This window comes from Homo sapiens, chromosome 3 (genome assembly GCF_000001405.40).
Source record: "Homo sapiens chromosome 3, GRCh38.p14 Primary Assembly".
NCBI lineage: Eukaryota > Metazoa > Chordata > Mammalia > Primates > Hominidae > Homo > Homo sapiens.
This window is the reverse complement of record NC_000003.12, coordinates 27,698,038-27,768,787: the sequence shown is the minus strand read 5'-3', so window position 1 is coordinate 27,768,787 and position 70,750 is coordinate 27,698,038. Positions and strand designations below refer to the sequence as shown.

The 70,750-nt window shown below is 41.4% G+C and overlaps 1 protein-coding gene, 1 long non-coding RNA gene and 1 pseudogene across 5 annotated transcripts, besides 7 other annotated features; 2 read left to right on the top strand and 1 right to left on the bottom strand.

Moving 5' to 3' along the window:
- Positions 37,771-38,702: an enhancer, noted in NCBI's record as "H3K4me1 hESC enhancer chr3:27771577-27772508 (GRCh37/hg19 assembly coordinates)". NCBI's record gives its function as "activates a minimal SCP1, AML or CMV promoter by ChIP-STARR-seq in naive H9 embryonic stem cells {active_cell/tissue: H9 hESC(naive)}" and the evidence as "EXISTENCE:reporter gene assay evidence [ECO:0000049][PMID:30033119]".
- Positions 38,703-39,632: an enhancer, noted in NCBI's record as "NANOG-H3K27ac-H3K4me1 hESC enhancer chr3:27770647-27771576 (GRCh37/hg19 assembly coordinates)". NCBI's record gives its function as "activates a minimal SCP1, AML or CMV promoter by ChIP-STARR-seq in naive and primed H9 embryonic stem cells {active_cell/tissue: H9 hESC(naive and primed)}" and the evidence as "EXISTENCE:reporter gene assay evidence [ECO:0000049][PMID:30033119]".
- Positions 39,633-40,564: an enhancer, noted in NCBI's record as "OCT4-NANOG-H3K27ac-H3K4me1 hESC enhancer chr3:27769715-27770646 (GRCh37/hg19 assembly coordinates)". NCBI's record gives its function as "activates a minimal SCP1, AML or CMV promoter by ChIP-STARR-seq in naive and primed H9 embryonic stem cells {active_cell/tissue: H9 hESC(naive and primed)}" and the evidence as "EXISTENCE:reporter gene assay evidence [ECO:0000049][PMID:30033119]".
- Positions 43,410-44,284: an enhancer, noted in NCBI's record as "H3K4me1 hESC enhancer chr3:27765995-27766869 (GRCh37/hg19 assembly coordinates)". NCBI's record gives its function as "activates a minimal SCP1, AML or CMV promoter by ChIP-STARR-seq in primed H9 embryonic stem cells {active_cell/tissue: H9 hESC(primed)}" and the evidence as "EXISTENCE:reporter gene assay evidence [ECO:0000049][PMID:30033119]".
- Positions 46,075-52,835, top strand: EOMES (eomesodermin). Of its 4 annotated transcripts, XM_005265510.5 has the most exons (7): positions 46,465-47,374; positions 48,463-48,617; positions 49,307-49,428; positions 49,895-50,053; positions 50,140-50,201; positions 50,980-51,059; positions 51,179-52,835. In XM_005265510.5, exons 1-7 carry the CDS (start codon positions 46,494-46,496, stop codon positions 51,265-51,267), a joined length of 1,548 nt encoding a protein of 515 aa, XP_005265567.1. In that variant the 5' UTR covers positions 46,465-46,493; the 3' UTR covers positions 51,268-52,835. The 4 variants fall into 4 exon arrangements, with proteins under 4 accessions (NP_001265112.1, XP_005265567.1, NP_005433.2 ...); NM_001278183.2 differs by lacking the exon at positions 46,465-47,374 and adding an exon at positions 46,075-46,358 and having other exon boundaries at positions 50,980-52,835; NM_005442.4 differs by having other exon boundaries at positions 51,037-52,835.
- Positions 46,830-47,039: a silencer, noted in NCBI's record as "silent region_14153". NCBI's record gives its function as "represses an Ori minimal core promoter by ATAC-STARR-seq in GM12878 lymphoblastoid cells {active_cell/tissue: GM12878}" and the evidence as "EXISTENCE:reporter gene assay evidence [ECO:0000049][PMID:35858748]".
- Positions 53,803-54,699: an enhancer, noted in NCBI's record as "NANOG-H3K4me1 hESC enhancer chr3:27755580-27756476 (GRCh37/hg19 assembly coordinates)". NCBI's record gives its function as "activates a minimal SCP1, AML or CMV promoter by ChIP-STARR-seq in naive H9 embryonic stem cells {active_cell/tissue: H9 hESC(naive)}" and the evidence as "EXISTENCE:reporter gene assay evidence [ECO:0000049][PMID:30033119]".
- On the bottom strand, positions 54,388-55,869 carry LINC02084 (long intergenic non-protein coding RNA 2084). The gene is made up of 2 exons (XR_007095851.1): positions 55,746-55,869; positions 54,388-55,631 (listed from the first exon to the last, which is right to left on the bottom strand). It is a non-coding gene; the product is annotated as a long intergenic non-protein coding RNA 2084 (long non-coding RNA).
- Positions 55,371-56,056: an enhancer, noted in NCBI's record as "H3K27ac-H3K4me1 hESC enhancer chr3:27754223-27754908 (GRCh37/hg19 assembly coordinates)". NCBI's record gives its function as "activates a minimal SCP1, AML or CMV promoter by ChIP-STARR-seq in naive H9 embryonic stem cells {active_cell/tissue: H9 hESC(naive)}" and the evidence as "EXISTENCE:reporter gene assay evidence [ECO:0000049][PMID:30033119]".
- KIAA1143P2 (KIAA1143 pseudogene 2) lies at positions 56,261-65,663 on the top strand (annotated as a pseudogene).
- Positions 65,664-70,750: the final 5,087 nt, after the last annotated feature.

Sequence of the window (70,750 nt, the reverse complement as noted above, 5' to 3'; positions counted from 1 at the left end):
CTTGCCTGTCTCCCTGGCTAGTCCCTTTTTCAGTTTATTTCTGTATTTTTTAGTAAATCCTGAAAACTGCTCTTATAGAGAATTTAAAGAGAAAGAAAATACAGTAATTATTGTAGTTCTAAGCAGTTGGAGGAGGGATCGGGGGCCAGGCACAGACACGCCATGTGGAAGAGAAGCTGGAACAGTTCCCCCACCATGTGGAGCAGAGAAACTGGCAAAGCCACTTAAGGGGGGCAGGGAGGGTGGCAAGACTGCCATCAGGAGGAAGATGCTAATCCACATAGCCCCATAAATCATGGCTCCAGAGGCAGCAAGCCTGCAGTTATCAAAATAAAAACAAAAGCAAAAGCAAAGTAAACCAAACTCATGTCAGGCTACTAGGCTGCAGCCGTTGCCATCGAGAGAGAACTGTGCTGTTGTTTAATGCAAAACTTGAAATACAAGTCCTAGGTGGACTGGAGCAGAAACAGGCAGGGTTACTGTGAAAAGCAGGCTGTGTAGTTATTTCTAGAGCTTCACACACCAGACAAGAAAAGTCTGCTCACTTGCCTTCATTAAAGAACTGACTTCTTGGCCGAGCACCAGTGGCTCATGCCTGTAATCCCAGCACTTTGGGAGGCTGAGACAGGTGGATCACTTGAGGTCAGGAGTTCGAGACTAGCCTGGCCAACCTGGTGAAACCCCATCTCTACTAAACTTACAAAAAATTAGCCAGGCATGGTGGCTCATGCCTGTAGTCTCAGCTACTCCTAAGGCTGAGGTGAGAGGATCCCTTGAGCCTGAGAGGCAGAGATTGCAGTGAGCCAAGATTGTGCCACTGCACTCCAGCCTGGGCAACAGAGCGAGACTCCATCTCAAAAAAAAAAAAAAAAAAAAATGACTTCTCCACCAGCTTCCACATTCTGCATGCACTTCCCAAAGTGCTGAAGTTTTGCTAAGAGTTTGTGCTTCTTTGTTCAAAACAAGGCCAGGAGAAGGGTTTCTGCAAGAACTGGCAGTGGGGGCTGATCAAGCTCTCCCAAGTGGGAGAAAAATGCCTAGAGAGGTAGCAAATTTAAAACAAAACAAAACAAAACAAAACAAAACAAAAAACAGGAAAATATTCCAAGTGACAGTAAAATTAACTGAGATTCCTTGGGTAACTTTATAATGCAGGAACATAGAACAAGTAAGAGCTGCAGGAAACATTTGCTGAGTGGATTTTGTAGGAAGTTGAAGACTCCACATTGAAGAATTCCAAGCATTACCAGCCCTGAGGGGAATGTGCCAGGGTGCAAGAAGAGAAGAGAGGGATACAGGTAAGGGCATAAAAGCAATTCTGCAACCTTGGAAATGTGGAGAAAAAGCATCCAGAAGGCATCATTACCATCCTGAAGGGTGTAAACATTCAGATCCTTCCTAACTATGGCCGAGAAGGTGATACATTTGTATGCTTCCCATTCCAAAGTCTTTTCTCCTTGAAAACACACATGCACTAGCTTCTTGCCCTCCCCCTGTCTCCACCACTGTTCCTTCTCTGGCCCACGGCCTCTATCCAGGTTTGTGCAATAACAGAAGGAAGAAGAGGCTTGAGGAGAAAGCCCAAGGCTTTGATCTTCCAGAGACAGCACTGAGCTCCACTCCCCTGGGTGCCCATCACCTCTTCCTGCCCATTCAGAAAGTCCCATTGATCTTTAACTACTACTTTCCTCTGACAAAAATAGGGTAAATGTCACTATCATCACTTCCTAGAAGTCAAGGTCGAGGCCCTGAGAAATTAAGCAATTTGCTACAAACATACCCAATCCAGCAGTGAACCTCCAAGAAATGCTAAGCAGCCAATATTTTAAATTCCAATTTATTGGGCCACTTTTCTGTAAAGGCGGGCTCGATAGCTCAGAAAAGTGTCTAGTAATTTATACAGGATGACTGAAGGCAGTGAGGAATGCAGGCTTAAAGAAAACTTGAAAGAAGGAGATTTTAGGCACAATATCTCAAAGGGGATGAGGTAATGACAGGAATTATGTGTTTAAGAAAAGAATAGAAAAGAAAAACTGGGCCCTGGAATTTTAAAAAATGAAATAAACTATTCAGAGTCTCAATTAGATAAGATTTTGAAGGCATCTAAGTATTAATAATAGCACTCTGGGGCAGAGGAAAAATAAATAAGAGAATAGTTGTAAATTTTTATCTGAGTCTAATCAGTGCATAATTAAATAAATACCTGGAAATATCTGCATTTATGTATTTATACTCTCCCTTTTCCAAATATAATTTAAAGCAACTTATGAGAAAATAGAAACTACATTAAGATAAAATAAATATAAAGCAAACAAGGAAAATTAGACTAAGTGAGAATAAAGGTAGAGTAGCAAGACAGAGAAAGGGGAGAGTTTAGAACCCAAAATGTAAGTTGTGGGAGAAAGTGTTACAGAGTAGTTAAGATCATTTGATGTCAGACAAAACAAGGTTTTAGTTCTTGCTCTGTTATCCTTCTGTAATAAGTTTACTTAACCTGTTTAAGCCTGAGTTTTCTCCTCTATAAAATGGAGATTTTAAAGAGCACTTATGTCATAGCCCTGCCATCAAGAACAAGCAAGAAAATTCTTATATTTACCAGGATGTCTATCAAACCGTGCTTTTAATAAATGAGACCTTCTATTGTAACTTACTCACACAGTAAAGGGAGACCCCACATTGAATCTAAGCATTCCAGCAGCCAACAGATAATAAGGTTTACAGTAGATGCTGTAAATTAAATCCATTGTTCAGGAAAAGCATAATAATTTTTCCTGAATCTGAGACTAGGCAAATAAGTTTCTCCCATGGACTTTAACAACAAAACATGAGTTTACTATAAAACTCATGTTTTTACTATAAACTCATGTGTTTCCTTATAGTAAACACAGTAATGAGCTACCAAAGGATTTAAAAAAATATTTTTTAATATCACTTCTCAGACCAGGTGTGTTGGCTCATACCTGTAATCCCAGCACTTTGGGAGTCCAAGGCGGGCAGATTGCTTGAGCTCAGAAGTTCAAGATCAGCCTGGGCAATATGGTGAAACCCAGCCTCTACCAGAAACACAAAAAATTAGCTGGGAGTGGTGGCGCACACCTGTAGTCCCAGCTACTGGGAAGCTGAGATGGGAGGATCACTTGAGCCCAGGAGGTAGAGGTTGTAGTAACCCAAGATCGCACCACTGCACTCCAGCCTGGGCAACAGAGAAAGACCCCATCTCTAAAAAATAAATAAATAAATAAATACATAAATAAATACATAAATACATAAATGAATAAATCTCACTTCTCATTATAAGCTTCCAGCTTTATGCTAAAACACAGGTAAAATAAGGCAGTCATTCAAAGGCCTCATGACATGTGATTCAGCTACAAAGTTCTCCACTGGTCCCTTTTATAATAGAGATAGATTTTAGAGTCTCAGAAAAGTTTTCTCGTTGGTTTGGTTTGGATTTTAACATAAGGTCCTTGGACCCTGATCTGTTTGGACTTCTAATTATTTCTGAACTTGTTGATGTCAGATGCAAAATCTGGGGTGGGGAGGAGAGGATGGGGGTGAGAATGTGTATATTTTTCAAGGAGATTATCCGTATTTTTCATCAGATTTCAATGGAGTCTGTGACCCAATATGTCAAGACCCAGTTTCCTAGATTAATGGATAGAATATATATGCTGCAAGTATATGATTCAATTATTTTGGCCAACCTCAAATAGGTAGAAACACCTTTGAAATGAAAACACTGCACACAGGCCGGGTACCAGTGGCTCACACCTATTAATCCCAACACTTTGGGAGGCTGAGGTGAGCGGATCAGTTGAGGTCAGGAATTTTGAGACTAGCCTGGCCAACATGGTGAAACCCTGTCTCTACTAAAAATACAAAAATTAGCCAAACATGGTGCTGGTGCATCTGTAATCCCAGCTACTCAGGAGGCTGAGGCAGGAGAATCGCTTGAACCTAGGAGGTAGAGGTTGCAGTGAGCTGAGATCATGCCGCTGCACTCTAGCCTGGGCAACAGAGCAAGACTCTGTCTGAGAAAAAAAAGAACAAACAAACTAACAAACAAAAAACACTAGACACAGATCTCAATTGGGAATCCAAAAGCTCATTATTCTTAGCAAAATTGGAAAGGCATATCTAGCAAACAAAATAAATAAATAAATAAATAAGGTGAGCTGACAAATGGTGGCTAACCAAGGCAAAAAACTGAAAAAGTAATAATCATAAAAAACAAAATTTGGCAAAGATTAAGACCATGTTTATTATAATAGAGTAGTACTTTAAAAATACTTAAACTGGCCCTTATTTATAGCTTACAAATAATTCCAGTGAAGCTGATGAGATTTCAGAGATGGTAAGGATTCCCAGCCAAATAGGAAAGACACAGAGCCTTGCTACATGTCATTCCCTCACTTTCTTCAAATCTTATCAGCAATCATTTCTCAAGCAAACTTTTCCTTACCTAAAATGTAACTACACACCCTGCACACAAAATCTGACATTTCACATCTATTATTTTCTGAAAACTTGCAATTTTCTAATATCCTTTTTTAAAAAAACTTTTCATTTTTTTTATTGTCTCTTTCCCAATTGGAATGTAAATTCTTTAAGCGCAGAAGTTTGTTCATTTTAACATTGTTTGTAATAGCTAAATACTAGAAACAACTTCGATTTCTAACAGTGGAAGAATGGAATACATGATGTCACACTCATATTTCACAATTTAAAAGATTAAAACAGATCTAGACTGCTAACATGAAACATTCTCCAAGACATGATGTTAAATGGGAAAAGAGTAACTTGAAGAGAAAAAACAAGTGGGATGTAACTTATGTTTGAAAAAAACACATTGTAACTCTATTTTTCTGTAAGTTTACTTGTATGTTTACAAATGCATAGAAAAACCTAGAGAGATAAATGACTCATAACAATGTTTATATTATAATGGAATTTCAATGTGGGGTGGCTAAAGAACTTTAGTTTGTCTGTACTGTTTATAGTTTTAGAAAATGAATCCATTTGTATTATATAGTAATTTAAAATAAATTGGGCCAGGCATGGTGGTTCACATCTGCAATTCCGGCACTTTGGAAGGCCAAGGCGGGAGGATCACTTGAGCCTAGGAGTTTGAGACTAGCCTGAACAACATAGTGAAATGCCATCTCTACAAAAAATGCAAAAATTAGCCAGACATGATGGTGCGTGTCTGTAGTCCCAGCTCCTCGTGAAGCTGAGGTAGGAGGATGACCTGAGCCTGGGGAGGTTGACGCTGCAGTGAGCCGTAATCACACCACTGCACTCCAGCCTAGGTGACAGAGTGATACTCTGTCTCAAAAAATAAAATAAATAGAAAAATGCGTTAGTTTCTTTAAATTCTTACACAATCCCTCTACATATGTTGATTGTGGATTATACATACACTTCGATGCCATAGATGGACTTTAGCCATTTTAAAAATTCCCACGTGATTTTTCTATTCCTGCGTTTCACTCAACAATCCAGTCTTGAAATATTTTTATCTTTATGCACATCTTAGCAGTATGTAGTGGTGAATACTACTTAGCTTTTCTGTTAAATAAATTGTTCCTCAGTAAAATATAAATTGCTGGCTAACTCAGAAAGCAATTAAAATCCTGAGTGTGTCACTGACCATGGCCCAGCTTACCCTTCCTTTTCCCCATTCCTGCCCCATCCCAACAGCCTAGTGTCCTTTCAGTGCACGTATCAGGAAAATTCCAGGTGGCTTTTCCTTCTCCTACAGCTGTGGCCACCTACTTACCTCCTCCTCTTCCCAGTCCCTCTAGGATTCTCCTCTACCCATACAGATCAGCTTTGGGTGCTCCTGTGGACTTCCACGATACCTTGGAAGCTTCATGCTCATAACGTTTATGACACTGTCTCAGAGCAAATGTTATTGACTATCTACTATGTGCCATGTGCCACACACTGAACAAGAGGCTGCCTGTAACACAGTGAATTAGATATCTGTTTCCTGCCCACATGAAGTTTACAGAATAGAGGTTTTTTTACTTGTTTATGTTTTTTCTAGATCTGCTGTCTCCAAATTATTTTTATCTCACACTCAAACCAATAAATACATTTGAATTCATTTTTCCAATAGTGTGCTAATAGATTTCAGTTTGTTTAAAAGTTGGGGAAAAAAGAAAGAAAAGAAAAAATTGCTTTACACGCTTGAGAGTAAAAAGGTTTTACGTTGAGGGCAAAGTAATTGAATGTACTTTAAAAACTATTGCTGTAACTCTTTGTAGTTTAGTAATTTTCTAGATTTAGAAACGGTTTTAAAAGGTTTTAAGTTACCTTCATTTCAATACAAAACTTGTATGTTTTCATTTCTATTACATCTGAAAATTTACCTTACATGGTCCTTATACGCAAAAGAAGTATCTTACTGCTTGACTTGCTTTTTCAATCTTATAAGTCAACTACACAAAAGTTTCTGTTATTAAAATTTGCCTAATCATATCGATTTCCCCTATCAACCGAATATTTCTGGTCCTTCTAAGTAGTAGGACTGCACTTCCCCTCAATCATGGTATCTGAAATGTCCATATGACTTCTTTTGCCCAAAGAAATCTGAACAGAAGTGACACGTGTCACTTCTGAGCAGAAGCTTTAAGAACCAGCGCACAACACAGTACTGCTCACTTTACCTCTGCCATCAAAACCACCAATGATTCAGGCGGTGGCTGCTGCATTGGCCTGTGCCCATGAGTTATGAATGAGAAGTGTCACTGCAAAGTAAGCCTTTGTTGTCTGAGGCCATCGAGGTCCAGGAGTTGTTTATTGCAGCATAATATGTCTATCCTGTTGGATTAGATGCTAGGATTGAAGTGGCCAGTTATTAAGCAATTGTCCTTTAGTTAAAACCTACTACTCTAAACTATGTTTTGTGACGCTGGGCCTAGAGATCCTGAGATTTCCTTTCTTCTTTCCAGGTTGGCTGCCTGTTAGGTTCTGCCAATATGATAGACACCGAAAGACTGGAAGGTGGGAGTGTAAGGGGTAGGGGTGAGAGTGCTTCCTTCCTGTTTGCCCTCTTTTCTGTCAGCATATCCACTGTCTCACAAAGATCCAGGTTTCAATATCACAGGGCCTCTCTTTCAAGTTTCCATGTTCCAATAAATAACCCTAACCACATCTCTTTGTTTCCTCAGTCTGACGGGTCACGGCTGCTTTTTGGAGTTACAATCATTGCATTACCTCAACTATTACTTTCCGCTTTTTTTCAGTTGCACAAATCTGTAAAACTAATTCCACATATTAAATTCTCTCCATTAGCATAACTGTTATAGTTTCTGTTTTCCTGCTTGGACTCTGACTGCTACACAGCGAAATCTCATTATATGTAAATAAATTTACTTTGATCTGTTCTTTACCCATTTTGCTCCATGCTTCTTGAAAATAGGAAAATTTGAGCCAGTGAGTTCATCTGTTCCTACCATTTTGGTGAAGAAAATTGCTAAGTCCATATGGAGCAAGCACTACATGCAAGGCAATGGGTCGAGGAGTTAGGTGTTCGGGGGACATTTCACACCAAGTCAAGACCTGCAGCTTTGATTTCTAAATAGTTCAGAAGTTAGCTAACATGGCTTTGGTTTTGTTTTGTTGTTGTTGTTGTTGTTGTTGTTGTTGTTGTTGTTTGAGATGGAGCTCCACTCTTGTCGCCCAGGCTGGAGTGCAATGGCGCGATCTCAGCTCACCACAACCTCTGCCTCCCGTCAAGCAAGTCTCCTGCCTCAGCCTCCTGAGTAGCTGGGATTATAGGCATGTGCCACCACACCCTGCTAATTTTGTATTTTTAATAGAGATGGGGTTTCTCCATGTCGGTCAGGCTGGTCTGGAACTCCTGACCTCAAGTGATCCACCCGTCTCGGCCTCCCAAAGTGCTGGAATTACAAGCATGAGCCACCGCGCCCGGCCTGGTTTTGTTTTTAAAACTAGGCTCTTTAAGGAGAAAAATTTAAAAATGTCATCTACTTGGAATAAAACCTATTCCCAGGTTGTCCCTTAAAGAAAATCCTCTGCCTCCTCAATTTACTGTTTGACTCAATCGAAAGCACCAGCAAAGTAATGAAAATGTAAAGTATTTGCTTCTCAGTGTACAAGGACAGAAAATCGTTTGATTTAAATAACAGGGAATTCTAATTCCTAGCAAAAAACTCAGTCAAGCTGTTGGGTGGTGTTTCCACTGCCTTTATTACACAGGTGTAGCTTAACAAGATGATCCCCCTTTTCCCATCACGTTTGCTGCTGACTGTTCTTTGCCTACTCCCAAAATACAAAATGCCACCTATATGATATAGAAAGTAAGTGTGATTTTTTTTTAACCAGCAACTGATAGCATAGCTATTAAAAAGCCACTCGTCAGGAAATTGAAGCTCAGAATTCTAACAAGTGGCTTGTTAGTGAAGAATGTCCTGCCTGAAGTATGGAGCAGGCTTGTCACTTTTTACCCCATCCTCTGAGGATAATAAGTAAGGAGGACAAAGTGAGTGCAGCCCTCCTGGGTCTCCCCTTAAGAGTTTAAAAGCAAAATATTGATTTTGAGTTACCCTGCTTCAACTCAGCTTTGCTCTCATGATATTTTTATTCCCTTGTAGATTCCTGGGTCCATTTGTTGGAGATTTAAAAAAGTAAATCACTGGTGAATCTGTGGTGTGTCCATGTAACATTTCTGCACCTAAAAATATGGTCAATTGACACCTTAAAGTTTCCAAGCAGCTCTAACTCTTAGTGACATCTCTAGTTGCATCCCTAGTATGTTCAAAACAGATAAAGTGGATGAATTGATTTTAGTTGTATAAAACCCTTTACAAAATCTCTTTGTGGCCATCTATGCAGTCTCTTGATGATTTATAAAGGATTTGCTTATGACACAAATGTGATCCTCTACTCTTCTCCATTTTGTTTTTCAACGAGATCCATAGTGAATTTCCTGAGGCCAACAGACCAAAAGCAGAAAATTCTTAGGTACCCAGTGAAAGCCAGAGTCTTTACTAATTTGTATTAAGAGACATTAGAATTCTGATTCATATTATTATCAATATTAGTATTATCATCAAAAAAGCCTTAAATTGGACCAATTAGATTCTTAAATTCTAGTTGCAACTTTAAAATGACCATTTGAGCTTTCTACTGTCTTATAAAGTTGTTAACTAAATTCTGACCAGTGAAAGCTGAGAAAAATAGCATGTTAACAGTCATTCTAAATGATGTTTAGCCACACTTCTTTGGGTTTCTAAGGAACAAATAATAAAGAATTTACATTAGGGGATAAGTCTACATTCTGAGTCTTCATTTAAATTTCTCAGAATTTCCTAACATTATTAATAGTTTCATATGCATCCTCAGGAATGAACTCCTTTTTATCCTGGACTCTTCTATGCAGATAAGGAGCCATTTATATCTAACAGAATGGATCTCAGCTTTCACATCTGCAAAGAGAGGTTTTAGAAGTCTCCAAAATCTCCTGATTTTTAAACTCCAGATGTAGATGATTGCTCTTGGCTGTGCCATAGAGATGTCAAATGACCTTGATTAATTTACTTTCACTCCAGCTTTTTATACCTCTGGATCTCCCTTTATAAAATAAATGTTACCGTATTCCTACGAGTTTCTCCATAGAGATGTTACTAAAGTCAATAACGTGTATTGAGACAATTATGCAAGGGTCTGTGGATAAAGAGATGAACAAGACACAGATCATGTTGAGACACAAACAAAGAAACCAGTGGGCAAAACGCAAGACATATAAAGAGAGAAACAGAGGGGACCCCAGGGTGTCTGGAGATGGCAGGAAAGGCTTCCTAAAAGATGATATTTGAGCCAACTATTGAACAACAAGTAGAAGTTAATCAAGTGGAAGGAGGGCATATTAATTTCCTAGGGCTGCTATAACAAAGTACCACAAACTGGGTAGCTCAGGGCAATAGAAATGTATTGTCTGACAATGCTGGGTGCCAGAATTCCAAAATAGAGGTATCAGCATCACCATGTTCTCTCTATAGGCTCTAGGGAAGAATCTGTCCCAGAGCTTTCTCCTAGTTCCTGGTAGTTCCTTAGCTTATGGCAGCATAACTCCAGTCTTCACATGGCAGTCTTCCGTGTGCTTACCCTGGTGTCCAAACTTCTCATTTTTATAAGGACACCAGTCACATTGAATTAGAGGCCTGTGATACTTTGGTGTGACCTCATCTTAACTATTTACATCTACAATGACACTATTTCCAAATATAGTCACATTCTGAAGTACTGGGGGTTAGGACTTAAACAAATGAATTGGGTGGCAGGGTGGGACAAAATTCAGCCCCAAAACAGGGAGGGACAGGTCAGCTAGGCAGAGTAAATGCCTATATAGCCACTGAAGAAGGATGCCACAGCAAGGCTGAAGTGTTTGCTGGAGAAAGAAATGAGTCAGAGAACAGGGCCTTAGGGGGCAGCCAAACACTCTGATTTTTATACTGAAGATCATGAGATGCCACTGGAAGGTTTGAGTCAGAGGAGTGGCGTAATCAAGTTTGCTGGTTTAAAAACAAATGCTGGCTTCAGTGTGGAGGATTGATTGAAAGGCAGCATGATTGAGACAGACAGGGAGACAATGAGAGCTTTTAGCAGAATTTGAGGGCAAAAAAAAAATGGTAGCTCATGACTATCTTATGAACTATTTCATTAGCATGGTTATTGAATTAATAACATTTCCTCATCAGAACTGATTCCCTAGAAAATGGATTACTTTCAAAATCAGGGCTTACTGAGGTCTTCTTTTTTTTTTTTTCAGAGGCAGGATCTCACCCTGTGGCCCAGGCTAAAGTGCAATGGCACAATCATAGTTTACTGTGGCCTCCAACTCCTGGGCTCTAGCTATCCTCCCACTTCAGCCTCCTAAGTAGCTGGGACTACAGGTGCGCACCACCACATTAAACTTCACGGAAGACTTAAAATATGCCTGATGTGATATGGTACTAGTTATGAGGATGTCTATCATAATTTAGACACAGATATATTTATGATACCCTATCTCTATCATAAATAGCTATGTCTAAATTGTAATACACACAAACACGTTGAGAAGGCAATGCTACATAAATTAAACAGAGAACAAAATTAATTAGAAAGAAAATAAAAGTCAAATACCAAAGCAGTATGCATTGCTAAAAGTAAAAAATTCTGGAAGAAGTGGTACTTTGTATGGGTCTTAAAAGACAATTAGAATTTAGATGAAAAGAAACTGAGCTAGTGTTTTGATATTCCCTTTCAAACCAAGTTATTCCTTTCTTCGACTACTGTAGAAGAAACTTAGAACACTTTAACAATGATTAGATTGGGAATGAAAGAGCAATAATAGACATGCATTGTGAAATTCTTCATTTACAAAATTGCTTTAAATTTTCTTAACTCCATGTAAGAAGACCTAAAGTGCCTTGACTCCAATTTTAACACATTGGTAACCAGTGATTCTATGGTGAAAAGCCAGAAATCTTCTCCCAAAAATATATACAGCATTGGATGTCAGCACTCCGGCAAGTAGTTCATGTCAATGTATTTCTGTGCCATCCTGAACTTGTTTCTAATCCAAAAAGAAAGTGATTCATTTTTGCCCTTTAGGAAACAGGAGCAATTTTCATATTGTGAAATTTTGGCAAAGGTCTCCTCTTCACAATAGGCAAAGGGGAGAAAGCTGCATTTGGTACCATCTGTCAATTATAAATCCTTCAAAACTAGCAATGACACAGAAATAAAATATGTAGTATGAATGTGGACAATACAATATACATGTACAATCCTGTTAGGAAGAATTGTCTTCATATAGCTCATATCCTTCTTTCTTAAGGCATTAAAGCATTTTATACTTCCTATGTATCCTATTACTTCCTTTTTGGCGTTATTAAGATTAAAATACTTGATAACTTTGTAACTCTGTTTTCCTGACATGACTCAATTATCATTAAGTAATACTTATCAATAAATAATAATCTAATAAAACGTTACAGCTTAAAATACAATAGTGTGGACTATAATATTATTTCTTTATTATGTGGTAACCCCATGGGAAAACCAACATATTAATTAGGATGCTTCTAGCTGTTAGCCACAGAACTCCAACTAACTGTGGTATAAAATAAATAACCAGTATGTTGAGCAATGAGACCGTAAGGTGTGTAATTAGACAGTACCTTTATTTAAAGGCATTTTAGTCTCTTATTAAGATGTATTCAATATGGAAACTTTTGTTCATGCCACTGGATGAAAACTCAGACACTCAGGCACTCATGATATTTCTAACAACTCTTAGGCTAAATTAATAGGTAGTAGATAGATAGATACATAAATACATACATACATACATAGATGATAGATAAATGATTTAGAGTCATTTAAGTTTGAAAACTTGTTCAAGCTTCATAATTAAACATTTCCCACCCTAGATAATAATCACAGCTTTGAATACGATTTTAAGTTACGACATTCTCCCTTCCTAATGCTGGGGGCTTCTGAAGGCAGGAAGCTGGAGAAAGGGCACAAACTGCTGTCCTTCCTCCTCTTTCATCTCCGTCCCTCCTTCTTAATCCTACTGGTCATGCTTGTTGACTTTCTTCAGGGCCAAACCAGCCTGAGCAGCTGGGAGAGAAGATGGTAAAGGAAAAGAGAATAATTCTTACTTGACTGGCACTGTGACTGTTACTCTCACATGATTACATGAGATCTGACCATCGATGAAAAGTGAGTCTTCTTCTTGGGGATTTTCATAGTTTATTCAGAAACCACCAATGAAAACAGGCACTTCCTATGATGTAGGTGAAGCATTTTCCTCTCCCTCTGACCATTTTTCTCTGCTTCAGAATTTTTCATCAGCCATTCCTCACGGTCTCTCTCAGTTGTGGTCCCACTGCCCTTCCAGATGGCCCTCACTTGGACACATTTAGAATGGCCCCAGACTCCAGATTATCACCTATAGCTCACCCCGTCCCACTGCCACTCCCTATCTCTTTCTCTCTCTCTTGTATAACCCACATCTAATCTTTGGTGTTTCAGTCCATTCAGACTGCTATAAGAAAGTACCATAAACTCGGTGGCTTGGGGCTGGGAATGGTGGCTAATGCCTGTAATCCCAGCACTTTGGGGAGCCAAGATGGGAGACTCACTTGAGGCTAGGAGTTCATTACCAACCTGGGCAACATGTGAGACCCCATCTCCACAAAAAAAATTTTTAATAAAAAAATAATTTTTTAAAAAATAGGTGGCTTATAAACAGTAGGAGTTTATTGCTCACACTTCTGGAGTCTAGAAAGTCCAAGATCACTTTGCCAGCCGATTCAGCATCTGCTGAAGGCCTGTTCCTCATAGATGGCTTTTTCATGATGCATCCCCCTCCATCCCCTGTAGAAGAGGAAAAACAACTTCCCTCAGGCTTCTTTTAAAAGGGTATTCATCCTATCCACATGGGTTTTGCTCTCATGATGTAATCACCTTCCAAAGGCCCTACTTCTTAATACCATCACCTTGGGGGGTTAGGTTTTAACATATGAATTTTAGAGGGTCACAGACATTCAGACCATAGCACTTGGGAGAGTCTCATTCTTCCTTTTGCCCCAAAATCTCTGCGACTGCAGGCCCATGCCAACTCTGACCACCTCTACTGTGGGGCTCATCTCTCACATTTTCAATTGTCCTATCAGGAGCAGCCACTGGCCCTCTGTTCCCCTCGCTGCAGGGGACACGTGCCTAGATCTTCTTAAAGACCCTTTATATTGACTAGAGGTAAAGGAGGAAGCAATATTTACCCGTTCTCTTTAGGAAATATATTTCACTAACCCTATATATCCATGATATGTAAGGGGTTCAAGAACTTATAATCAGATCTTCGCCACCTGCTTTGAATATTGTTTTCATGCCATAACTGAAACTGAAGAAGAAAAAGTTCCATTTAATGCCCTTAAACCTCATACAAAAGAGAGACTGGAAGGAGAAATTCCAGGTTTGGTTAATTCAGCAGTTCAACAATGTCAGTGCTCTTACTGTTTCTCTGTGATCCTCCAGTTTTCTCTTCTCATGGTCATAAGAAAGCCACTGCAGGGTCAAGCATCATGTCCACATTTGAAAACAGCTAAAGACAAGAAGGGAAAAGTACCTGTCTTGTGTCCGTCTTTATAGCCAGGAAAAACTTCTCAGAAATTCTCAATAAGCCTTTTCTTAACATCTTGAAAGGCAGAGCTGCTTCACATGCCCCGACCTATAGCAATCTCTAACAAGAGGAATGGAATGACTGCAATTGGCTTAAACTAGTTGCCTCCCTTAAGAAAGTGTGGCACATATACACCATGGAATACTAAGTAGCCATAAAAAGAGGATGAGTTCACGTCCTTTGCAGGGACATGGATGAAGCTGGAAACCATCATTCTCAGCAAATTATCACAAAATCAGAAAACCAAACACCACATGTTCTCACTCATAAATGGGAGTTGAACAATAAGAACACATGGACACAGGGAAAGGAACATCACACAAGGGGGCCTGTAGGGGGTGGGGGGCTAGGGGAGGGATAACATTAGGAGAAATATCTAATGTAGGTGATGGGTTGATGGGTGCAGCAAATCACCATGGCACGTGTATACATATGTAACAAAACTGCACATTCTGCACATGTAACCCAGAACTTAAAGTACAATCAATCAATCAATCAATCAATCAATCCAGTTGCCTCCCAAGAAGTATGAGACCCTGGGTCCAGGACTTTTATGTAAAATATGATACACTGGAGTACAAGAGGAAAATATTAATGCCACCTCAATATTTCTTATCCCTGACTTTTTAAACTTTAATATTTGGGTTCTTATTTTATTTTATTTTAAGATGGAATCTTTCTCTGTCGCCCAGACTGGAGTGCAGTGCTGCGATCTCGGCACACTGCAACCTCTGCCTCCCAGGTTCATATCTTGAAATAACTATTCTTGATTTTCCTAGTCTGACCCACCCTACCCTCCCCAACCACCCCACCCCCCACTCACCACCATGTCCTCAGCCTCTCAATGTCATAATTTTGGTTACTCCCATATTTGTTTTTTGGTTTTTGGTTTTTGGTTTTTTTTTGAGGCAGAGTATCGCTCTGTTGTCCAGGCTGGAGTGCAATGGCACACTCTCAGCTCACTGCAACCTCCGCCTCCTGGGCTCAAGCCATTCTCCTGCCCTCAGCCTCTCGAGTAGCTGGGATTATAGGTGTGCGCCACCATGCCCAGCTAGCTTTTGTATTTTTAGTAGAGATAAGGTTTCACCATGTTGGCCAGGCTGGTCTCGAACTCCTAACCTCAAGTGATCTGCCTGCCTCGGCCTCCCAAAGTGCTGGGATTACAGGCGTGAGCCACCGCACCCTGCCTGGTTACCTCAGTATTTGAAGTTCACTGCTGGGCCATGCAGTACATTGTGACAAATTTTTCTTTTCTGCCTAAGTTTTTGTTTTCCTCCAATTCAACCCCTATCTCTCTTCCAGGTGTCTAAATTTCCTCATAAGACATTCAGATACAGCAAGTATTGTATTACTTCTATTTTCTCACAGGAATCTCCCCTGGAGTTTTCTGACCCAGTTCACAATAAACTGGTTGCCATCTTGCCTCATGTAGCATTTCCTCTGCTTTCTTCATCACCATCTTGGGTTTCACTTTGCCTCTTTTCTGTGTTGGATCCTCTGTTTTCTGAAACCTATGACATGCATTTTTTTCTGTTTACTTTTTTGTTTTGCTAACCCACATCCTCCAGTGGCTTTCTGAGAAAAAAGTACATGGGGCATATGTTTCTCGAGAGCATACATATTTGAAAAATCTTTAATTGACATTCCTACTTAAGTCATAATTTCACTGGGTATGGAATCCTAGAGTGGAAATAAATTTCCTTCACAATGTTGAAAGCATTGCTCTAATCCTGCCTAGCTTCCAGTAGTGTTATTGAGAAGTCTAAAGAAATTCTGATTTCAGATCCTATGTTTGTGATTTGTATTTGTTTCTGGAAGCATTCAGGATCTTATCTTTGACTCCTGTGTTCTGAAAGTGCCCAAAGATGTGCTTTCATATGGGTCTATTTTATACGTTGTACTGGGCTCTCAACGGGTCCTTTTGGCCTAGGAAACCATGTCCTACAATTCTGGAAACTTCTCTTGAATTATTCCATTGGTGGTCTCTCTTCAGTTTCTCTACTTTCTCTTCCTAAAATTCAAATGATATTCAAATGGACCACCTGGACTGGTCCTCCAATTTTGTATCTTATCTTCTTTTTTCTATATGTTCGTTTTTGTCCAAATTTTGAGAAAGTGTCTCAGCTTTACATTCCAAGCCTTCTTTTTTTTTTTTTTTTTTTTTAGACGGAGTCTCGCTCTGTCGCCCAGGCCGGACTGTGGACTGCAGTGGCGCAATCTCAGCTCACTGCAAGCTCCGCTTCCCGGGTTCACGCCATTCTCCTGCCTCAGCCTCCCGAGTAGCTGGGACTACAGGCGCCCGCCACCGCGCCCGGCTAATTTTTTGTATTTTTAGTAGAGACGGGGTTTCACCTTGTTAGCCAGGATGGTCTCGATCTCCTGACCTTGTGATCCACCCGCCTCGGCCTCCCAAAGTGCTGGGATTACAGGCGTGAGCCACCGCACCCGGCCTCCAAGCCTTCTTTGCTTCCTTGCCACTAGTGTTTTTAAATTCTAAGAATTCAAACTCCTTTTCTGCATATTACAATACTCCAATTTTATAGCATCATCCTGTTGTTTCACGGATTTATGATATCTTTCAGAGGATATAGATGATAGTTGAGTTGTGGCTATGTTGTTGTTGCTGTTCTGTTTTTTTCCTTCTATGTTTCCTTCAAGTTGCTTTTGTCTTCTTGAAAGTTTTAGTCTCCATGTTTTATGGTACATGTGAATGGTGATTTTTGGTTATCTTATATTCAGAAGTTAGGGACCAAACAATAGTTGATTGTAAGGCTCAAGTCAGCTGGCAGGGTGTATGTATTACAAGGATCACTGTAGAGTTACAGGCCTGGAATGTTTTATAGGGAGAACCCCTGACATCAAAACTTTTAGCATTTCTATCCTAATATTTGATGTAGTCTGATTCCTCAGAGAAGGGGTGACAAATCTCCTGCCTCATGGACATGGGCCTGACTGCAAGTCTCTGGAATAAGATAGAAGAAAAAGACCGGCATTCTCAAAATTCAGAATATAAGCATTCACTTCTTCCTCCTTCTATCTGGCATCCCCAGTCCAGAGAATGTGTCTGATGAGGGAACCATCCCTCTTCTGGCTGGGTTGGAGAGGAACTGTCACCTAGTGCAAGGAGTAGAGGGGGCATCAGAGACTCTCACCTATTTATTGATATGTTTTGGCTGTGTCCCCACCCAAATCTCATCTTGAATTCCCGCATGTTTGGGGAGGGACCCACTGGGAGGTAATTAAATCGTGGGGGCAAGTCTTTCCCATGCTATTCTCCAATAGTGAATAAGTCTCATAAGATTTGATGGTTTTAAGATTTGATGGTTTTAAAAAGAGGAGTCCCCTGCAAAATATTTCTTTGCCTGCTGCCATCCACGTTAAGACATGACTTGCTCTTCCTTGCCTTCATGCCATGATTATGAGGCCTCCCCAGCCACGTGAACTGTAAGTCCAATTGAACCTCTTTCTTTTGTAAATTGCCTAGTCACGTGTATGTCTTTATCAGCAGCATGAAAATGGACTAATGCATTTACAACCTTACTTTCAACCAATTTTCCCACTTTTAGGCCCTGTTTCCCCCTCCTCTCATCATACAGGTAGTTGGCACAATCAATTTCTGAGCCTTTGGAGTTCAGTGGTATAACTTTGGTGGACTCTCAGCTTTCCATTCCTATTCTATTTGACCTCATATGTTTATATCCTTAAAAATAATTCATTTACTCTCCTTTATGGCGTGAACCCGGGAGGCGGAGCTTGCAGTGAACCAAGATCGTGCCACTGTATTCCAGCCTGAGCGACAGAGTGACAGTCCATCTCAAAAAAAAACAAAATTCATTTATTCTCCTTTAAGTAAGTTTTCTAGAGGGATCAAAAGTAAGTGTGCATTTCATTCATTATTTTTGTATAGTAGTTCCACTAATGTATTTCTAAATAATTTATGTTTGATTCCAAATGCTCATGGAAAATCAACTCATTTAGAATTTAGAATCAATGCTCATTTACAGTTACAACTAAGTTCATTGTAACTAACTTAGAAAGCACAGAAAAATATAAAGAAAAAACAAATATCGCTCCTTACTCCACTACCTAGCCTGCTAACATTTTTGTATATTTCATTCCTGGTTTCCTTCATAAGTGTGTGCATGTGCACACATGCACGTGCAAATGTGCATATTTGTGTATGTTTTGCAAAATGAATCATAGTGCACATAGGACTTCATTGGCTGCATTTATTTTTTACTTTATATTACTCATATGTTAAGATTGTAGAGTGCTGGGATGCTAAGCCAGTGCTCCAGACCATAGAAGACATACACAGAAATTATGCTCTTTTACCCTGAATAAGTCAGTGTGTATTCCTAAAACTGAGAATATTTATGTATAATATAACCACAGCACAATTATCAAAATTGCAAAATTAACACTTATAAAATATGATTATCTAATCTACAAACCTTATTTAAATCTTCCCAATGGTCTCACTAATACCCTTTATTTCAAAAGTAACAAAAATAAAACATGGTCCAGGATCAAAACTTGGATTTAGTTGCCGTATCTTTTTAGTCTCCTTCAGTCTGAAACAGTTGCTCAATCATCCTTGTCTTTTATGACCTTGACATTTTTCAAAAAGTGCAGGCTATTTATTTTGTAGAATGTCCCTGCATTTGGATTTGACAAGTGATTCTTCATGATTAGCTTCACTTTTTGTGGTTTTGGCAGAATTCCACAGAAGTGGTGTTGTCTTTCTCACTGCATCATATCAGAATGTACATCTATTTTCCCCATGATTGATGTTGTTAACTTTGAGGACTTAGATAAGAGGTAGTGTCAGCTAGGTTTTTCTACTGTAAAGTTGCCTTTGTTATACTTACCATTAATAAATATCTTATGTGGAGATACATTTAGGCTCTGTGAATATCCTCATTCTCATTAAATTTTGCCTACTAGTTCCCAAAATTTCTTAAAGCTTAAACGTGTCTTTCTCATTGGGTCATCATTTCCAAAGTGAGACTCAAACTGAAGTGAATTGCTATGCTACTGGCCTCTTTACCCTTTTCCTTTGGAGGTACACTGCATGATCTTCTAACTTAATAATTAGTCCAGTCCCCCCCTAAAAAAAAGACAAAAAATAACTGCAAACCCATCTACTATTTAGCCAGAATTCTTTTTTTTTTTTTTTTCTTTTTTGAGACAGGGTCTCACTTTGTCACCCAGGCTGGAAAGGACAATGGAAAGGACACGGCTCACTGCAGCCTCACCTTCCTGGGCTCAAGTGATTCTCCTGCCTCAGCCCCCCAAGTAGCTGGGTCTACAGGTACACACAACCATGCCCAGCTAATTTTTGTACTTTTTTATAGAGATGTGGTTTTGCTATGTTGCCCAGGCTGGTCTCAAACTCCTGAGCTCAAGAAATTCTCCTGCCTCAGCCTCCCAAAGTGCTAGGATTACAGGCATGAGTCACTGTGCCCAGCCTAGCCAGCATTCTTAAGGCTGTGGGAGCATGAGGTTGAAAAGATGACCTCAAAAATTTGGTTCCACACCTTGGGCTTGGAACTCACTATTAACCCTAACCCACCCTAGAGAGGTCTCCTCCATTTCCTGCCTGATGAATGTAAAGATGGTGTCCTTTTATTAAGTCAAGAATTTTTTGACTGCCCCAAACCATCTCACAATCGGGATTTTATATTTTGTGAGCAAGCTAAGGAGAAACTGCACCATAATTCAGAGGTTAGTAGATCTTTCTGATTTTTCCAAACAACTACCAAAGAAAAGGGAACTGTGGAGTTTATTCCTGTTATGTGTTAGAATTTTTTCCAGCCAGTCTTCCCTGGCTCTGGCTTCTTCATCTCTGTCTTCTGCTGCCTGCCTCCTTGCCTGGTTCCACCTCCACTCTTCTCCATGGACCTGGGCTATAAATGAGTAATTCTGATTTTTCCAGTCAATTTCTCAATCCCCAGGAAAATTCTGGCCTACCACTTTACAGGTAGACCACTGCTAGGTTCTAATTCATATCTGCGAAAATATGTCTAAGAATGTATAGAAAGCTGTAGAGAGAATAGTAGAATAGAACCAGATAGGCATATTAAAAGAAAAAAGACTGGAAGGAAATACATTTATAGTACATGTTACCAGTGTTTATCTCTGGTAGCACAGTGTTACCAGTGTGTTGTGGGATAAAAGGTAATTTTGCTTGCTACTCTTTATCGGGAATACAATGTATTTTGCCTTTCTCTCTCTCTCCACTTCAGTGCACACTGGCCCAAGTTCCACTTACCAGCCCCTGCATTTCTTTGCCTGAGGACTTCTTGCTGCTGGAGCCCACACTGCCAACCACAGAGCTGGCAGAAATGACAGGAATACAATGCTCACTGGTTGCATCCCTGAACAAATGACTGATGACAGCTGGTGTATAAATACCCCAGTTCTTTCTCCCTTCCAATACAATAGCTCTGCAGCCCAGGCCCTACACTTTCTTTCAGAGCTTTACTTAACCACAGTAGTAACTGCTTGATTGTACAAACCTTACTGGCTGCCTGTACTTCATGTCCTATTCCCTCACTTCCCTTCCAATGGTACCATCATATCCCAAATAAATGATTTGCATTTGTCTTTGTCTTTTGAAGGAACTGAAACTCAGACAATGGTTTTTTTTCTTTTAGCCATGAAGAGAGGTTACTCTTATAATCAAGAAAACCCAGTGCCAAGACCCACTGTATCTTCTAATTCCCAGTGTCATTTCTCTTCCTCTTTCCAAATATTGAATACCAACAACACATTCCTCCAAAGTCCCTAAAGGGTGCACTACCCCTCCAGTTCTGACACCACCAATCTTATAAAAGAAAAGTTAAAATGAGGGCACTTTTCTTCTTTTTTTTCCAAGGGGGAAGAAATAATCCATTTGAATTTTACCAGTTGTGTCTCTTCATTGCCTATCTCACCCCTGTGACCTGATCTCTGGGTTTTACAAAGCTGGAGAACACAAAATAAAGTGTAACCCCATATTTGAGAAAGAAAAAATGAGGTGAACTGCATTTACTTTTTGCTTTGGGAAAACAGTCTGGCTGAAGAAAGTTCGTAGAACTGAGAACACCCACCTTCAGGAATTTCAATTAAGAGAAAAAAAGTCTATCCCAGATGGACCTCAGAGACCTTCTTAAAGATGGCAATCCCAGCGATGCTAACATTTATCGATGACTTACTATGTGTTAGGTTCCTTCTCAGGAGTTAGCTCATTTAATCTTCACAACAACCTTATAAAGTAGGAATTATTATCTCTACAGATAAACTGAGACACAGAGAAGTTAGAAAACTGGCCACGTCACCCAGTAAGTGATAGAGCATGGATAGGTGCTCTTTTCTCTGCATTTTGGCCTCTTAATTAGATTTCCTGACTGCTTTTTGCCACCGCTCCTCTTCCCTGTGCGTGTACACAAACATACACACTGTGCCACTGACCTTGAGAGAGCTCCTCTCCAGAAAACAAGATTCCTAGCACTCTATTCAAACCTTAAAAAGATATATGTTATATTTTTATGTGAAACCAGGTGGCAGTGTCTGCCCCAGCCCTTGCCTCTAACTGCAGCTAAGCCAAATCACTCTCCAGACGTTTGGCCAATATCCAAGAAGAAAAGTACAAGGCAACCCAGATGGCCCCAGAAATAGACCCAGATGGCTTTACTTCATTCCCACTTTGATCCTTACCTGCACCCATTTCCATTCTTAGCATGTTCCTTGACAATTAGGGAAGCAACTAAGTGTGGCTCTTCTAGATGGATCTTGGGCCACTGTCTTAGTTAAAGGTATCTTGACTAATAGATAAACCAGGCACTATGAGACCCCATCTACAACCTCTCAGGCCAAATAGGGAATGCCAAAAAGGAAGCACTGGGAAACAATTCCCACCTCATTCATGCCTGTAAGGATTTGTCAACTTTACAATATAAATATGAGTGTTTTCAACCATACTTCTGTGAAACATTTGAGCATTTCACTGGGAAAATCCACTAAAGTACAGATTGTCTGAGAACAAATAAAAGCAATTATGTTATATGTAAACAGAAGAAAAATCCTCCAGCCTTCCCTTCTGTGCATTACTGATAGATGTGAGGACCAATCACATTGCAAGCAAATCCAGTCAATCAGGATTTAGCACTCCTTAATTTTGAAGATTTCTTTGACACCCCAGTAACTGACTTGTTCCAGCTATGGGTCTAGGAAACCAACTGTAATAAGAGTTGAGAAGGCTCATTTTAAGCAAAATGAATGTGTTTTAATGAATACTATGAATGATTAATGTCCAATGACAAAATTGTTAGTGATTAATAATAAAATAAGATTTTGTCCACTTTAAAAATTACAAATAGTTGATTTTTTTTTTTTTTTTTTTTTTTTTTTTTTTTTTTTTTTTTTTTGAGACAGAGTCTCACACTGTTGCCCAGGCTAGAGTGCAGTGGCGCAATCTCGGCTCACTGCAACCTCTGCCTCCCAGGTTCAAGCAATTCTCCTGCCTCAGCCTCCCGAGTAGCTGAGATTACAGGCGCCCGCCACCACGCCTGGCTAATTTTTTTTTTTTTTTTTTTTGTATTTTTAGTAGAGACGGGGTTTCACCATGTTGGTCAGGCTGGTCTCCAACTCCCGACCTCGTGATCTCCCTGCCTCGGCCTCCCACAGTGCTGGGATTACAGGCATGAGCCACTGCGCTGGGCCCAAATAGTTGATTTTTTAAAAAAAGAAATGCAATGGTAATAAACACATGAAAAGATACTCAACTTGACGTTAATTAATTTAAATTCAAATTTAAACAGTATGCCATTTTTAAAAACCTATTGGACTGAAGCAACACAACAATTCTCAAAGTTAGGTATTCCTATCCTGATTTTGCATACATTTCTTATACATAGTTACATTTAAGTGATAAAATTAGAAACCCAGAGAATTTCAAAAAAACAGATATTTCTACTGCATTGGCTGGAGAAGAGGTGTTGAAGGGAATGGGGTTGAGAGGTTACTGAGGCAAACTTCAGATTTTGGTAAAATATATTAATATTTTTGTGGTCTTTGATTCCCATGGGTAAATTTGGTTCTCAAAGGATTAAACCCATTTATGACACCACAGTTGATACCTTCACCAACATTAGATTTTGTCATTTTAAAAATGTTTATTTCTGTTAGGCAAAAAAGCTACTCACTGGTTTGTTTTTGCTATTTTTGTATTGCATTCTTAAATTACTAGCAAGTTATATATAATTTTATGAGTATTATTTTCTCTTACAAGCAGTTTTGTTCATTATCACTTAATATAACATGATTATTCCCTTCTTTACCATATAATATTTATTATGAGTATTTCTTATTCCACTGTTCTATTTCATTTTGGTTTCTGGCTTTTTGAATTATGGAAGTTTTCTAATTTTTACAGTCAAATTTGTCTATCTTTTCCTTGGTAATTATAAAAACATCTTTTCTAAATTTAGAAAATAAGCACTCTCTTTAAAATATGATAAATATTCAAGTATGTATTCTTATTTTTCATTTTTCTCATTAAAGTCACCTGGAATTTATTTCTACATGTCATTTAAGGTATGGATTTAAAATGAAGTCTCCCCTCCCAACAACCACTAACCTAGATTTCCAATATCATTTAATTAAGAAGTTTTTCTCTATACTCATTAGTGGTGGCTCTCTCATTATTTTTATCCCCTAAAGTTTCTGCAGATTTCAAGACTCTGCACAGGATCCAGTTCAAGTTCCATCTGTAGTCACTGTCCCACCCCAATCCCAAATATATATCACCCATCTAATCAATAAGTCCAGCATTCTCTAACCAAAACATCGCTTGAAACCAGTGGTCTTCATGTTTATTGCAACTCCTCAATCTCAAACGACTTTCATCTCTTGATTGGACCAGTGCAGAAGCTCCATAACAAGTTCCCTTGCTTTTATTCTTGCCTGGTTCTTCCCTTTCTATATGAAAGCCAGAGGGATAATTTAAAAACACAAAACAAACCTTTTTTTTCTTTTAATATCCTGGTAAAAATTTTTGTTTGTTTGTTTTGTTTTGTTTTAATTTAATTTTATTTTATTATTATTATACTTTAAGTTTTAGGGTACATGTGCACAATGTGCAGGTTAGTTACATATGTATACATGTGCCATGCTGGCGTGCTGCACCCATTAACTCATCATTTAGCATTAGGTATATCTCCTAAAGCTATCCCTCCCCCCTCCCCCGACCCCACAACAGTCCCCAGAGCGTGATGTTCCCCTTCCTGTGTCCATATGTTCTCATTGTTCAATTCCCACCTATGAGTGAGAATATGCAGTGTTTGGTTTTTTGTTCTTGTGATAGTTTACTGAGAATGATGATTTCCAATTTCATCCATGTCCCTACAAAGGACATGAACTCATCCTTTTTTATGGCTGCATAGTATTCCATGGTGTATATGTGCCACATTTTCTTAATCCAGTCTATCATTGTTGGACCATAAAACAAATCTTATCTCTCCTCTGCTTACAATCTTCTAATAGCTTCTGACTATATTTACATTAAAATGTAAAATACTTATTCAGGGTCCACCAAGCCATGTACGATTGGCTCCTGCCCACCTCTCTCACCTACCTTATCTCATGGTATTTTTCAGCCACACCAATCCTTTGTCAGGTTCTGAAATACGTTAAACTTGTTACCCCTCAATGCTGTTCTACCTGCTGCCACTGTGCTGAGAATGCGCTTCCTTCTGATTCCGGCTCTGGTGCATCATTTGAGACTCATGGACTGTAACTCCTCAGGGTGGTCTTCCCTGAGCTCCCTGTCCATAGTGGCTCTCCCAGGCAGTTTTCCATACCACCCTGCATTATTCACATCATCACTCCCCTCATGGTCTGAAACTGCCATATACATTTGTTTACTTGTTTGTTTTCTGTCTCTCCTTTTATATATTTCTTCAAAGGAAAGACTTGTCTGTCTTCCTTACCATAAACATAGTACTTAGAATAGTCAACGACACATAGTAAGAGTTCAATAACTAGTTGTTGAATGAATGAATGTTCAATTAGGAGTCTTTGGCCAGGCATGGTGGTTCACATCTATAATCCCGGCACTTTGTGAGGCCGAGGCAAGTGGATCACTTGAGGTCAGAAGTTCAAGACCAGCCTGACCAACATGGTGAAACCACCCTCTCGCTACTAAAAATACAAAAATTAGCCAGGCATGGTGGCAGGCGCCTGTAGTCCCAGTTACTCAGGAGGCTGAGGCAGGAGAATCGCTTGAGCCTGGGAAGTAGAGGTATCAGTGATCCAAGATCACACCACTGCACTCCAGCCTGGGTGACAGAGCAAGACTCTGTCAAAAAAAAAAAAAATTAGGAGTCTCCAAGTTTGCAAGCCAGTTCCCTTCCCCAGTATCTCTATCCTTATGCTTATGTCTTATGCAGTGAATTGTTGTTTGTTATCACCCTAGTATTCATTTTACCCTTCCCCATTCCTTACAGCCCTAAGTTTGTGAGGCTGTTTGTGTGCCTTTCCCAGGTCCCGGAGTGCCTCCATCTCTTTAGGCAGAGATTGCTTCAGTGATGAGCAGAATTCCCAATTCAGTCTTCTGAGACTGGAGGAAAAGCTGGAGCCTTTTGAGAAAGACTCTGCCTTTTTCTTTGATGTTGTTAAAATGTGAATTAAATTCAATATAATTCCAATCAAAATCCCAGCAGGCATTTTTTAATAGAGAAAGCAACGATAAAATGAAATTACTAACTATAAATGAGGATACACATAAACGCATAATTTTTAAAAAAATATTCATTGAAACTTCTAGTTAATTTATTCCCCCTTTTAATTTGTATTATAAACTCATTTAAAGGCATAGCTTTATAGATATTGATGAGCTAATTCTAAAATTTATATGTAAAGGACCTACAATAGCTATAGTTTTGGCTGCACCCCAATAGTTTAGATATGTGCTGTTTATGTGTTGTCATTACTCTTTTAAACATATTTTAATTGTATTCTACATTTTTCTTTAGAGCCAATAATGTTATCAAAAAGTGATTGGTTTGCTTTTTATAAATTCCCAAGTGGTAACAGTTCAAAATATTCAAATTTGTATTGCTGCTTTAAATTTTTGTCCCAGTCTTCAAAAAGCATGATCTTGTAACTTTAACTATTTTGGACTGGAAAAAGAAATATGAGGCTTTGTTTATGGAAAAGTATATACAATTTTTATAAAATTTAATTAAATGCTTAGAAATCATTTAGATTTAGTACCGCTCATTTCAGTTATATGTTGTCAGATCGCTTTGCGGCCTGTTATCAGACAGAAAGGCTATATCTCTATTTTTTTTTTTTTTTTTTGAGAGGGAGTCTTGCTCGGTTGCCCAGGCTGGCATGCAGTGGCCCGATCTCAGCTTACTGCAACCTCTGCCTTCTGCCTCCCGGGATCAAGTGATCAAGTGATTCTTGTTCCTCTGCCTCCTGGGTAGGTGGGATTACAGGCACCCGCCACCACGACCAGCTAATTTTTGTATTTTTAGTAGAGATGCGGTTTTGCCATGTTGGCCACCCTGATTTCCAACTCCTGAGCTCAGATGATCTGCCCCCCTCGGCATTGCAAAGTGCTGGGATTACAGGCGTGAGCCCCTGTGCCCGGCCCGAAAGGCTGTATCTTTACAGGTAAATAATAGTTTAAATGTCCATCATCTAATAGTTATATTTTGCCCATTGTTCATTGTGAGGATAAGAATAAAACCCAGGTATGTCCTCTGTGGTTCTTCCTCTATGGTTTGCGTCAATAAAGCTTTTAAGAGGAAAGAAATAAGAGTTTAATAGTGATTCTAAATGAGGAAATGGCTTTACTCTTCTGGTTGTCACACTCTATAACATCTGAGAATCTTCAAAAGAAAAATAGTTGGCCACTTTCCTCAAGTTTAGAAAGAAAAATCTGAGAGGAATGTCACCATTTTCATAAATTTGGGGTACTTATTATCCTCTTTCCCATAAGCATTTTGTATTAATGTGTATACAATGAACTCCTACATACAGGGAGGTAGTTAAAAGTATTTTGTCAGCCGGACACAGTGGCTCACTCCTGTAATCCCAGCACTTTGGGAGGCTGAGGTGGGTGGATCACCTGAGGTCGAGAGTTCGAGACCAGCCTGACCAACATGGTGAAACCCCGTCTCTACTAAAAATACAAAATTAGCCAAGTATGGTGGCACATGCCTGTAATCCCAACTACTTGGGAGGCTGAGGCAGGAGAATCGCTTGAACCAGGGAGGCAGAGGTTGCGGTGAGCCAAAATCGCGCCATTGCACTCTAGCCTGAGCAACAAGAGCAAAACTCCATCTAAAAAAAAAAAGTGTTTTGTCCTTCCTAGACAAACAGACCATACTGGCAACAGTGTTACCTCCCAAATTTACAAGTGAAGTACATTGATTAAAGTGACATCTGTTCCCCCCATCTTCTTTTTTTCCCCTACAGACAAGGTCTTGCTCTGTTGCACAGCCTAGAGTGCAGTAGTTTTATCACAGCTCACCATAACCACGAACTCCTGGGCTCAAGCCATCCTCCCACCTCAGCTGCTTGAATAGCTAGAATTATAGGCATGCTTCACCGTGCTTAGCTATTTTCTGGGTTTTTTGTTTGTCTGTTTGTTTGTTTTGAGATAGGGTCTCTCTATGTTGCCCAGTCTGGTCTTGAACTCCTGGCCTCAAGCAACACTCCTTCTTCATAATTCCAAAACACTGAGATTACAAGCATGAGCCACTGTGCCTAGCCTCATTCCTCTTCTTGAGAGTCACAAGTTTAATTGTTATGTTCAGCAATTGTAACACTAGACCGTTAAAGAACTAGGCATGTAAAATCAATAAGCAACAATCAATCCATAAGTAATAATTATTTTATTTAACTAAAACATTCACTCTTTCTAGATAACATTTTTAAAGTGGGATTTTTTCTTTGACATTAAATTATCTTGCTTTTATTGTTGCCTTGGTTGGCTAAGTTTGTATTACTAGTAATGTTTGGAAGTTCTCTAGTAAGAGTGACAATGTTAGAGAACAGAGAACCAATAGATTCAATACTCCTCAAAGTCATGGAGCTAACCTTATTAACCTTGGTATTCTCAGGGCTAGCACACAGCCTGGCATATAGGAAGTCCTTCACAAATTTGTGTTAAACGAGGGGACCTAGCACTGTTTAAATGGTTCAATCCCAGAAAAATCTCCTAGAATTCAAAATTGAATTCTGGTTTACAGTTTACTTAGTGCCATATGTACAAAGACCTTCCTCTTATGTTGTTTAATGTAATGAACACAGGCAACCAAAGCAGGGACTTAAGACTGACTCACTGAGTAATCCCTGGAAATATATAGCTTTGAGATCCTATTGAATTGGACATTCTAACTGACAGTGAAATCAAGTTTTTTAAACTTACTCATGCTTCCAGCTCAATCAGCTTCCTTGGAACTTCTATTTTTGGTCCTAGTTCTTCTACTTCCTATATCTTACACACATACACACACAAGCACACATATCCTATTGGTTCTCTTTCTCTGGAAACCCTGAGTACTATAGAAGATAAAAGAAAAATATCACCTGCAAAACTTTTCTGGAAAAATTCGTATAATACCATAATCTCGGCATGCGAAAGAGGTTGGAAGTGCGGAGGACAGTACACAGAAAGACTGGCACTGAGATCAGAATTCATATAATTATAAATAATGGCAAATCATGATAGCAATTGGAGTTACGAAATGAGTCTTAAATATTCTTTTTTTTAAGGGAAAACAACGTAATGAAAAGCATAAGAATATAACATTGATGTAATGGACTTGTACCTAAATCTCAAAGACTGCTGTCAAAAGTTCAAAAGTGAAAGTCAGTGAAGTGCATAAATTTATTTACCCAAACAATTTATATTTATCACATATCTGCTATGTCTGAGGTTCTGTGCCCAACATTGAGGATACAGCAGTAAATGATACAGACAGTATCGATTCTGTCATGATGTTTACATTCTAGCTGGTTCATGTATAAACCTCTCTTCACAGTAGAGATTTATACATGCTGTTTTGTTTCTTAGCCTGGAAATTTCTTTAGGCTCATTATATTGTTTAAATCCATTAAAAAATAATTATTAATGGAAGAGCTGGCCGGGCGCGGTGGCTCACGCCTCTAATCCCAGCACTTTGGGAGGCCGAGGCGGGCAGATCAGGAGGTCAGGAGATCGAGACCATCCTGGCTAACACGGTGAAACCCCGTCTCTACGAAAAATACAAAAAATTAGCCAGGCGCCGTGGCGGGCGCCTATAGTCCCAGCTACTTGGGAGGCTGAGGCAGGAGAATGGTGCGAACCCGGGAGGCGGAGCATGCAGTGAACCGAGATAGCACCACTGCACTCCATCCTGGGCGAAAGAGCGAGACTCTGTCTCAAAAAAAAAAAAAAAGAAAGAAAGAAAGAAAGAGCTGTATTTTCAGAAATACAAATACGGTACAGAAAGAGAGAAAGGGAAACAAAAAATATAGACTATATAACAAAAAAGGCAACAAGAAAGAAGTAAAAACATAAAATAAGATGGCAGAATTAAGACTAAACATAAAACATGACTGACTATATTACTATGTAAAATAGATTACTATAATACACAACTTTGGCATACGTCTCTGCTAAAACATTTGACAATCTGATAATTAAATAGACCAATATAAACGGAAGAAAAAAATTTTTTTAATATGCTGAGAGTATCTCCAGGCCCTATTCATTTCACACATAAAGTCTTATGGAAGTGATACTTGTATTTAAGTCATTTCATAGAAAATAAAACAAATTTCCCAAATTATTTTTACAAAATTAGCACACAATTGCTATCAAAACCTAACTAAGAGAAAACAGACCGTATAAATAGTGATGTAGGCTGGGTGTGGTGGCTGACGCCTGTATTCCCAGCACTTTGGGAGGCCGAGGCTGGAGGATCATCTGAGGTCAGGAGTTTGAGACCAGTCTGGCCAACATAGTGAAACCCTGTCTCTACTAAAAATAAAGAAAATTAGCCCGGCATGGTGACGCATGCCTGTGATCCCAGCTACTCGGGAGACCAAGGCAGGAGAATCATTTGAACTCGGGAGGCAGAAGTTGCAGTGAGCCGAGATAGCGCCACTGTACTCCAGCAGAGTGAAACTTAGTCACAATAGTAATAATAATTCATTTGAACAAATAGATTTTATATTTTTAAAAATGCAACATTTTCCACTTCGGGACGCTGAGGTGGGTGGATCACTTGAGGTCAGGAGTTCAATACCAGCCTGGCCAACATGGTGAAACCCCGTCTCTACTAAAAATACAATAATCAGCCGGGTGTGGTGGCACGTGCCTGTAATCCCAGCTACTCAAGGGGCTGAGGCAGTAGAATCACTTGAACCCGGGAGGCGGAAGTTGCAGTGAGCTGAAATCACGCCACTGCCCTCTAGCCTGGGTGACAGAGCTCGATTCCGTCTCAAAAAAAAAAAAAAAAAAAAATTATCTCAGATAAAATAAGAATAAATTGTGAATTCTTTAATTTTGTATATGTCCACAAAATACATACACTACATATATATTTTCAAAGGCATTCACATGTATTTTAAATACATATATTATATATATATATATATATATATATTTTTTTTTTTTTTTTTTTTTGAGACGGAGTCTCGCTCTGTCGCCCAGGCTGGAGTGCGTGATCTTGGCTCACTGCAACCTCCACCTCCTGGGTTCAAGTGATTCTCCTGCCTCAGCCTCTTGAGTAGCTGGGATTACAGGCACGTGCCACCACAACCGGGTGATTATTGTATTTTTAGTAGAGATGGGGTTTCACCATGTTGGTCAGGCTGGTCTTGAACTCCTGACCTCATGATCTGCCTGCCTCAGCCTCCCAAAGTGCTGGGATTACAGGCATGAGCCACTGCACCTGGCCCAATTACCTATATTTTATAGATGCGTATGTGTGTGTGCACGTATTCAAAATTTAGCACCATGCTAGATGATTTAACACTAGAAGCATTCCCACTAAAGTCAGGTACAAGAGGAGGATATTAGCAGCAGCAGTGCTATAGTATAAATATTTGTATGCTCCCTAAATTTATATATGTTGAAACCTAGTCTACAACATAATGGTGATATTAGGGGTGGAACATTTGGGAGGTAGTTAGTTCTTGAGGGTGGAGCCCAGATGAAGGGGATTAGTGTTTACAGAAGAGGCCCCAGAGAGCTGTCTTGTTTCTTTCTACCATGTGAGGACAAATGGAGCCTACCATAGAGGGCACCATTCATGAACCAGAAATCAGACCCTCAGGAGATACTAAGTCTGCTGATCCCTTGACCTTGGACTTCCTAGCCTTCAGAACTATGAGCAATACATTTCCATTGTTTATAGGCTACCCAATTTATGGTATTTTATTATAGCAGACCAAACAGACTAACATAAGCACTAAGATTTCACATTGATTTTGAGTGATGGTTCAATATTCAAGAATTAAATGAAAAAACTAAGAAAATTATCATACCCTATGGATCATATCTTAGGAAAATATTCATATCCAAGCAGTTGATGTTATAAAACAATAATCAAGTGCAAAGCTACTCAAAGTCAAAAGAAAACTCAGATAGGTAGTCATTAACTTTTTTTTTTTCCAGCCGTGATCTCACTCTGTCGCCCAAGCTGGAGTACAGTGGCACGACCTTTGCTCCTTTTGCTCACTATAAGCACCTCCTCCCCTTCTGGGTTCAAGTGATCCTCCCACCTCAGCCTCTGGAGTAGCTGGGACCACAAGGGCACACCACCATGTCTGGCTAATTTTTGTATTTTTAGTAGAGATGGGGTTTTGCTGTGTTGTTCTGGCTGATCTCCACCTGCCTCAGCCTCCCAAAGTGCTGGGATTACAGGCGTGAGCCGCTGCACCCAGCCACAAGATTTTTTTTTTTCATCAATAGCTTTACTATAACAAACAATATACCATTTAAGGCTGGGCGGGGTGGTTCAGGCCTGTAATCCTAGCACTTTGAGAGGCCAAGGTATGAGCATCACTTAAGCCCAGGAGTTCAAGACCAGCTTAGGCAACATAATGAGACCCAGTATCTGCAAAAAACACAAAAATTAGCTGGCCTTGGAGGCCACGAGCCGGTAGTCCCAGTTACTCCAGAAGCTAAGGTGGGAAGATGGTTTGAGCCCAGGAGGTCAAAGCTGCAGTGAGCCAAGATTGCACTGCTGCACTCCAGCCTGGGCAACAGAGCAAGTCCTTGTCGAGAGACAGAAAGAGAGGTGCCAAGACTTTTTTTTAAGTGGCAAGTATTTTGTCCTATGGGGGGAAAACTATATTATAAAGCTAAGATAATTAAAATAGCATGTTGCTAGTAGTGATAAAGACAAATAGTTCAATGGCAGCTAATGGAGTCCAAAATTAAACCAAAGTATGCAGGGAAATGTGGTACATATTTTAAAAGTGTTCAAATTAAGGATAATCAGTAAATGGTATTTGGACAACTGGTTAGATAATTGCTAAAACATAAAGATGAATTTCTAACTGTTCTTTCCCTCAAAATTAATTTCAAATGTGTCAAATATTTATGATGTGGTTTGAAAGCACTGGAAAAACTCTGAAGGAGAGCAGGATTTTCTATGGCTTCACATAAACCCCAACATGCAGCAGGAAAGATACTTAACTTTCTGTACAGAATAAAATCTCATTAACTAAATCAAAAGACAAATGATAACAGAGGAGAAAATATTTGAAACACTCAACATAGTAGATATGTATATATGATATCCAAAAAGCTCTTACTAAACTTAAATATGACACAGAAATTCATCAACAATTTTAAAAATGCAAAGCAGTATTGGCATATTTTCCCTGGCCAGACTGACGAAGACTAGAGGATTAATAATAATAGCTGGGTTTGGTGAGGATGGAAACATTTTTATTGGGAGTGTAAATTGGTATAATATTTGTGGAAGAGGATCTACTGCTGTGTATCAAAATTTGAAACACAAATGTATTTCAATCTAGAGCCATGAATTCTAAGGATTTATTCTAATGAAATAGTAAGGCAAGTATGTAAAGATGTTTGTGCAAGAATGTTCATTGTGTGGTGTCGCTTATAAATGAAAAAACTGAACTAATATTTGTATACTTACATATTACATATGTATATGGCATATATGTGAATGTAGTACATTATGCAAATGGATATTTATGTAACTCCATGCTCAATCATATCTGGAAAGACATATAACTCCATAGTTAGGATGTTGATTCACATCATTTTAGATATTAAGGTAATTACTGCCTCAAAATGTAGGGCAGGCCCAACCATCAGCAGCTCAAAGAAATCCTCAACGATCCAGATTCTCTCCCTGTCTTTGATTTGTTGTTTGACCATTGGGTTCCCCTAAAAAGATTTCCCTCATGGTCCCAAGATGGTGCCAGAGGCAATCACACTACTTGCTTGCTTTTTCTACTTAAGTAGGAAGGTGAAGGAGAAAAACTCTGTCCCAAGCATTGACTCTAAGTCTTTCCCTTCCATCTGGGCCAGGAGCATCTGCAAGGAAATGACACATACTGATTGTCAACCTCTCCTTAATGCAGCTGGGATCACTTTTCCCAGAGTCTTATGAGAGGGATGGATGCGTAAATAAAACAGGAATTATTTTAGGAAAAACGAATGGAATGAGGGAGACACTAGGTAGGCACCCATTGGTGTCCTATGACCACCATTGTTCAGAGTGGTTATCACTAAGGGATTGGATTATAGATTGTGTTTTGTTGTCCTTGTTTTTACTGGCTCTTAATTGCTTTTTTTTTTTTTTTACAAAGATCATATAACATTATAACATCAGGTGGGAAAGTTTTTCCCTGATTATATTTTTTGTATAGAAATAAATATATTTATTATAATAATATATTATTTTTATATATAATAATATATTTATTTCTATATATTTTAGTATATATTTACATATAATATATTTTTATTTTAAAAATCAGTGGAAAATCTAGACTTGAAAATGTGCTGATATCAGTAACTCTATGTTCACATGCTAGAAATGTTCAACCTAGGCAATTGCTTTAAAGTCATAAATTTAGAAGATGAAATGTAAGCAAGGGGCTTCCTCTGCATTCTCAATATTCCCTAATCCCTGTCTGCTTTGCCAACATGCTTCTCTGTGGGTGCTCAACAATTTGTGGAGGAAGTGTATTTATAAGTATTTAGTGTTGAACAGAAGAATACAGAAAGGTAAGTGTATGCTACAGCATAGCTTCTATCTTTCTATCTCCTTTTCATTTTTGCTGCTTTCTTTAACTTGATATCCCTTCCCTTAATACTCCATAAAATTATTACATTTAAATATTAAGAGTATAAGGTACCATCTTCAAATAGCCAAAAATTTTTAAATGTTACTAACTCTCTTAAAAAATATAGTCTGACCTCTGTGTCCCAGCAATCCCACTCCTGTGAGTACAGGCCTGACAGAAAGACTATACAGATATTCACCAAAGGACATGTACAAGAATGTTCATATCAGCCCTATATATAATAACCCAAAAACTAGAAACAACACAAATGTCTTCAACAGCAGAATGGAAAAATTATATATTTACACAATGAGATATGACACAGCAAGGAGATGGAACAAATGCACGTATGCAGTACAACATGAGTGAATCCCAAACACATGTTGAGTGAATGAAGCCACACACAAAGAAGAACACAGTATAAGATTCCATTTATATAAAACTCAAAAACAGGGAAAACTAATCAATGGTTACAAAAGTCAAAATGATGGTTACCTCATGGGAAGCAGTGAGCAGAAGGAAGAATGTGAAGCATCTGGAATTTGGGCAATAATGGATTTCTTAACATGGATGCTGGTTATACAAGTGTGTTCAATTTGGTAAAACATATCAAGTTGTGAATTTAGAATACTTGTACTTTTTTGTATGTATTTACTTTAGGTTTATTTTTTAAAGTTTACTTGAAAATTATGGCCTGAAAATATAGTTATCATCTCTTTCTTATTTTTAAGAAATAAGATGATAACTGTGTATTTTATCATCTCTTTCTTATTTTAATGGATAAGAATACTCTTGGCTATATAGTATTGTCTTACCACATGATTCCTTCTACTCCTAAAATATTATGAGACAGATCAAGCAGAGAAGCAGATCCCAACCTACAACTTAATTGAGTTCTCAAACCCTTTCTCTCACTTCTCACCCTGTACCCCTCCTTTCAACACTTCTGAGTCTCAGTTGGCTCATGTGGACAATTTTCTCAGGCTCCTATTGTAATTAAGCCCTCGGTGGGTTTATGCCCTATCTCTGCAACTTGGTAATGGTCTGACTTAAAGTAACTTAGCTTTCAATGTCTCAATTTTCTCACCTATAAATGTTGTTAATAAATAATTGTTCCTACCTCATATCATATCATAGTAAGGACTAAATGAACTAAAAGATGTAAAGCACTGAGAGTAGTGAGCTCATTGGACAACACTGACTTGCATTAATTCTATGACACATCTTTTAACTTCTTAGAAATAAGATACATTCTACAAGCAATGGTGTCTTACCACTACTGTTGATCAGATGGCAGTTCTGAAATAGCTGTCACTGCTTGTGAATACAGCTTTTATTGTCCATTTTATGTGTGCATGAGTGAAATACGAAAATAATACTTTCTCTAAATAAGCAATTATTGGCCGGGCATGGTGGCTCACACCTGTAATCCCAGCACTTTAGGAGGCTGAAGCAGGTGGATAACCTGAGGTCAGGAGTTCGAGACCACCCTGGCCAACATGGTGAAACTCCGTCTCTACTAAAAATACAAAAAAAAAAAAAAAAAAATTTACCAGGGCATCGTGGCATGCACCTGTAATCTCAGCTACTTGGGAGGCTGAGGCAGGAGAATCACTTGAACCTGAGAGGTGGAGGTTGGAGTGAGCCAAGATCTTGCACGCCAGCTTGGGCAACAGAACAAGATTCAATCTCAAAAAAAAAAAAATTATTTCAATAAGCACAAAATTAAAATTCTAGGACACAGCTTTTGTTTTCTTTGTGGTGAACACATCAGTTAGGCATATCAATGGATGGCATCTTAGATTTGTTGAAATGTCCTCACGTAATACATCACGAAGTTGCTGTTAAAAGCTTTCTAGCATTATTCTATTTTTCATATATTTTTATGCATTATTTAGTTTTAAAATTGCATGTAAAAATCCATCATTTTAAGGTAGATATTTTTTAGTGTTGTTTAAAGCTTTCCTATGGAATTGGGCAATTGAGAGACTTCCCAGGGATGCAGTGAACTGTGACTAGATGCTCTGCATCACATATTTCCTTCTACTTGTCAAATGTCCTCTTTTTCCCTCCCCCACTGCCAATCCCAGAGCATCAGCAGACTCAGGGCTGGTCGCGGGGTGTTCCCACACGCCTTCTCCTGACTGCCACCTCCCTATTGCTGTCTCAGCTCAAATGTCAACTCTCCATAAAGAGCCTCCACCAACCCATAAGTTTGCTGCATATTGGAACCACCTGGGGATCATTAAGTAATCCTGATGCCTTGTCTCACCGCCAGAAATTCTGATTTAATTGTTCCGTGGTGCTACCTGGGCATTAGGATTTTTAAGAACTCTCCAGATTATTCTAATATGCAGCCAAGATTGGGAACCACCGCATTACCCCGTTTGACTGATACCTCGATATTCTGATACTCTCTTATTTGCTGACTTGATGTTGTCCGGATCCAACATCATCCACTTTTGTACCCCAGCACCTCGTGCAATGTCTGACACACATACTAGGTCAACAAGTGTTTTCTAATATTGTGGAATCAACTGAATTTTACAGTGCGACTTCTGAGAAATGTAAGGAACTTCAGCATCTTCCAAGAGTTGCCACTGGGGCCGAGGAGAATTCAGGAAGTGTTTCAGATGGGGTCGCTCCCTGGACCTTAGGTAACAAGCAATTCCTGGCCCACACCTGCCCAACCCTCTTCAGGCCCCAGCTGGCAAGCAGAGCGGGATGTTAATGGGGCTGACGGTTCCCTCTAGGTCCTCCGCTTTGATCTGACCTAAGGCAGCACTGGGACCATCTAGCAGATCGCTCCCTGGCCCAAGAGCTTCTGATCACAGGGCAGGGTATCAGTGCTTGTTTACCTGCTTTGGGGGTCTCAGAGGACAAACAATGAAGGAGTCTCAGTGAAAGGGAAACTCTCACAGCGGGGTTCCGCACACGCAGCGCAAGGGGACGCTGCGTCTTCTGCGGCGCAAATCTTTCGACCCTCTGCGCTCTGCCGGGGGGTGCGGGACAGCCGGCTGCTGACCGGGGAAAGGACTGCAGCTTGTGGGCGCAAGCAGCTGCAAGGAAAGGCCTCAAAGCATCAATATAATTTTTAAGCTATTTCCCGCCAGTTGTGAGCCCGGGATGTCAAGCTAGCAAAAACTCCGACGTCTCCAAGGAACTAACTTAAAGATATATTATAAGTGAAAAAAGCAAGGTGGTTAATAAAGTGTATAAAAGCGTGCAGATGGGTGGGGGACAGATAAAGAGAAATTCAGGTGCGCTTACGTACTTGCTGGTGCAAACATAACATTATAGCCCCAGAAATACACAGGAGAAACTAATAGTGATTGCCTTCACTTCGAGGAATTGGGAGGCGCAAGAGTTGGTAATCTGGTGGCTTTTGGGTTGCTGGGTATTTTTTTTTTAACTCATGCAAGTACGTTAAGTATATATTGATTTTATATTATATAATATATACTACATATAATGTATTGTTGATATATTCATACATGTATGTAAGTGTTATCAGTTGTTGCAGTCAAGATGTCTAAATTAACCTCTGCCCTGGACGATGACCTAAGGGTACGGAGAAACAGAGAAGACTCTCGGCGTCAAGGACCAAAGAGGGAGGGTGAGAGGAAATATGTGGGATCCCCTACCCCCGTATCTTTTCCCAGAAGCCAATCTGGAATGGATGTGTATTTGTAGGGGGCGGTGATAAGATAAACTGGGGCGCTCGAATACCTGAGTGCCATCCAGACTGCATTTGGAGATCTAAGCCGCCAAAGGCTGGGAGGTGGGGAGGAGGACAAAGGAGGGGGTGGGATTGCGAAACCATCGCCCTTATCCTTCTCTGCGTCGTAAGCGCCAGGAACCCAGCCCCTAAGGGAGCCTTCCCTGACTGCAGCGCCTGACGCCTGGGTTTGAGCCCCTACGTGGACTTTTTTTTTTCTTTTTCCCGGGCTGCGCGTACCAGGGCGTGGGTGGGAGCGATAGTGCATCACCGGGGGAGCATTCGCCACTCGCTCAGAGCCCTAAAAGACTCCTCTGAGGCGGAGTTGGCTGTCGTGCTGGCAAGTGCGCAGTCCCAGAGAGGAGTGTTTCGGGATTAGGGTGTCCGCCGAGGTCCCGCGCTCAGAGGAGGGAGAGACCAGAGGAGCCTTCTCGCTTCCCAGCCCTTGCTCAATTGGAAGGCTTCAAACGTCTAGGGGGAGGCGAGAAGCGCTCCTAAAGTCCAAAAACCCTAGCTTTAGAGCGCGCTTTCATGCAGGAGGCAGGGGCACCGCAAACCCCAGCGAGGAGTAGGAGAAAAGGAAATTTATCTGGAAGGGGATGAGGGAGAGAACTGGCTGTTGCTTTGCCGCGCCTCTCTCTTCGGGACCGAGGGATCAGTTTTCTGTTAAAAGTTTCAGAGTTCCAGGCAGAAGGTACCGCCTTCTCCATCTTCTAGGTCCTCCTGGACTTAAGGTTCACAAGTTGTGTAACCTCAGGCAAGTTATTTTATCTCTCTGAGCCTGGATTTTCTTAACTGTAAAGCGAAGATGCTGAAAGCACCTACCTTCAAGAGGTGGGAGTGAGAGCCTAAATGGGATGATGTATGCCAAGGGCTTGGCCCAGCCCCAGCACTTAGAGAGTGGACAACCCATGTCATGATTATGCCAAGCAAGGATGACCGATTCTACCGCAAAGTTGGGATTTGCAACCGAGTCATGGAGCCCGGTTTTCTCCAGAGACTCATTCTGAAGGTCCACCGGCTGTAGATGGGTACTGAATGCCGTTCACTGGCTTGCTCCGAAGACTCACAGGGTCCCCGTTCCATAGCCTACATCTGTCCCCCCCAAAGAAAACAATGACCCAGCCCTGCCACCATTCACACGTACTTAATCCCCCCACTAGGAGCCCCGCAGCCCAGACCGCTCGAATTCACATCCCCAGGCTACCATTTTCAGCTGGGTGCTTTGAGCCAGGGTCTTCGCCTCTCTAAGCATCACTTTACTCTTCTGTAAAATGGGATTATAACAGTTTAGGGTGCTTTTTCTTTTAAAAGATTATACAAGTAAAGCAGAGCAAAGTCAGCTGCTGCTTTTCTTATTCTCCTCTTTTGTGAATTTGCAGATAAACTCTGTTCTTGAAAAGTCAGCCCTAAGTGGTGGAAAAATGATCCTAGCTGCTCTTTGTTGCCCCTTGGATACGCCTTTACTATGGCTCCTTGATATTCTGTGGGGGGAGGGAGTTCCAGGGACCGTCCCGGCCCCTACCGAGTGATTAAGCAGCCCAGGCCGGCTTGGCCTTCGGGGCCTCCTCCGGACTTCCCTCGACAGCCGCTCTCTGCGGTAGATCTTGCTCTGCACTTGCTCTGTCCCCTTAATTTGCAGATGCCGCCACTGAGGCCCGCAGGGACCCACAGCGAGTGGATCCAGATGGCCTCTTTTTCTGGACATCCAGTTAAGGGTGCCTTCTCCTGGAGCGAGAACCCTGCGGGAGGCTTCCGACTACTCACTTAACTCCTTCGTGGTCAGGCGTTTAACCAAGTAGGTGGAGAACAAAAGCTGAGCTAAATACCCTATTTTCTTTCTTTGACAAGTAATCGGCCGGAACGGCAAAATCCCAGCGGGTGGCGGGAGATACTGGAGGCCTTGGGAAAAACAGAATGCTAATGGCCGCCTGGAGGGGGCGGAAGGCACAGCCTGGTTAGGGCGCCCCAGCCGCCTCGCTTTGAAGTGCACCTCTCCAGCCGAGCTCACCGGGAGGGCACTTGATTTCCCCTTTCGGGGAAATAAAGAAGAGCTGCTAGAGTAACTGGGGACTCTCTTTGGTTCTGACTGACTCCCTCCTGCTTCCTACCCCTGGTTCACGTTGCTTTTGACCTGTTTGCTCCTGGCCTCCCCCATCGGACTGGGAATCCCCGGGAGGAAAAAGACTAAGGTTTATTCATCCTCATTTAGCTCCAGTATCTTAGTAAGAACGGTAAAAAGTAAGCTCAGTCTAAGTGTAATGGCGAGTAGTAGGAAAGACTTCCTATGTAGGTGCCAGGTACTGTTCTAATTGCTTCATATTAATTATGCTGTTATACAAGTGGGGAAATTGAGGCACACAGAAGTTAAAGAGCTTTCCCAGACTCACAAAGATAGTAAAGGTTACAGCCACAAATACATACAATTCTGATACAAGGTTCTGTTTTCTCTTAGAAGTCTGGAAAGGGAGACCTTTAAGGAATGACTGCGACGGTTTTCTATCCTGTTGTCTGTCCTTCCTTTCTCCTTCCCTCTCACTGTTTCTTACTTGGTTATGTTATGGGCTTACTTATTTCTGCCCCCAACCCAAACTTCCTCTCCCTACTTTTCTCACATAGGGTCTGGATTGGGGAATTCCAGCTACCCCTGTCATATTGAAGCCTTGGTCAACAGGATTTGGGTTCTGCCCACCTGTTGTGTAGACATCTTGCTGCACCTGTATCATAGGTGTGCCTTCTGTTGAAACATTAATTTTCATAGACTCTGTCAACTCTGTTAGTAAAGTACAATTGATTTACATTCAGATTAACATTTCTCCTTGGTGACATGGTGTTTGCTTCCCTTAGCAGCTGTACTACAATTCCAGCACTAACTTCTTTTTTTCTATTTTGCTATGGAAGAAGCTTAGCATGGACATACAGACAAAGGCCATGCCACAATGTAAGAACCTTGAGATAGAAAAGGTCTTAAAAATGATATATTTTAAAGTCTGAAAAAGATGAAAATATCATGTCTTTTAATTTAGAAAGATCTTTGTTTTCTTTTTCTCTTAGGAAAAAACTTTAGTCCTTGTGGTTATAAAGCCTAAGACCTGACACTGTCCCTGACCTCTGTTAGCTGTTCCAGCACACAGGTTTAGTAAATCTTTTCATTTAATTGATAAGCACCTACTGTGCTCCAGGCTTTTCAGGGTAGAAAAATGAGCAAGATAGATGGAGCCCCGTATAACTTTCGTATATAGTGTAGCAACAATTAGCCAAACGTTCCCAAAATACACTTTCTTGAGAGTGTTTTACTTTCTTTGCCTAATGTGGCTTTTCTTGTTATTATATATTCCCATATACATGATGAGGAAGAAGAAAAAGATGATGATAATGATGATGATAAAACAGCAGCTAAATACAGAAATTCATTAGCAGTTTAAAAATTACTTTCATAAAAAAGGTAAGTCATGATTTTGTGCTGTTGCCAAAGACTCTTGATTCAATCTTTAGGAGAAGATAATTTATCTTTTGTAATAAGCAACTATTAGTGTGTTTATTTATTAACTTCCATTTCAGGATTCCTTCACCTCCTCATATTTTAACAGTGAACCACAAAGTGCATTAGCAATGTAGATATATAGACTTAAAGCAAAGATAATAGTTTAAATTGGTCATTTTTGTTGAAAAAAATACCATGGGTTTAATATAACACTTCACGTCACACATGTGTAGCTCTGGTTTGGGGTTTTTTTGTTTTGTTTTGTTTTTGTTTTTTTGTAAAGCAAGTGGTCAGTGTATTTCAGTGTCATGGTGAAATATAAATTCTAAAAATTCTTATAAAAGTGAAACTTTTGGTGGGAGTATCTTGCTCTTGTCAGCAGAATCAACACTGCTTGTCTTTGCCAAGATGTTTTATCTTACGGGACATTTGCTTAAAAAAAAATGAAACATGAACAACCTAACGGTGATTAAAGCTCCCTCCCTCTTTGGAAAGCACAGCAGAGGTGGCAGATCTGGCCATCAGAGAACAAAGGGCCAAAGAGTGAACCTGAGTTGGTGAAATAAAATGTAACATCAACAAAGAAAGGGCCATAGATAAATAGTAAAAGGACCAACTCACCACAAAAAACCCATTGACGCTTTCCCAGAGTCCAGGCGAAGCGCTGGTGACCGGTTAATGTTGGAATGTTTTCCTAGGGTTAAAAGGAGAACCGGCAGCAAGTCTGCTCAGAATTTACAAAGTGTTTGAATAACATGGACAGTGTTTTGATAACACGTTTTTAGTGGGGGTGAAAATAATAGTATTTATTGGGACATTTATATGGGCCCCCTTGGTTGTGGGGGGTGGGTGGCACATGGGGAGAGGTAAACCTTATATCATTGCACTCATCTATAACTCACCTCTGTAACATACCCATATGTGTGTAAATGTATTTCTTATATAATAATCCTGTTCCAACCAAATGCTTCTCAGTTTTGCTTTTAAAAGATCAATGCATGGCTAGTGGTTACCTTTAAGGGGGAGAAAGAGATAAAGAGGTCATCTGGTCAAGTTGGCAATAACTTTGACCAAGACAGTGGTATGAAGTTGGTATTATTCCTCAGAACAATAGAGCGTGAGATCTTTAATGTGTTCACACACAGACTTGGCCTTGGCTTCCTGGTAGCCTTTAAAGATTCCTGCTTGCTCCATCTCAGGCTGAAAGGTACAAGATTTGAGTTAATCCAGCAGGTATTTGGGTCTGGGGTTTCAAGGGGTTTCCATGTTTCCTCCCCAGTGTTGATGTTTTTGTTCAATGTATTCCAATACACTGTCAGTTGAGCCACATAAAACCAGGCACCTTTCAATAAATGTCTCATTTGGATTTCATGAAGCTTGGGGTGTAATTGAAATCAAACAGCAAACAGGCTGGAAGGCTCTGTTATTTGCCCACCCAGTCTAAGGAGGGTGCTGCCTGACATGTTCACTTAAGCCACTGCTTTGGCTTTCTTTTCTATTCCTACTTCTGGAAAGGAGTGCCTGGATTTTAAAGTGTGGCTGGGACACGTGAAAATATTTTTTATGTCTCTTCCCCTGGCTATAATATTGAGCCAGCAAAAGGAAAGCCCATTTCAAGCAGGAAATCACAGACTTGCTCATCTATAACTCTCCAGGCATTCTAGACTAGTATATTCTAAATGTAATAATAATAATAATAATGTGATTAGCTAATTAACACAGAGGAACCATTAAATGAGATTTTTTATCTTCAGCCAGAAAAAAAAAGATCTGTAGCTGAAACAGTGCTTTTCATTATTTTAAAGAGAATTTGTAACATATACTTACAAATGTAATGTAATACAATATGTAATATAATATTATGTACATATTTTCCATGTTCCAAAAATCCTGGGTCCTAGAGTAGTTTTATAGAAACTGAATTTTTATTCTCTTTGAATTTGTCTTTGCTCCTCCATATGTAAAATGTGTTGAAGTTTGGGAAAAATAATAGATTTACTGGGGAAGTGGGTAGATATCAACCAAAATTTCCTGTCCCCAAGAATCAATACAAATTCTAATTATATACATCGTGTGTATATTTAATAATTAGGTGGTGCTCATACTGAACTCATGCGCTTTCAAAAGCTTGCTCTGGGGCTGGAATAAAATCAACGCTTTCTGATGTGGCTCGGGGGACAGCTGGCCCGCGTTATTCGCGCCAGAGTGGGTCGGAACGATGCCTGTTGCCTGCGATGGCACTTTGCCACGCGAAGCGCTTCCCTGGCTGCGTCAAAAGCATTTTGAAGGGACGCCGAGGCCCGCTTCTTGCTTTGTTAAAGCGCAAAACTGTCATGTACCTTTGGCCACCCTAGCTCCAAATAACGTGAGATTAGGTCTCACATTAGGGAGATTTCTCATCCCTACTTTTGCCTTAGATATCTTGCAACTCAGGTAAAGGATAATGTGGAGGATCCTACGAATAGTAATCAGGACCCGCTAGCCCAGGGATAGATACGTCGTCCAAGCCGCCCAAGCTGCACGGCCTCTTTCTTTCCTTGAGCTCGCGTACCCCTCACGGGATCTTCACGTTGACAGTCATGAGGTATTCACAGAGCTATACTACTTGAACAATCAATGTTCTAGACTTCCTTGGGTCAAAATAACACTAAAGCAGGGGAGGAAGGCATGGACAATGTAGTGATCAAAACAGCCGTGCCAAACACTAACTATACTGATGACACAAAACGCAGGAAGCGCAGGGCAGAACGCGCTCAGTACCAGCTTTCTGGCGATCTGCTCCTGGCCACTCTGTCCCAGGACCTACAAGGCCACCGCCCCAGCCCACTAGTCTCAACTTGCCCCCTCCCCTGTGGCTGTGCCTTGACCCTGAAAATCTTCGCGCACTCCTGGGTTTCACCACCACACACACGCGAGCGCGCGAGCGCGCGAACACACACATCAAAAAAGAAAAAAAAAACCGTGATAAATGCCCTGGAGAGTCTAAGTGCATTAAGGACCTCGTTCTCGGAGACCCCAGACATGCCGATGTTGGTGCTGCTGTGGTTGGAAAACTGGGTTGGAAAGCTTCGCACTGTTCTACACTTGCGTGTGCGCACTCAGCAATCCTTTGGCCATCTCATCTGTTGTGGGCGAAGAGTTTCCCGTGTGATCGCGTTCGGTTGGGGAAGCAGAGTCCCGACATCTCAGCCGGAAAATGCGCTCCCGGAGCGATTACTGGCGGCGTCTGTAATTGCTTATTAACAGCGAATATTCAGGCTTCTCCTTATCCGCAACGAAACGTGCCCCCCGCTTCCGTAATAATGAAACGATAAAATATGACGGCCCCGCTCTTGAATCTATCTGAGGAAACGCAGCGAAGAAACAAGCAGCTGGAGTTTAATTCAATATCAAACTGATTATTTCACTAATTATTCTACCTTCTGTATTTGCCGCAGAGCAGAGGCGCAGGGAATCCTAACTGTGGGGCTGTTAGGGAAGCTTTGTTTCTTGGTGTCAGGCCTAACTGAAGATGGTGGTGAAGGGACGGAATCCGGGATCAGGAAAACTGAGCAGAAAGGATTTTAAATTGTGGGGAATAAAAGTGACTGTCTCCCCGAAAGCAGTTGTGTTGGCGTGAGTATGAAGTTGGTGTTAGCTCGCTTAGTTTCACTCTTGTCCTGTCCCCAGTACCCTGTCCAAGCTTCTGATTTAGAAGCTGAGAGCTTAGGTCCTCCAGGATGGCAATGTGCTCTGGCCGTCCCCGGAATCCCAAAAGCTTAGCGCGAGTTTCCTCTCTACAAACCTTTCCCACTGGGTAAAAGGATGGGAACAAACAAAAAGTGGTTCTGTGCGTTGAAGGCCAGGGAGTTTGCCTTCGACAAGAGGAAGGTGTGCTTTGAAGTTACAGCTTCCGACGAGGAAAGAGACTTCCTTGGGCCTGTCTCCAACTTGCCCCAGTTTCCCCAGCCTCCGGGACGGGCGCTTCCCTGCAAGCTATCAGCTTGAAGAGTCTTTCTCTCTCTGGCCTCTAAAATCTGCTCCAGCCATCTCATTCCTCCAGCGGAGGGCTGAGATGACTAATGCGCCAAGGGTGGACACCGCTATGGAGACCCCAAACTTTGTCCCCCTAAATTCCGGCGAAATTACAGACACCAGGATTGATTATCACAGCGGGACGCAGTCTCAAAAAAAAAAAAAAAAAAAAAAAAAAAAAAAGGAAAAGAAAGTCACAGGCGACTTGATCCAATTAGTAAATGCCTAATTGAATTAGTGTCACCTCCACCAGCCAATAGGAGGGTCTCCGGGCTGTGAGGCCGGGAAGCCCCTCCCTGGCCGCAAATATATAAAGCAGCTAGTGACAGCCCATAAGTTTCCAAGTGGTCAACTTGACCGATGCTTTGGCAATTGAAAAAGGGCAGAAAGGCGCGGGCTAGTGGGTGGATGGGGACAAAGATCTAAGTCACCTTCTTCCAGCGTGTGAGCCTGGGAGGAGGGTGGGGGTCCTGAGGAGCAAGAGGTACGAGGAAGGAAAAGGAGAGGGCTTCTGGGTTAGTTTCCACCTCCTGCTTTCCAACTCACGGCGCTTTCCTTCCGGAAAGGACGCTGGATTCAGGGCGCGCCAGTACGCGCAGTAGCGGCCCGCGAGTCGGCAGGTGGGTAGCCCCGGCGCGGGAGGAAGGGGAAGTTACCTTCCCCTCGGAAGAGGGCGCTGGCTCCCCCATCCTGCCTTTATAATAAGGCCACCGGAGGAGAGGAAGCAGCCAGCTGCCGTCTGCGCTTTGCAAAGCATGCAGTTAGGGGAGCAGCTCTTGGTGAGCTCAGTGAACCTGCCTGGCGCGCACTTCTACCCGCTGGAGAGTGCGCGAGGCGGCAGCGGCGGGAGCGCTGGCCACCTCCCCAGCGCGGCCCCCTCTCCTCAGAAGTTGGACTTAGACAAAGCGTCCAAGAAGTTTTCCGGCAGTCTCTCCTGCGAGGCGGTGAGCGGGGAGCCCGCAGCCGCCAGCGCAGGGGCCCCCGCGGCCATGCTTAGTGACACCGACGCCGGGGACGCATTTGCCAGCGCTGCGGCAGTGGCCAAGCCGGGGCCCCCGGACGGCCGCAAGGGCTCCCCCTGCGGGGAGGAGGAGCTGCCCTCCGCCGCTGCAGCCGCCGCCGCCGCCGCCGCCGCGGCTGCGGCCACTGCGCGCTACTCCATGGACAGCCTGAGCTCCGAGCGGTACTACCTCCAGTCCCCCGGTCCTCAGGGGTCGGAGCTGGCTGCGCCCTGCTCACTCTTCCCGTACCAGGCGGCGGCTGGGGCGCCCCACGGACCTGTGTACCCGGCTCCTAACGGGGCGCGCTACCCCTACGGCTCCATGCTGCCCCCCGGCGGCTTCCCCGCGGCTGTGTGCCCACCCGGGAGGGCGCAGTTCGGCCCAGGAGCCGGTGCGGGCAGTGGCGCGGGCGGTAGCAGCGGCGGGGGCGGCGGCCCGGGCACCTATCAGTACAGCCAGGGGGCTCCGCTCTACGGGCCGTACCCTGGAGCCGCAGCGGCGGGATCTTGCGGAGGACTGGGGGGCCTGGGGGTTCCAGGTTCTGGCTTCCGTGCCCACGTCTACCTGTGCAACCGGCCTCTGTGGCTCAAATTCCACCGCCACCAAACTGAGATGATCATTACGAAACAGGGCAGGTGAGCGCAGCGTGGAGGGGCCCCTGGGTTCGGGGATAAAGGGTGACGTGTGGTCCTGGGGAAGGTCCGGGATGAGGGAGCTGAACCCAGTTGTTCCGCGCGGTGCTTAGAGTGTTTCACCGCGCGCAATAAATCTCCGTAGACACCGCATCTCCAATGCGGTGTCCCTCTGTGTCAGTGCCCCGGCGGCTCTTGCAGGGTGCCAATGTTACGGCTGTACACCGCTTTTCCCTCCCATCATCCTCACCTGAACAGACCTGGAGGAGGCGGAAATGGAAATTAGGGCATGTCCACAAGCTGGATTCGTTAGATCCTCCTGCTCGGCGGTATGCTTGTGCATGCCTGCATGCCGGCAAGGAGCCACGGATAGGGAAGGCTCAAGAGCTGGCCACCTGAGCGCAGTAGATGGGCTCCCGCAGTTTTAGGCGCCAGGGTCTCCACGGGGCGTCTCCGGGAGGTGGGCATGAAGGCTAGAGCGCCGGCCTCGGAAGCTCGGTCGGAGTAGGTGGTTAGATCTGCCCTGGAGCCAGACCTGGCTCGGGTTCGGTGCGCGAGAAAGTTCTGATATACATCCAACTGCTAACACTGGCTACTTCTGGGGAAAGGGAGGGGTGGGTGCTGAGAGAGGGGCACTCAAAGGGGACTTTTAGCCTAAAGTTTTAATATATATTTTTAACAAGAATAACCTAATATTGTTCTCTGGTACTTTTCAAAATGGTGCATTTAAAAATTAGTAGTTTTTAACATTCTAGGAGAAAAATTTTAAGAGCGTCTGAAAGGGCCGAGAATATGAGCCTTCGGAAGCACGCGCGAATTTGGAATATACCGATGTTGGGGCAAGCTTTTTTTTTTTTTTTTTTTTTTTTTTTTTTTTTTTTTTTTGAAAAGACGGAAAGGTTCCAAGAGTTGCCAACTCAAAAATATTTTACATAGTTTCAGACCACTTGATCTACCAGCATTCTGTTCACTGCAAACTTTTAAATGTGTTCCGACCCTATCCCAGGTGTCTGGGGAACCCGCTGGGGCCTGGGCCTGTTCTAGGACATCCCAATTAAAATCGATTTTTCTGATTCTATTCCCTTGCACAGGCGCATGTTTCCTTTCTTGAGCTTCAACATAAACGGACTCAATCCCACTGCCCACTACAATGTGTTCGTAGAGGTGGTGCTGGCGGACCCCAACCACTGGCGCTTCCAGGGGGGCAAATGGGTGACCTGTGGCAAAGCCGACAATAACATGCAGGGTGAGCAGAGAAGAGGCTCGGGCCGGGGAGGAACGGGCGGGAAGAAATCGTAACCCTCGACTCACACAACTCACATTTAAATGTAGCACTTTTTTTTTCCCCTTCCATTCTGAGGCCTAGAGGTGTTAGTATGAGTGTCTTTGAGTTGCTTGTTTGACGGAGAGGAGAGTTTGCTAAGTCAGATTTCTTGTCTGCCAATATGTAGATATTTAGAACCTTTAACTAAGACATCACCCCACCCCCCAATCCCTACGTTTAACAAATCAGTAGTCATAAGCTCTCCAGGTGGGAAGGGCTCCTGGGATTCTAATGTTCACTTGAGAAAGCCCAGCCAAAGTTTAGTTCACCCATAAATATCCAACTGTCTTCCATCGGATGTTGCCCTTACAGCTTTAGAAGGCCCCAAATTGACCTTCAAGAGTCATCTCTTGTTAGCTCCGTTTCTAAATTCTGAAATGCCATTCAGGGGAGTCCCTAGTGCAAGGAAGGTTGGAAGCACAGGGGCCTGGGAGGGATATGGATGTAGTCCTGCTGGTCTCCACTGGCCTCTTTAAGCAACTTTTACTGGGAGACCAACTGTAAGTCTAGCTCTTATATCTTGCTCATAGCTAAGAGACATCCCTCCGCTTTCTCCATTTGTAAACAGCCCTATATGCTTGGGTTTTGTGTTTTGTTTCATTTTCTCTTAGGCAACAAAATGTATGTTCACCCAGAGTCTCCTAATACTGGTTCCCACTGGATGAGACAGGAGATTTCATTCGGGAAATTAAAACTCACCAATAACAAAGGCGCAAATAACAACAACACCCAGGTAGAGTGACAGAGCAGGAGGGGATATCTTCTGGCTTTGACTATAAGGCTTTTTTCTAATAAGAGTCCCTACTCTTTTCACTGTATTTATAATATTTGCATTTGTGACCTGTTTGCTCGCCTATTTCTAACCATTTTTGTTCTTTTGACCTTTCTCATCTTCACTTTCTTATTGGATTTCGATAACAGTGAGTTGACTATTAAGAACAGAAATAGCGAAGTATTTTGGGAATTTAGGAAACCAAGAGGAAAGCATATCTATCACAACCACATACCCAGCTATGATTTAAATTTCAAAAAAAAAGGGGGGGGGCAATAATGAGACCTTTAAACTTGCAATAAACAAAGCTGTTAGTGAGGAGCATTTAGAAGTCCAATACCAAAATACATAATTTGTCAAAATCTAATTTTGTTGAACCACTAAGAGGCTTTTTAGATTTAGCAATTTTTTTCTGTACTCTTTCCAGATGATAGTCTTACAATCCTTACACAAATACCAACCCCGACTGCATATTGTTGAAGTTACAGAGGATGGCGTGGAGGACTTGAATGAGCCCTCAAAGACCCAGACTTTTACCTTCTCAGAAACGCAATTCATTGCAGTGACTGCCTACCAAAACACCGATGTGAGTGTCCCAGACATCTCAAGAATCTCTAAAGCTAAGGTCCAGCATGATAAATCACTCAATGACTGTTTTTCTCCCCTATCTAGATTACTCAACTAAAGATTGATCATAACCCCTTTGCAAAAGGCTTCAGAGACAACTATGATTCGTAAGTGCAGCTTTTATCCACACTTGCCTGATCATCTCTGAGCAGGACATACATCAACAGGCACTTTGCTGATAATGTATTTTAGGAAGAGCTTTTACCTTTGGGATTTTTACATATTTTTCTTTTTCCAAAATTTTTTCCTTTACTAATCTTGCTTTAGATTTTTCTCAGAAAGGTTGTGTTAATTTCTGAAGAAATGTTAAGGACTTAAAAATGAAGAGGTTTTTTTAGCATTTGAGTGAAGATTTGAAATTTTAAGAATCTGCATTTATATATACCTTTCTTTTCATTTGATCCATTTTTTTATCCTCCCAAGAGCAGATATTATTACTCTCCCCCACCCCCACTTTTTTTTTTAACATAAGAAAAAACTGAAACTAAGAGGATGTAATTTCACAACACGAAATAGCAAGGCCCTGCTCTTTTTAAAATCTGAGTTTTCTACCGCCACAGCCAGTGTTTTTTCCATCACATTGACAAAGGAGGTTTGATCTGAGTTTTTCGTGTTCTAGGACTAGTAAAGGTAGATTTTCTATAGTTTAAATACTTGATGCCTAGGAGGAAACTTTTTCTTGCATGGTGGGAAATTTTTCCCAATAAGCCAAGAGTCCAGCTAAAATGGGCCAGTGCATCTCCTGCCTCTGTTCTTTCAGCCCAACAGACCAGCACTTTCGGTGTAGATAACCAACACAAGCCTTTTTCATTTCTGGGAGGTGGTTTGTTTGGGGACAACATTAGGGTTTTTTTTTTTTTTTAAGTGTTTCTCTTTATATTGTAGCATGTACACCGCTTCAGAAAATGACAGGTTAACTCCATCTCCCACGGATTCTCCTAGATCCCATCAGATTGTCCCTGGAGGTCGGTACGGCGTTCAATCCTTCTTCCCGGAGCCCTTTGTCAACACTTTACCTCAAGCCCGCTATTATAATGGCGAGAGAACCGTGCCACAGACCAACGGCCTCCTTTCACCCCAACAGAGCGAAGAGGTGGCCAACCCTCCCCAGCGGTGGCTTGTCACGCCTGTCCAGCAACCTGGGACCAACAAACTAGACATCAGTTCCTATGAATCTGAATATACTTCTAGCACATTGCTCCCATATGGCATTAAATCCTTGCCCCTTCAGACATCCCATGCCCTGGGGTATTACCCAGACCCAACCTTTCCTGCAATGGCAGGGTGGGGAGGTCGAGGTTCTTACCAGAGGAAGATGGCAGCTGGACTACCATGGACCTCCAGAACAAGCCCCACTGTGTTCTCTGAAGATCAGCTCTCCAAGGAGAAAGTGAAAGAGGAAATTGGCTCTTCTTGGATAGAGACACCCCCTTCCATCAAATCTCTAGATTCCAATGATTCAGGAGTATACACCAGTGCTTGTAAGCGAAGGCGGCTGTCTCCTAGCAACTCCAGTAATGAAAATTCACCCTCCATAAAGTGTGAGGACATTAATGCTGAAGAGTATAGTAAAGACACCTCAAAAGGCATGGGAGGGTATTATGCTTTTTACACAACTCCCTAAAGAGTTATTTTAACCTCAAAAATTAGCTAACTTTTTGCAGATGGACTTGGTGGTGTTTTTTGTTGTCTTCTTTGCCTAGGTTGCCAAAAAGATGTTTGCCTTCCACCTTGATGCATCCTGTTTTGTGCAATTCTCTAAAAGAAGGTGCCAAAGCTTTTTGATTGCTGCAGGTAACTGAAACAAACCTAGCATTTTTAAAAAATAAGATTAATGGAAGACTTTAAGGTATTTTAAAATTCGAAGGGTATCCAAGGTTCTGTATTTATTTATTGGGGAGACACTAACCCTTCAAAGAAGCAGGCTGTGAACATTGGGTGCCCAGTGCTATCAGATGAGTTAAAACCTTTGATTCTCATTTCTATTTGTAAATTCTTAAGCAAATAGAAGCCGAGTGTTAAGGTGTTTTGCTTCTGAAAGAGGGCTGTGCCTTCCGTTTCAGAAGGAGACATTTTGCTGTTACATTCTGCCAGGGGCAAAAGATACTAGGCCCAGGAGTCAAGAAAAGCTTTTGTGAAAGTGATAGTTTCACCTGACTTTGATTCCTTAACCCCCGGCTTTTGGAACAAGCCATGTTTGCCCTAGTCCAGGATTGCCTCACTTGAGACTTGCTAGGCCTCTGCTGTGTGCTGGGGTGGCCAGTGGGACTCAGGAGAGAGCAAGCTAAGGAGTCACCAAAAAAAAAAAAAAAAAAAAGGGAGAATTTAAAAGTGTACAGTTGTGTGTTTAGATACACTATAGAATAATGTGGTATATATTGTACAAATAGTCTACATAGGTGTCTGGGATAATGTAAAACTGGTGCTTTGGCTTTGTAAAGAATTTGCAAATCACTTAACAGCTGCAGGGGCAAGGGGAGAGTTTCATCATCCCCATGATATTTGGGAATATTCTGTTTACTTCTTAGATAGTTAAGAATGTATTCAGCTACTATGTACTAACTTGAACCGTGTTTAAGGAAAACTCCTATTTCATCCTCTTCTTGCGCCATCCCCTCTCCCTAACTTGGTAATGTGAAGAAACTAAAACCTGATACCACAGCTCCTATAGGCATTTTAGAGATCTTGGATTTTTATGTACAGTCTTAGTCATTTTTAATAAATGTGGTTCAGTAAGGGAACGGACATAGCTCTGTCTTCTGTGCTGTTGGGGTTTTCATCTTTGCTTTAAAGATCTCATTTTGCTTCCTCCTGTATCGTTTTCAGCTTTAACAGTGCCTCACCCATCCCCTACCTCCACGGAAGGCTCTAGAATCTCTAACTGGATACTGTAGTCATGCGGGGGTGGGGATGTTTTGTTTATCTTCTTTTTTCCTTGAAGTGGAATGGGGCTATTTCCTTACCCCACTGGGAAGTCTGGACAATGGGTGTTGGCGGGGCGGGGGAGGGGGGCGGGGGAACGGGGGAGGGAAGATTGCTGCCGATTGCCCACATCAGACTTAACCAAGCCTCGAAAACCTCCGCTTCTGGCTCTTGGAGACCAGGCTCTGTCAGAGCGCCTGGCCACTAAGTTCTCTGGGCTTTTTTCTAGGCTTACTTGGGGCCACCCATCCTTAGGCCCACCTAGGCTCCCTGGGAACCCCCGTGGCCCTTTGAGCGCCCACCAGTTCAGGGTCCCTGGGGCGCGGCGGAGCGGGGGGCTGCACACAGCTCAGCTTCTGCGCCCACCTGCGGCTTTCTTCTGAACCCAGACGCTGCGCACCCGCCGCCGCCGGCTGCCGGCCTCAGTAGCTGCAGTCAAACTCCGCCCGGACTCGGTCTGAGGCGCAGGCTAGGGACGGGCGTGGCACTTACAAAGGAGGATTCCAGTCGTTCCGTGCACTGCCGCTCTGCAAACAGTGACCTTGGAGCAGTTCACCTTGCGCTTAGTTCCGTTTATTTGGCCCACGCTCCACGGGAAGACGAAGGACAGCCCATCCCCTGGCTGAACCCTGGGAGGTCCAAAGAGTGGGGTGGAGGGTCCCCTTTGTCCCCCCAGCCAGACGTCCCGCCAGGCTTATCTGCAGACGGCTTCAGGCCCAGATTGCAAACCTTTCCAGCCCCCTCCTGGACCCTCCCGGGGTAAAGGTCTAGCTGGGAGGATCATTCTGCTAACTGTGTAGCGCGGAAATGCAGCTGCTAAGAGGATTAGCTGCTGGGAGGCGAGCAATCAGCCGAGACCTCCTCCCCTTCTGCGCCCAATTAAGGCCGCCAGGACCTTGTACCTCGACTGTCCTGTCTCCCTTCCCCTCCGTCCCTCTGGGGCCCGAGTTCTTCCCGCGCCACCCGTGACCTTGGGGGCTCGAACTCCTGCTCCGCGTTTCCGAACGGCCTACTCAAAACACTTTGGCAAAGGCGCCCCGAACTTTACCGGGGAGCCAAGGACAAAAGCGTTGAAGATGTGCTTTTTAAGATATATGTACTGTGGATGACTGATTTAGATTCCGGAAGGGAGACTCATAGCCCCCCTATCCTGGTCAGCGCCTTCCCCACACCCCCAACAGCCCCCTTACATCTGCATCCAACCACCGAATATTGGGAGATGCGATGGAATTTCGAAAACAGTGCTCTCCTATTTCTGCCCTCTAGAAAGCCCCAAAGTGCTAATCACTGCCGGGATATAGCAGATTCTGGCCCTAGTCTATTTCGGGTCCTGTATGTTTTTGCATCGTACAGTAAAAAAGAACCTGGTACTTGTGAAAAGTCCCTCACAGTGTTTAATAGAAACGTAAGTGGCTGAGTGGCCCCAATTAACACCTTATGATAAGGCATTCCTAAGATGGAGTGTCAGACACCAAATTGTGAAGAGATGTATCTAATTAATCCTCCTAGGATGACACCGATAAACAAGCCTCTATTTAAATAAAGATCAAGGGCTCGGCGCCCGGTTTGTTTACATTCTCCGCCAGGGTCTCCTAGTATGCACCGGTGCAGGCGGTGTTCCCTGCCCAGGGAGGAGATACTGGCTCGGGGGTCTGCTGGCTCGTCCTGGTTCACATCTCCGTTCTTGCCCCAAATAAACAAAAAACCACAATAAAATCAATAAATTGCAATGAAACAGGAAAAAGCAGTGCAAAGAGGACCTGACTCGGAGTTGGAAATACTGTTATTTGCCGTTTTCCACTGGTGTTCTTTCCATCACCAAACACTTTTTGGTTGTTGGTTTGCGAGGGAAAAAAGGAAGAAGGGGGGAAAGCAGCCCACATGTAGCCTCTAGAATTCTTTTCTGCTCTGGAGAGAATTCGGAGCAGGACCTTCCTCCGGTCCCCACCCCGCCCCGGCACGAGTTCGCTCTGGGTGGTTCCAGAATTCCTCCTCCTGGGTGTAGAAGCTGGGAATTGTCGGGATGTAGAGTAGCTATCCTGGGGGTGGAGTGGGGAGCCGCAGACGTCTGGAAGGGAAACTGGGAAAGGTGGGAAGAGTCAGAAAGAACTTGAGGAGGAGGGGAAGCAGCAGATTAGCGCGCCATATTTTCAGCCCATGTTTGGGCCGGATTTGGAGCCGGTTTCAAGTCTGCAGCAACGTATCTTCCAAACCTTCAATGGAGAGTTTCGAGGCTCCAAATCTGTTTTTGGTCCCGGTTTCCCTTTTTACAGCCGTCTTTGATTCGCTTTAAACCTAGGTGAAAGCAGACTCACGGTCTTCCCTCTCCTCTGCAGTCTCTTCTTTCCGAATTAAACCTGCGTAGGGGGAGGAATGTAATTTTTTAAATCTCTGCGGGTGTCATGGAAACGCTCTGGAATAAAAACTTCCCCGCATTCCCTTTGATTTTTATGGACATTCAGCTAACAGTAGGAACAAAAATTAAGATCTTTCCTTTCCCATTCGCCTGGACACTTATCTTTCCGGCTCGCGCCGCCGTGTCCTCTACCCGGCTACACAGCGACTCCAAAAGTTTAGCTTTCACCCCGCGGAGATTTCGACAGCTCTGGGAGGCTCTTTTTAAAAGGGAATTTGGAGAAATCTGTTGCTGAGCACGATTGAGTCCCACTCTATAAAATACCCATCACCCCGCCGTCATTCCTCAAGTTTACGCTTTCAAATATGCGAACCCCAAGGTCCAGCCCGGGAGTAAGCCAATCCCAGGACCCGGTCCACCGGCGCGTGTCTTGAAAAGAATGTCGGAGGTCAGATTCTCTCCTACCGCTTAGAGGCCTCGGCTCAGCGCACACATTTGGGGTTCGCAGGGCTTCCGCGCGCCGGAACCCGACCTGCGCTGGATTTTCTTCCGGGCGCAGGAGCTAAGCGATATCTTGGACAGTCTGAAGTTACAGGCACCTTTTTCTTCTCCCCCCTCTCCCCCAACAAGACGATGGGACTCCAGCCTTGCTGGTCATCGAATTTCTCCTTATTACGACTTAAATGAAAAGTAAAACACGAGACGTGGGCGAGTGCGCACACACACATCCACCCCCTTCTTCAACTCTGGGAGTCCTCTGTGTGTCGCCGAGGGCACGTATGGAGTTCGCCAAGGGAAGGATTCAGCTGCCCAAATGCTAACCAGGCCCTCAGCAATGGTCCCTAAAGTGCCCCCGCGTCACATGGATCTCTGACCGCCGCCGAAGCAATGCATTATTTCAGGCAGCATTCCCCTCCCACCAAATACACATTAAGAGACACGAGTTTAATTTTCCCCTGCCTCCTTGAAAAGCTCCGAACCCCTTCCTATAAGCCCTTGTGGGGACAGCAGGGCTTGCACAATGACTTTTGTAACTTTAAGTTCTACCCAGGTTTCCCCACACAGTTGGAGTGGAGGAGGACCCCACGCCTCACCCTTGGCCTCCAGGTCCCGCAGCAGAGTTTCCGCGCGGGTCTGCAGGCTCCTCTCTCTTCTGGGCCGCGGGCAGCCTTCGCCATCTGGTGGCCATGGAGAGTAAGGATCTCCCCAGCCGAAGAGAGCTCCTCCACTCTTAAAGCTGCTGCTTTGTCAGGTCCTGAACAGTTCCGTCAAAAAAAAAAAAAAAAAAAAAAAGAAAGAAAAAAAAGGACCCAGTGGCGCGATCTCACTGCAACCTCCGTCTCCCGGGTTCAAGTGATTCTCCTACCTCAGCCTCCCGAGTAGCTGGGACTACAGGCGTGCGCCACCACACCTGGCTGATTTTTGTATTTTTGGTAGAGGCTGGGTTTCACCATGTTGGCCAGGCTGGTCTCCAACTCCTGACCTCAGGTGATCCACCAGTCTCGGCTTCCCAAAGTGCTGGGATTACAGGTGTGAGCCGCTGAGCCCCACACTCCTACGCTTCTTTAAAAGTTTTTTAGTGTAGGGGAAGGAGCCTGGAATTTGGAGTTCTGTGACTTAAGTTCTAGTCCGCCGCCCCTTACAGCGGCATTGTCTTTAGCTTCACTGAACTTCATTTCCTCATCTGTGAAGTGGGGATTCCAACAGCACCTATCCCGGCAAAGAGTACTGAGAAGGAAGAAATGAGATTATAAATTTAACTGTTTTGTAAACTGTTGAGTAGTTCCGAATATTAGTAGGTATCACTAATTACTAATTTTATAACATGTATGATAGTAAACTTAGATGCATTAGCAAAGGAAAGTTTTTATTAATTCAGAAATAATTACAAATATTATGCAGTTTGAAAAAGTAGAGAGCAATGGACCCCCATGTGTCCACTACCAGCTACAATAACCATCAATCCATGGCCTCTCTTATTTCTTCCTGTAATCCCCACTCCACTCTTTCTGCCACGAATCCCGAAATTCCTGTCCTCTAATCCACAATTATTTCCGTACACAGCCCTTAAAGAAAAGGACTCTTTTAAAAAAAAAAAATATATATATATATATATATATATATATATATAACTGTCATGCTATTATCTCATCTAAAAAATCAACAATCATTTCTGAATATCGGGAAATATCCAGGTACGTTTTTCTGGTTGTCTCATAAAGTTGTTCTTGTTATTCTTTTTGTTTGCTTGTTCCTTACAGTTGTTTGTTTTAATCAGGATCCAAACAGGTCCCACACATGTGATTGATGTATCACTTAATTCTCTCAGTCTAGAACTCTCCCCTCTCAACTTTTCTCTTTTATTTTTCCTTGCAATTTATTGAAGAAATTGGGGCATTTGTTCTGTCTAGTTTTCCAGGTTCTGGTTTTGCTGATTGCAGTTCAGTAGTGTTAACATAGTCCTCTGATTCTTGTTTTTCCAACAAAGTGGTGTTTTATTGATCTGATCTAGATTCCACTTTTTTTTAGTAATAATATTTTATAGGTGGTAATATTCCATGAGGAGGCTCATGATGTCCAGTTGTCTCTTTTGGGGGCAGGTCTTTGTACATTGATGACTGTCAGTTAGACCCACTATTTCATTAAGGGGTTGGCAAAGGAGGTAAATTCCAGTACAGCTATTATTATCAATTACATATACATGAGAAAATTTTACTCAATGACACTTTGAATGTGACATTAAACAGAGTAAGCCAAAAAGCCAAGATCTCTGCTCTTTATATATCATCACAGGAAAACAGAGAGGCCTTCTGGGGAACATGAGACACAGAAACCTAGGTGTAAAATGGACAAAATGCATAAATTGGTAAGACTTAGTGGATGAAACATATTTATTAAGACAGTCTAATATGCCCCAAATTGCTAAGAAATCACATTAAACCAGTGCATATCAAAGTGATAAAGTAGGTTTCCATCTGTTTTTCTACTCTCAGGGCAAATTGTCAATTTCCTGATGCCTTTAAAAATATATTTCAATAACTCATAAGGAGGAGCATCATATGGAAATCATAAGTGCTAAAAAAAGGACTATTAAATAATTTGGTTGTTAAGCAGGGAGGGGAGTGATTTCATCTACCACAAGAGAAGTGGTTTTTTACCACTTTATTTGGAAATGATTGAGGGAGGAATCTGAGGGAGAGAAAGGTCGGGGGAAAGTCCAAGTTACTATCCACAATTCACAGCCTAGAACTTCTAGAACTGGAATGGAGTTGGTTACTGAGAGAGACCATCATGGAAATTCAAAGAATAACAAGGGTAGATTTGAACATGTAGATACCATTGCCACCATCTTGTTCCCTTCCTCGTCCCAGACACCAAATTGTAGACTATTCCGCAAAACTTCAGGCAATCAGAATGTTTCCTGCAAAGGTCTTAGATTGCCACCATTTCTTCTTGAAATGACTCAATATTAATGCCATAAGTATATAGCCTTCTGTTAACTAGCACTTCTTCCTAAATCCCTAAATCAGTCATCATTCCTTGAGTCACCGAATTGGAGAGCTGGGAGGCACCTTAGAGACTGCTCTAGTTCTATAAACCCCACTATACAGAGGCAAGAACCAAGTATCACTATGGTTTTGTGGTTTGCCAAGCCCCTTGAGGAACTCATTGGTTTGGCAGTGTATCATGGGTTAGACCCTATACTTTGGACATACAATATTTCAGAGGCTTGGGAAATATGTTTAGTCATGAAAACGTTAAATTCAAAAGCATAGTTTTTATTATTGTTTATGTTTTTCAGAGGATGAACAATATTTGAAATCCAAATGTATCCATGATTAATTTTTCTTCTTTTTCTTCTTCCTCTTCTTTTCTTCTTCTTTTTTTTTTTTTTTTTTTTTTTTTTTGAGACAGGGTTTCACTTTATCACCCAGGCACAATCATAGCTCACTGCAGCCTCAAAATCCTAGGTTCAAACAATCCTTCTACCACAGCCTCTTGAGTAGCTAGAACTACAGGTGCACACCACTATGCCTGGCTAATTAAAAAAAGTTTTTTTGTAGAGATGGATTCTCACTATGTTGTCCAGGCTGATCTTGCAATTCAGGGCTCAAAATCCTCCCACTTCAGCCTCCCAAAGCACTGAGATTATAGGCATGAGCCACCACACTCAGCCTTTTTTTAAGCCTATCATGGAGTGGTGCCTTCTTCATTGCACACTTTGGCCTATATAGCTTTGGGGTAGTGAATCCACAGAATATATGTTCTTCACCCTACATATTTGCTGGTTTTCTTAATCTTGGCAGGCAAATTTTGTCTTTATCTTACAGATCTAAAACCCAAGAATGATCTTTGGTATTTTACTTCTTTCAGGATTCAAGTTCCTCTGGTAAAAAGGCTTGTTGTTGATATAATTAACCAATAGTCTGTGCTCATCACTAAATATTTAGAAGACCACAGACACAGACTACATAGCTGTTATAGAAGAGCACAGAGAAGCATGAGTTAAGTTAGTGTGCAAAAATGTGTATACATGCTTGTATGTAGGAGTGTGTATTTGTGCCCCAGAGCTAATAACATTAAGCTGAGATTACAGAGTGTAGAATACAACTTGGAGAAAATGGTTAAGATGGTATCTAATATTTCCATTAGGGACTTTTCTGTTCAGAGCTGTCAAAACAGATTCTGTGAATTGACTAGACTATGGAAGGTGATCATAATGATATTGATGAAACACATAACTGAAAAACAGAATTTAAATAGAAGAGAGTCTCTAGAAATACAACTAAATCTTAATCTGGAGATACATGCCTCAAAATAACTCTCTCCCATTCCTTTTTCCCTCTCAACAAAAACAAACTCACTGGAAAAGGACAATCAAACATTTCCAAGCCTTGCAATGCCCTATTTCCCATCGGAGTTTCGGGAAAAAAAAATGTATGAGTCACATTCTTAACCTGGCAATAAGGTCCACGAGGTATTTGGTTTCTCTGTGTTTGCCAGCTTTCTTGTACATAGGCGAGGTTGCCAGATCCAAAGAGAGAGTAGTGTGGATAAGACCATTTGACAAAGGCTGCAGCTTTAGGAAGAACTTGACCAACCTTTAGTAAACCAGCAAGAAGGAGGCCAGACTCTCTCCTTCCACCCTCAAATCCCCTCAGTGCCCCTGTTTGGCTGAACCCAGTGAGAATCCAAAGGGCTAAACAATCTCTTGATGCAGTCATAGAGGTCAGCCTCCTCTATAGAGGAGGCAGGATGGCACAAGGCAGGACAGAAAAGAATGAAGGGTGAAGCTTGGGGGCAATGAAGAAGAAATCCAGCCCACCTATCACCCTCCAATGTCTTGACTGCTAAAGGATACTCTTGAGAGTACTCTTAAGTACTCTCGAGTTGTTTTGAGATTCCCCAAAGAGGATGTTTCAAGAATAGCTGAAAAATTTGGGTTTTTATGTGAAAATCCCCCTACTTTTCAGTTTTGGCACCCTACTTGAAAAAATTAAATAACCAAAATACTCCTGTGAGGAAGATTTCACTACGGAAAGCTTTTGACCACTGATCTAGAGCAATGCTATGATTTTAATTGAATTTCAAAAATGTCAAAAGCATGGCCGGGCGCGGTGGTTCACACCTGTAATCATCCCAGCACTTTGGGAGGCCAAGGCAGGCAGATAGCCTGAAGTTGGGAGTTTGAGACCAGCCTGGGCTATATGGTGAAATCCCGTCTCTACTAAAAATACAAAAATTACCCAGGCACAGTGGCAGGCACCTGTAATCCCAGCTACTTGGGAGGCTGAGGCAGGAAAATCGTTTGAACCTGGGAGATGGAGGTTGCAGTGAGCCGAAATCGTGCCACTGTACTCCAACCTGGACAACAGAGCAAGACTCCTCTGTCTCAAAAAAAAGAAAAAAATGTCAAAAGCAGATTTCTGCTCTAATACAAGATGGAGTAACAGGGATATGAATTAACTTTCTGCTTGAAAAAAAAACTAAACTAAAAATCAGATATATATATATCTGATATATATAACCAGATATATATATATATATATATATATATATATATATATATGGCTTCCATTAGGCAATGTAAAATAGTAATCTATTAAAGAAGAGAAATGAATGAGGAAAACCCTAATATTTCTCCAACTTACTGCCTGGAGAGTTTCCAGGCCTCAGTTTAGCATGGGGATAGGGACCCAGACAAAGCCCAGCAGTCTTCTTGATTTGAGGAGACAAAACTGTAAGGATGAGGAGGCCAAGATGGCTAGAGTTTTTGGAGCAGAGTTCCAGAGAGGAGAGACCTGCCCAGAAAGAAAAATCTAGAGAAGTGAATAGGGTCTTCCTCAACTCCACCTGAGTGTTGATCAGCACACGCATGTGAAGAAAATACCCCAAGCCCACAGGATTAGGCAGGATTTCTCAACCTCAGCTCTATTGACATTTGGAGGCAAAAAATTCTATATTGTGGGAGCTGCATTATAGGATATTTAGCAATATCCTGACTTCTACCAACTAGATGCCAGTAGCACTACCCCACCAGTTGTAACAACAAAAAGTGTCTCTACACATTGTCAAATGACCTCTATGGGGCAAAATTATCCCAGCTGAGAACTACTGGATGAGAGGTATTAATACCCAGTATTTACCCTGACTGAGGATTGTCCCCTTTCCCACTCACGAAAGTGGAAAACTTCATAATTCATGAGGTATCAGGAAAAGAACTCAGAAGGGTCTTGCTTCAGTAGTGAGCTAAAGTAGTACTGGACTAAATGCTGCTCTGGTTTAATCTAAGTAGGCTTATAAACAAGAAGTGAAACTTAACTATATCCATGAAGAAAGCTCAAGTTATATGTATAGTAATAAAACTAACAACCAGCACAGAACAAAAAATATTTTAAATGCACAGGACCCAATCAAAAATGGCCAGACATTCAAAAAAGCAGGAAAATATGACCCACAATAAGATTAAAAAAATCAATCAAAACCAACTCAAAGTGACAGATGATAAAATTAGTAGACAAGGATATTAAATAGTTACTATAACTGTATTTCATATGCTCAAAAAGCTAGAAAAAAGGTTGAGAATGGTAAGTAGAGACATGGATGATATTTTTAAAAGAACCAAATTGAACTTCTAGAGATAAAAACTACAAATGTCTGAAATTGAAAAACACTTGGTGAGATCAGTGGCATATTATACATTGCAGAAGAAAAGATTAGTGAACCTGGAGGTATAGAGATTGAAAGGATATAAAATAAAACACACAAAAATAAAAAGCTGGAGAAAAATAAACAGAGCTTTAGTGAGCTGTGGGATAATTTCAAGCAGCCTAACATGCCTGTAATTGGAGTGCATCAAAGAGAGGAAAGAGAGAAGGGTACAGACAAGATATTTGAAAAAATAAAGGTCAAAATATTTCAAATGTGGTAAAAATTATAATCCACCAATCTAAAGAGTTCAATTAAACCAATCACAAAAAAATGCAAAGAAAACTACACCAAGGCTTATCTTAATCAAATTATTTAAAACCAGTGATAGAGAAGAAGACATCAAAACAGTCAGGGGGACAAGGACACATTCTGGGCAAAGGAACAAACATATTAGGTTAGGTTAGTGCAAACGTAATTTCGGTTTTTGCAATTACCTTTAATGAAAAAACCTAAATTGTGTTTGCACCAACCTAATAAAAATGATAACAAAAAATAAGTAAGCTGGATAACATTAGAACATCTTTGAAGTACTGAAAGAATAAGTAAAACCATCAACCTAGATTTTTATACCTAAGGAAAGCATATTTTAAAAACAAAGGTAAAATTACTTTCTCAGACATACAAAAGCTAAAAGAATTCATCATCAGGAGACCTAAGCTACAAAAAAAAAAAAAAAAAAAAAAAAAGGTAAGAGAAATGCTTCAGGCAGAAGGAAAATGATACCAGATGGAAATTTGAATCTACTTAAAAAAATGTAGGGCACTACAAATGTTAGCTACGTGGGTAAATATAAAATATAAATATAAAATACTTGTTTTCTTATTTTTAAAATCTCTTTAAAAGAAAATGGACTGTTTAAAGCAAAAATAATAAGATATTCTAGGTTTTTTTCTTTTAAAAAAGATTTTGTTACTTTTTGTTTGTTTGTTTTTTTCTAGCGGCCCTCATCCAATTGTGTGGTGTTTATAACATACATGGAAGTAAAATATGTGATAACTATAGCACAAATGCTGGGAGGGGAGAAACAGAAGCATATTAACTGAGTTATTACCCTATGCATCAAGTGGTATAATATAATATCACTTGAAGGCAAACTGTGATAAGTTAAAGAATCATAAAACATATTCAATTAATCTAAAGTAGGCACAAAAAGAAGGAAAAGGAAATGAATAAGAAACAGAAAACAAATAATACTGTGGTAGATTTAAACCCAACTGTACTAGTCAGGGTTCTCTAGAAACAGAACTAATAGGAGAGATGTGTGTATGAAAGGGAGTTTATTAAGGAGTATTGACTCACATGATCACAAGGTGAAGTCCCACAATAGGCCATCTGCAAGCTGAGGAGCAATGAAGCCAGTCCGAGTCCCAAAACCTCAAAAGCAGAGAAGCCAACAGTGCAGCCTTCAGTCTGTGGCCGAAGGCCCGAGAGCCGCTGGCAAACTACTGGTGTAAGTCCAGGAGTCCAAAAGCTGAAGAACTTGGAGTCAGATGTTCGAGGTCAGGAAGCATCCAGCATGGGAGAAAGATGTTTACTACAAACCCTAAAGCAACCACTAAAATAACACAACAAAGAATTATAGCTAATAAACCAACAAAGTATCACCTGCCCAGCTACTTTTTTTTTTTTTTGAGACAGAGTTTTGCTCTTGTCGCCTAGGCTGAAGTGCAATGGCGTGACCTCGGCTCACTGCAACCTCCTTCTCCCAGGTTCAAGCAATTCTCCTGTCTCAACCTCTCGAGTAGCTGGAATTACAGGCACCTGCCACTACACCCGGCTAATTTTTGTATTTTTAGTAGAGATGGGGTTTCACCATGTTGGCCAGGCTGGTTCGAACTCTTGACCTCAGGTGATCCACCTGCCTCAGCCTCCCAAAGTGCTGGGATTACGGGCAGGAGCCACTGCGCCCAGACAATTTTTTTTATTTTTTTGTAGAGACAGGGTCTCACTATGTTGCCCAGGCTGGTCTTGAAATCCTGACCTCAAGCAATCCTCCCACCTGAGAAATCCACTTTAAAAATAAAGACATAGACCTGGCATAGTGGCTCACGCCTATAATTCCAGCACTCTGGGGGGCCAAGGCAGGCAGATCTCTTGAGGCCAGGAGTTCAACACTAGCCTGGCCAAGATGATGAAACCCCGTCTCTACTAAAAAAACACAGAAATTAGCCAGGTGTGGTGGCACACACCTATAGTCCCAGCTACTCAGAAGGCTGAGACACAAGAATCCCTTGAACCTGAAAGGCGGAGGTTGCAGTGAGCCGAGATCGCACCGCTGCACTTCAGCCTGGGAGACAAAATGAGACTCTGTCTCAAAATAAATAAATAAACGGACACACACGGTTTAAAATTTAAAAGGCAAAAAAGATATAACATGCTAACACTAACTAAAAGAAAGCTAGAGTGGCTATGTTACTATCAAAGTAGATTTTAAAAAATAAAACTGGTCATTTAATAATGATAATGGGATAAATTTATCAAAAGGTCATAATAATCTTAAGTTACCAGCAACAAACAATAGAGATAATTATTTGATGTAACATTCAAAAATTAATCATTGTAATTCACCATGTTAATAGACTAAAAGTGAATAACTATTATTGTCTACATAGACGCAGAAAAAGTATTGGACAAGACGTGCGGCCAGCCGAGCCAGCATTCCTGGCTCGCTTCAAGGAGTGGGTTGGCTATAGGGAGGAGCCCACCGTAGAGACCAAGAGAATCCAGCCTCATCTCCCAGACGAAAATGGGGATCACAGTGACAAAGATGAAGAGCCTCAAGTGATGTTTTTTAAAAAGGGAGACCTGTCAGTTGAAGAAGTCATGAAAATTAAAGCAGAAGTAAAGGCTGCCAAAGCAGATAAAGAACCAGCTCCAGCTGAGGGAAGAATCATGTATCAAAAACCAGTAAAGCACCAGTCAAGTGCCCCTCAGATGAAAAATATTCAGGTTTAAAAGCAAGCCCAAAAAGAAGACAAATTAAGATGCAATAAATCAGGACTCAGTCAAAAAGAACTCACAAAAACAAATAAAAAACAGTAGCCTCCTTTCTTTTGACAGTGAAGATGACAATAAGTAAGTGTAAATATTTTGAATTTAGTCTACGTTGAAAGTACATGCGATGTTTTTTAAAGTAACATTTTTTTCCTATTATAAAGATACTACAGGCCAGGCACGGCGGTTCACGCCGGTAATCCCAGCACTTTGGAAGGCCAAGGAGGGCACATCACTTGAGGTCAGGAGTTCGAGACCAGCCTGGCCAACATGGTGAAACGCCATCTCTACTAATAATACAAAAATTAGCCGGGCATGGTGGCAGTCACCTGTAATCCCAGCTACTCAGGAAGCTGAGGCAGGAGAAGAGCTTGAATCTGAGAGGCGGAGGTTTGCAGTGAACTGAGATCAGGCCATTGTACTCCAGCCTGGGCGACAGAGCCAGACTTTATCTCAAAAAAAAAAATAAAAAAAAAATAAAAACTACAAGTTACTTATAGAAAATTTAGGAAATACAGGAAAAAATTTAATAAACTACATCTATTCATCAATACCCCTCTGACTTAATATGCCAACTCTAGAAATTAGCTAGTATTACCATTTTGTTATTTCCCCTGTGTGGGTGTATATATATGTAAATTATATTTTTAAACAAAATACATTTTGTTTGTGTAAACAAAAAAAGAAACGGTATTAGACAAAATCCAACATTCGTGCCGGGCAAAAACTCTAACCAAACTTGAAATTGCAGGGAATTCCCTCAACCTGGTAAAACGCATCTTTGATAAACCTAGAATTAACATCATATTTAATGGCGAAAGATAGAATGCTTTCCCCCTAACATCAGGGATGAGATGACTCTATTTCTACTCACCATTATACTGGAGGTTCTAGCTTGGCCAATGAGGCAAGAGAGAGAAATAAAAGGCTCTTAGATTGGGAAGATTGAAGTAAAATGGACTTCATTTGAATATAACATTATCATCTACGGAGAAAATCCAATAAAAAGGCCATTACTAATAAATTTTAGTAGAGTTGTAGAATACAAGATCAATATACAAAAGTCAATTTTTTTATATACTAGCAACAAACAATCAGAAATTAAAATAAAAATACTATTTAATAGCATCAAAAATAAGAAATGCTTAGGTATAGACCTGACAAATTATGTGCAAGATCTACGCCCTGAAAGCTACAAAACACTGCTTAGAGAGATTAGAGAAGACCTAAATAAATAGGGAGATTCACTGTGTTCATATCAGAGGGCTCCATATTGTTAGAAAATAAATTCTTCCCAAATTGATGTATAAATTCATTAAGGCTTTTTCTTTTTTAGAAATTTTGAAGCTGGTGTGGTGGCTGTAATTCCAGCACTTTGAGAGGTCAAGGTGAAAATATTGTTTGAGCCCAGAAATTTGACACTAGCCTGAGCAACACAGTGAGACCCTGTCTCCACAAAAAAATTTAAAAATTACCTGGACACAGTGGCACACCCCTGTGTTCTCAGATATTCGGAAGGCTGAGGTGGGAGGATCACTTGAGCCCAGGAGGTGAGGCTACAGTAAGCCATATTCACACCACTGCACTCCAGCCTGGGTGACTGACAGAGAAAAACCCCATCCCCCCAAAAAAGAAATTGCTAAGCTGTTTGTAAAATTTTTCTGGAAATGGAAAGAACCTAGAATAGTCAAAAAAGTGGAAAAAAAAAACCAAGAAGAATGTTGGGGGACTTACATTGTCTTTAGGAATTATTATAAAACTACAGTAATCAAGATAGTATGCAACTGGCATTAAGATAAAGCAATGGAACTGAATATTGTCTAGATGGAGACCATCACAACTGATTTTCAAAATGGTGCAAAAGCAATTCACTGGGAAAGCATAGTCTTTTTAACAAATGGTGCTGCAACAACTGGATATCCAAATGCCATTCATACCTCACATCATATACATGTATCAGTTTAGAATGAACTGACTTAATGGTTATAGTCTTAAATGTAAAAGTTAACACTATAAAACCTATAGAGGAAAACAGGAGAAAAGTTTTGTGACTTTTAGTCAGAAACAGCTCTTTAAGGTCTAACACCACATGTACTATCCATAAAGAGAAAATATTGATAAATGGGACTTTATCAACAGTAAGAGCTTATGTTTCTTAAAAGACATTGGTAAGAGATTAAAAAGATGAGTCACAGAATGTGAGAAAATATTTGCAAATCACATATCTGATAACAGACTTGAATCTAGAATATATAAAGAGCACTCAAAACTCAAAACAAACAACTCAATAAAAAATGAGGAAAAGATTTAAAAAGACACCTTCCAAAGAAGACATATGGAGGATGACAAGCACAAGAAAAGATGTTCAGCGTCACTGATAATCAGGGAAATCCAAATTAAAACTACTGAATGATGGCCGGGCGTGGTGGCTCAGGCCTGTAATCCCAGCACTTTGGGAGGCCGAGGCAGGCAGATCACGAGGTCAGGAGGTCGAGACCACCCTGGCTAACACAGTGAAACCTCGTCTCTACTAAAAACACAAAAACAAAAAATTAGCTCGGCTTGGTGGCAGGCGCCTGTAGTCCCAGCTACTCGGGAGGCTGAGGCAGGGGAATGGCGTGAACCTGGGAGGTGGAGCTTGCAGTGAGCCAAGATTGCGCCACTGCGCTCCAGCCTGGGTGACAGAGTGAGACTCCGTCTCAAAAAATAAAAAAAATTAAAAAAATAAAACTACTGAATGATACAAAAGACCCTACTACGTACCTAATTTTAGAATGTCTACAGTTTTTAAAGATTGGCAATACCAAGTGTTAGCAAGGATATGGAGGAACCGGAACTGTCATACACTGCTGGAGGGTATATAAAATAGTACAACCTCTTTGGAAAACAGTTTGGCAATTCCTTAAAATGATAAATAAATACTGACTGTGACCCACATATTCTACTCTTAGGTATTTATCCAAAATAACAAAAATATATGTCTATAAAAACACTTCTGGCCAGGCGCAGTGACTCAGGCCTGTAATCCCAGCACTTCGGGAGGCTGAGGCAGGTGGATCACCTGAGGTCAGGCATTCAAGAACAGCCTGGCCAACATGGTGAAACCCATCTCTACAAAAATACAAAAATTAGCCAGGCATGATGGCGGATGCCTGTAATCACAGCTATGGGAGGCTGAGGGGAAAGAATCGCTTGAACCCAGGAGGCAGAGGTTGCAGTGAGCCAAGATCGTGCCATTGCACTCCAGCCTCGGTAACAGAGTGAGACTCCATCTCAAAATAAACAAACAACAACAAGAAAAAACACGCTACAAATATATTCATCAGAGTTTTATTTGTAATGACTTCAAACTGAGAAGGCCCAAGTGTCCATTAACCTGTGACTGGATAGACAAATTGAGGTATATCAATGGAATGAAATACCACTTGGTAATAAAAATGAATGAACTATGATACAAGAAACAACTTGGATGAATCTCAGAATAATTAAGCTAAGTAAAAGAAAACAGACAAATAAGACTATGTAATACATGATTCCATTTATAGAAAATACTAACTGCTCCTTGGTGACAGAAAACAGATCACTGGTTGCTTGGGGCTTGACAGAGAGTTATGGGGAAAGTATTTTAAAGGAGCATGAGAAAACTTTTGAGGTGATAGCCTACTAATCAATCAAGTACTAGAAAATTATAACATAGTAAGGTAAGTATTATGATATAGGAAGATTAAGGTATTACGGAAGCACAGGAGCAGTGCGAGTGGTGAGATGAAATGGAAATGATACAGAAAGGAGGTCACAAAAGGCTTTCTGGATGAAAGACATCTAAATTGAGACCCAGACAAAGAATCAGGTGAAAGACAGTAGAGGTGCTTGTAGGGGATGTTTTCGTGAAAAGAAAAAGCACATGCAAGACCCACATATGTAAGATTACAGGGTGCCATTGAGGAAGTGAAAGAAACCCAATATGGTTAGTTATCTGCAATGTGGAGTGAAGAGACGAGGGATGAGATTGGAGAAGTAAGCAGGTCCTTTTGGGTTCTTATGCAGTTTACACTCAACCCTAAAAGTAGTGGGAAGGCATAAGGAAATTTTCCTTTCCTTCTTTCATTTTAACATTTCTGGCCACATTTTCTAAGGTTTTTTTTTTTTAAGACTTTATTTTTTTAAAAGAAGTTTTAGATTCACAGCAGAGATGGGAGGAAGGTAGAGACTTAACATATACCCCTGCTATCCCACACGCGTTACTCCCACCACTGTCAACATCCCCCACCACAGTGGTACATTTGTTACCATTGATGAACCCACATTGACACATCAAAATCACCCGAAGTCCATGGGTTCAGACTTTGTGTTGTACATTCTGTGGGTTTGGACAAATGCAGAATAACACGTATCTATCATTATGGTATCATACAGAGTATTTTCACTGCCCTAGAAGTCCTCTGCGCTCTGCCCATTCATTCCTCCCCCATCCCCAAGTTTCATTGCAATATCGTTTCAATATTGGTGTGCTTTAATCTTTCAAAAATGAGAATTTACCACATAAACACATGGAGTAATTATTATTAATTTATTCCTGTAGGGTATGTTTCCAATATGGAATTATTAGGTAAAAAACTTAAAATTATTTATTTTAATCATTATACATATATAGGTTAAAATGTATAATTAATATTAAAATATGTAATGATTAGATATACATATAGTTACTATCTAAAAACATATAGTTACTATCTAAAATGAGGTAGCCATTCTCACATCTACCAAAGACATGGTTATTTCCCCACACTCTGAATGGTATCAGTCTTTTAAATTTTTGCTAATCTAATGGATTAAAAAATGGCGCTGCCTTTTAGATTTATATTTGTTTCTTTAATACTGGTGGTGCTTCTCCTACATCTACTAATGCCACTCCAAATGCTATTACCCTTTACTGAGCACTAACTATGTAGCAGAAATAGTTTTCAAAACTTTGTCTTTTATTGATTAACTCTCGCAACCCTACAAAGTTAAGCACCATCATTTTCTCCATTTTAGAGGAGGAAACTAAACTTTAGATAGATCAAGTAATTTTTAGCAGGTCATACGGACAGGTTTTAAATGCTGTCTTTCTAACACCCAAAACTCATAATTTTAGGTAAACATCTCTTCATATGTATATTAGCCATTAGC

What these genes read in the sequence shown, in the direction of transcription:
- EOMES (NM_001278182.2), top strand. Translation starts at nt 46,494, where the DNA reads ATGCAGTTAGGGGAGCAGCTCTTGGTGAGCTCAGTGAACCTGCCTGGC. An exon ending in ATCATTACGAAACAGGGCAG is followed by an intron (nt 47,375 to 48,462) that starts GTGAGCGCAGCG and finishes TCCCTTGCACAG; the next exon opens with GCGCATGTTTCCTTTCTTGA. An exon ending in CTGCCTACCAAAACACCGAT is followed by an intron (nt 50,054 to 50,139) that starts GTGAGTGTCCCA and finishes TCCCCTATCTAG; the next exon opens with ATTACTCAACTAAAGATTGA.